We start from the raw sequence: 64,668 nt of genomic DNA, 5'->3' as shown, positions 1-64,668 counted from the left end.
GCTTCTCCGGTGTGGGTTCCTGGAGGTGATATTGTGGGTGGCTAGGCCTTTTCCCTTTTGCTAGGTATGGCCCCCCTTCTAGTGAGGCAGCCAGTTACATCTCAGCCAGCAGGACCTGCTGACCCACTACCCGGGCCCAGGGGAGAGGACTTCATGGCAGGCTTGGGCCTACTATCCTCACTCCTGGCCCCGTCTCACTTTCCTACTCTTATTCTCCGATGGGACTCATTTCCCCACATCTGCTTTAAAATGTTTTATTTAAATGTCTTGTAGATGTGATTTTTTTTTAGTTTAATGACAGTCCTTTTTGGAACAAGGTAGCAAGGAGATCTGTAAATGGAAGTACTTCAGGTCGTGGGGGAGCCCTCCCAGGCCTGATCCGTGGAGCCTCCTCCATCTCCCTGGGGAGAGTTCTCCAGCTCCCAGTCCTTGTAGCCACTGAGCTACCCCAGCCCCAAGCCCAGCCCTGGCTTCTTTCCTCATGCTCCTGGGGCTTGGGCTGTGTCCCACTGAGTGACCGGGACCCTCCTAGGCACTCAGCTCTGAAAGAGCTTCCACTGACTCCGCTGCGACTTACCAGCGGCGGGTGGGGGTGCCTGGAGAGGGACTAGGGCCGCCAAGCTGCGGACATTGCGGACCTCTCTTTAGATGACTGAGAAGGTCTGATTTGTGGCTGCTCAGCCTTCAGGGTTTGAAGCTCCCGGAACATCTGCTCTCAACTGAAACCAGTCATTAGTGGGATTGCGGGATGGAAGTCTGGGAAGAGTTTTCCAGGAGACAGAGTGTTGCAGAAAAAGGAGGACTGGACTGTGGGTCAGGAGACCTGGCAGCTAGTCCTGGTGCTGCTGCTCGCCAGCTTGCAGCCTTGAGCAAATCCTTCTCTTAACCCTGTCCAACGGGGACGATATGACCCAGATGAAAGTTTTTTCAATCATTCCAGTGACTATGACTGGGTGCTTTCAATGTGCTAAGAACTGTTCAAGGGGCTGGAGACAGAGTGATGGACAGGAACAATAAAACCTCTTTTGTGGGGGCTCCCTTTACTCTAGTGAGCAAAGACAGGGAGGAATGTTCAAATTAACCAACCAACAAGGTAACTTTAGCTGCTATTGAGTGCCATCCAGAAAATAAAATTAGGTGACTAAAGGGAGATTCCTGAGGAGGAGGCCATGGTCTGGGTCCATGATGCCTTATAATGGGGTGATAGTACTGGGTGTGGATGCAAATAGGAAGCTTAGTGTCCTCAGCAGGTTGTGAAGGTGCTGGGGACGGACTCTCTGGGTACCTGTCCATTGGACTCAGCATATAGAGAACTTTCCACCCAACAGCAATTGTTGGGGTGGGGCAGAGCAGCTCTGGCCCTGGCCCTGCAGTCGTGGTTCCTTCTCAAGGCAGGGAGCACAGCAGTGGTCCCTCGGGGTGTGGGAGAGGGCAGAGCCGCGGCTTCTCTGGGTGGGGGGCACAGCAGCATGGACTCTGGCAGCTCTGTTAGCGGGGGCAGCGTCTGCAAACGCTGTGGGAGTCATCTGTGGTGAAACCTTTTGGGTGTCTACAGCAGCCGCTGGGGTTCTCCTGGTCTCCTTTCCTCCTGTGGGAAGGTCATGCAGATGGGTCCTTCTTGGCACCTAGCTGTGCCAGGCCGGGGCTCAAGTGATCCAGGTTAGACGCTTCCTCTGCTTGTCAGTGCAGCCTCTCTTGGTTTCCTTTTCTTGTTTGGGGTTTTTTTTTTTCTCCATTGAGTTGCTGCAAATTCTTCAGTGCATTCCAAAGCTCTCCCAGGGCTATTTTCATCTGTTTGTTGTTCTTTATTTGTTACTTTTGTTGTTGTCTTTTTGTGGGTGGGGGAGGAACAAGCGCCAGGACCTCCTAGTGTGCTAACTTGCTGAGATCATTTTCCTCTTTACTTTTGAACTACATCTTCAATCCATCACAATCTACTTTAAATGAATACTGACTTTGGTGAAAGAGGAAACTTTGCTCCATTTCTCATGCTTCTCTGTGTTATGACTGTCAAATGTATTTATGTGTTATAAACTCACAGTGTGATGTTATAATTTCTGCTTTGGGCACTCATATGTGTTTTTAAAAAGTTAAGAGAAGACAAGATAATATATTTATGTTATTATATATAGTTTTATCTATATCCTTGCCATTCCCAGTGCTTTTTGTTACTTTCTGTGGATGGGTTGCCATCTGGCATCATTTTCTTTCAGTCAGACAGACTGCCTTTAGTTTTTCTTGCACTGTAAGTCAGATAGAAACAAATTCTCTCCAGTTTTGTTTAACTGGAAAAGTATTTATATCAACTCCATTTTTGAAGGATAGTTTTATTGGATAGTGAATTCTTAGGTGATAGTTCTTTTGTTTTTTAGCATTTCAAATATATCATTCTACTGCCTTCCATCACTATTGTTTCTGATGAGATGTCAACCATTAAACGTATTTTTGCCATAAATATGTTGCATTATTTTTTTCTTTGCTGCTTGCAAGATTATACCTTTTCTTTGACTTCCAACATTTGGCCCCTGATGTCGAGGTACGGTTCTCTTTGTGCTTATGTTATGTTGGGTCCATGCAGTTTCATGCCTGTCCCAGTTGGTTTGGGCTGTTGTAGCAAAATAGCATAGATGGGTGGCTTATAAACAACAGAAATTTATTGCCCACTGTTCTGGAGACTGGGAAGTCCAAAGTCAAGGTGCCAGCAGACTTGGTGTCTGGTGAGGACCTGCTTGGTCGACGGCTATCTTTTCACTCTTACCTCACATGGTGGAAGGGAGGACGGAACTCGCTCAGGACTGTTTTATAATGGCACTAATTCTAATTCTTTTCCAGATAAATACAACTGAGAGATTATATTTCTTTCCAGTTTACATGAGGCTTCATGCTCATGATCTAACCTTTATCCAAAGGCTCTTCCTTGTAATATCATCACGTTGGGCTTCAGGTTTCAACATATGAGTTTGGGGGAGGACACAGCATTCAGACAACAACACTGACTCTTGAAATCAATGTTATTCACTAATACTGGAGAATTTTCAATTAGTTTTTCCTCAAATAATTTTTCTGTACTTTTTTTGCTTTCCACTCTTTTGGACTCCTATTACATTTATTTTGAACGTTTTACATTGTGTGGCCTTAACGTTTATTGCTGTATCTTCAAATTCACAGCTTCCTCTTCTGCCATCTCAGATCTTCTGTTGAACATATCCATCGAATTTTTAATGTTAGTGTTTGTAGTTTGCAGCTCTAGAAATTCCATTTGATTCTTTTTATAATTTCCATTTCTCTGTTGAGGTTCCATTTCTGTTGATTCACTATTAACATTAATTGTTATAATTCTTTAAGCATATTTTCTTTTTATTCTTTGAACCAAACTATAACAGCTTAGACTCAGAAGCTATTGACTCTTTTTTTCTGGGCACAGTTTTCTGTTTCTTTGCATGTCTAGTAATTTCCAGTTGAAAATTGGACATTGTAGTGCAACCCTGATTTCTGATTTATTTTTCTGAAAGTGTTTGATTGCTTGATTTATGAACTGATCTGCACTTGAGTTGCAGTGTCGGTCCCCTCCATCATGTGTAGCAACACGGAAGTCACTGTGCCATTTTTACTTTTAGTATTTTACGTTATTTTTTAGTCCTGCTCTCTAAAGGTGTCCCCTATTTCTGCATTGTTTAATGGTTGGACAATTCTTTAGACAGAGGCTATGTTCAGACACCTTGAACATATAAACTCCCCACTTTCTGGTACCCAAGCTGTTCGTAGTTGGAGGAACAAATTCAAATCTACAGGAAGTCCTCAGGTCTCCCTTGACGTCCACTTTCTGCTGCACCCCCGGGTCCCCCTGGTTCACGCATAGTTTAGCAGTCAGTCAGGGATGTGTGGGGAGTTTATAATATCTATCATTTCATGGCTGCCTAACTTCCAGGATTTCCCCCTCACATTTCGGGGTGATGATGTACCCACTCTGAACAGAGGTTATTACTGTTAAGAGGCTAAACCCGTAAAGCTGCAGTTCTTCACTTCCTGCCCAGAACTGATTCCTTGACCTCTGACTTATAAAACTGTAGGCTTTCATTTCCCCATCCCCGACCAAATCTGCCACCTCCAGCTGAGAAAGCTGCTGGTTTTCACTAATAGTCCTGAAAACATGCTCGCTGTTTCCACCTGTAAAGCCATGATTCTTGTTACCCAAGGGGTTGAGGGAGGGGTGGGCAGGAGGTGTAGATCCTCTGAGCAAGAAGATCACAGGCTCATGGCCCTTTGGATGCAGTAGCAGTTTCTAAAGATTAAATGTTTTTCAATTGGTTGTGTGCCTTTGGTCATTTTCCAGTGTCCGGAAATGGTAAGTTTTGACGACTTTGTCTAGTTTCATACTTGTTTTCTTCAGAAGGCAATTGCCCACCTTCTCACTCCACCATTCCTGAAGTGAATCTTGCACAGGGTTATTTTAATGTTTCTTCCACTCAAATATTCTACTGCGCACGCCAGAATCAGAAATGTACTGGTGAACAGAGGCCGGTGAAGACACGTGGAAGCAGAGCTGCGAATTTTGCATAAGTCACCTCAAATGTTACAAAAATAAATGAGAAAGCCAGTGAAGCTGAACACGGAACTGGGGGTTTCAGAGCCTGGGTCGAGGCTTGGTGGAGCCCTGTGAGCTCTCTCTGAGGTTCCCCAACACAAGCGTCTAAGAAGGACTCCCCTGGCCTCACCTCACCCATCTCGGCGCTTCGCATCCTCTTCCCCCGCTCCTTCCCCCACCTCCCCTCGGCCGCTCTGGTGGACTCTGTGACTCTGCCAGAGCCCAGACGGCTGAAATTAACTTTCACTTCAACTCACCACCTGAAACGCAAGAGCAAGGTCATTTCCTTGTTCTTTTCTGAGTGACTGCAAGAATCATTTTTAGGTTTTTCTTTTTTCAACCCCTCTCTGGAGATACACAGAAAGATGAAGTTTCTTCTTTCCAGACCACAGCAAGCCAGCTACCGTGGAACCTCCCCTCCCTGCGAACGGAACTCTCACATCCCCTCACACTCTAACCTTAATTAAATAGATGAGCCAGAGTCAGAGGAAAAGGAGATTTTCCCCTTAGGAAGTTGGATTTTCTGCTTCCCACTATATTCTTGGTATCCTCAGGTCCAAGTGTGTAAAAGTTGCCCAAAAGTCACTTATTTTGTCCCCACTGATAAAAACAGCAGACATACTTAGGCAACATCACTGGATCCTTATTCAGGAAAAGGTTCGAGTTAGGCATCTGCCTCTAAGCGTTTGCAGGATTCTTAGTCACAAATCAAGTTCAAAGCCATCTCCTTGGTAACTTCCCCCAATAATCCTGATGGAGTTGCTGCCCCTGCCTCTGGTTAAACACCGCTTTGTGGAGGCTGCCATGGCTGCACTTACCATAACCATCATAACCGTTATTTATATCTCTACCCCTAGCTGGGCGTGTGCTTACCGCAGACAGTCACAGAAGTTTCTTGTGCTAATTGAATCGATGTAGCAGGGCTGAACAATCCTATCTCAATTCAGTAAATTTTAAATTATAAGTTTAAGCAGTTCAAGAGTCTCTCAACTTAAAAGGCAGAAAACTGTACTTGAACAATGATTAAAATAAAATTAAAAAATTTAGAAAAAGAGTCTCTCAACTTGTATTTAGTGCTTAGATCCAACTCTCAGGTGTCAAGAGATGAATACTGTAAAAAATTAATAGCCACAACTCACTGAGCACAGCTGGCTCTGGACACCGCTCTGGGCCCTTTGCTGCCAAGAACAGAAGAGACAAAGCTGTTTTAAAGATCAGGTTTGGGACTTTGATTAGGCACATCACCTTACCTACCAGTCCTTTGGAGCTTACTAAATTCTAAATATTATAACAAATACTTTTCCTGCATTGATCTATTCATTTTCACAAAAATCTTTTGGGGAAATGAAGCAAAATTTTCCAAGGAGCCTTAGAACCCAAGAACTCTATGTTGCTATGAGCATCTGTCAAAGGCCAAAGGCACTTTTTTTTTAACCAGGAACTCACAATGAAATATTGTCTTAGTCCTAAAATCCAAGAAAAGAAATCCCATGGTGAAACTGAGATTGTGGATTGCAGTCAGGCCAGAGGTAGCAACAGGACTATCTGAACTCCATCCGCCCAACGTCCCCAGACATAAAGGCAGGAGAGGATCCCACCCACTGGCTTCCTTTGGTCCATGTATCAGAAAGCAATGATCCCTCAAATTTTTTAATTTAATTTAAAAAAAACAAAGTGGGTAACCAGCAGCTCACCTGTCTGCCTGGGCCAGCAAGTTTCCTGAGGTCATCTGAGCAACATTCCTGGTCCCGTTGGTCACTCGGCTGGTGGAGTCCTGGACAGCTGCTCTCCACTCTAGATGTGCAGGCCCTTCCCCCGTGGCCTCCTTCAGTCTCTGCTCCTCTGAGTTTTCAGAGCCAAGTGAAATAGCTCTTGGAACTGACTCTAAGAGCAGAATCAATGGCTGGCTAAAGTGCTATAAAACAACAACAAAAAACCCCAGATACTAGCCATTGAGAGCCAATTCTGTGCCCTTCTCTCATACCCATGCTCTCACTTGTGCTCACAGCATCTCCCAGGCCAGGCATTATCAATAGCATTTGGAAAGCCAAAGCAACAAGGCTGAGAGACTAGATAGAGGCCCTGGCTCACACAGAAGGCACCAGGCGGTGGGTCCCAAGCTTTGTGCTGTCTTGCAGACAAATGCTGCAAAGCAAAGCAAAATACCTGACAGAGTTAGCTTGAAAGTTTACTACCTCTGCCAGGCTCAGGTAGGAAGAACACCACTCATGCTGGTAAACCCAACCCCCCTGAGAAAACTTTCTGGTGGCACAGGGGTATTCTGACCAATGTGGCCCAATGACAGAGAAAGACCAGGTGCTCATGGGCTGTTCTCGAGCAGCGGTGGCCATTGGACCCAGGGAACCCATGGAAGCTTTCAAAGTGCTTGGGAGGGGCGGGACTCCCCTGGAGGGGCGGGGCTCCTTGGGGGCGGCTGGTGCAGCTCTGACCACAGACTGGAGAGCCTGCCACCTCTGCCCAGTGCTTGCGGTGGGCAGGAAGCCACAAGCTATATGAACTGATTGAGACAGCTGAGATGGGCTTTTCCTTTAGGATTGCATCAGCAGTTGCTGGTTATAATTAGAAGGCCACTATACCACAAGGATGCTGGGATTCGAAGAGCTATGGTGAAAAGCCACTGAGCATTGCCAAGGTAAGACTACATCTTCTGCCTTCTAGGCCATCTCACTTCCTTAAACTGTGCAAACAGTGCTGTAAGGCCCATAGTTGGGAAGGCAGGCAGGAACGTTGCTATGGATGTTATAGACAGAGAGAGAAGACATTAATATGATCTGAGCCACAGCTATGGATAGATTGTTCCATCATTGGTTCATTTCAATTTTAGAGAGGTTGTTTTTTCTTTAATTATATTTAATTGATTATGCTATTAGAGTTGTCCTGATTTATCCCCCTCCACCCAGCACCCCCTACTCCCTCAGGCAATTCCCCCACCATTGTTCATATCCACAGGTCATATGTATAAGTTCTTCGGCTACTCATTTCCTATACTGTACTTTACATCCCCACGGCTATTCTGTGACTACTTATTTGTACTTCTTAATCCCCTTACCTCTTCATCCATTCCCCCAAAATCCCCATAACCATCTGGTAACTAACTTCTTTTTTTCTTGCTGCTTTTAAGATTCTCTCCTTATCTGAAACATTTGGCATTTTAATTATCATGTGTCTTGGAGTGGGCCTCTTTGCATCCATCATGTTTGGGACTTTCTGTGCTTCCTGGGCTTGCATGTCTATTTCCTTCACCAAATTAGGGAAGTTTTTTTCCATTATTTTTTCAGATAGATTTCCAATTTCTTGCTCTGCCTCTTCTCCTTCTGGCATCCCTGTCATGTGACCGTTGGACCTCTGGAAGTTGTTCCAGAGGCTGCTTATACTAGCCTCATTTTTTCGGGTTCTTTTTACTTCTTGCTGTTCTGTATGGTTTGTGGGGGGGGGTTTGTTTGTTTGCTTCCTTATGTCCCAAATCATTGATTTGATTTTCAGCTCCATCTACTCTACTGTTGTTTCCCTGTAAATTGTTCTTTTTTTCAATTAGTGAATCCTTCATTTCTGACTGGACCTTTTTTATACTGCTGAGGTCCTCACTAAGTTCCTTGAGCATCCTTATAACCAGTGTTTTGAACTCTGTATCTGATAGATTGCTTATCTCCATTTCATTTAGCTCTTTTTCTAGAGTTTTGATCCGTTCTTTCATTTAGACCATGTTTCTTTGACTCCTCATTTTGGCAGACTTCCTGTGGTTGTTTCTATGTATTAGGTAGAGCTGCTTTGACTCTGTGTCTTGGTAGTGTGGCCTAATGTAGTAGGTGTCTTGTAGGGTCCAGTGGCATAGCCTCCCCGATTACTCAAGCTAGGTACTCGTGGTGGGCCCTTTGTGTGGGCTCAGTACACCGTCCTTTTGTAGTTGAGCTTTGGTTGTTGTTGGCAGATCAATGGGAGGGATTTGCCCAGGTCAGTCAGTTGCAAGGATTGGCTGTGACCACTTACCACCAACCTCCACCCTCCATGGAGGATCAGCTGTTTAGGGTCAGGGTGGTGGTGCTCCTACATGGTCTGTAGCTGTCCACTGGGTATGCTGGCCCTGGGGATTTCCCGAGTGGTACAGGCCAGGATTAGCCCCAACCTGTGTTTTGCCTGGGGCACCCAGCCTGAGCTGTAAAGCAATCTGAGGTGGCTGCTACTTATGTTGAGCTTAGAGATTCCCAAGCAAAGCCAAGCTATGATTCTAATCTGTCTGCTGTGAGTGCTGGGTCTGGGCTCACTGAAGCCAGCTGTTTCTTACTTGATAAGATTTAAGAAGTTGTGAAGCCTGCATCAAGACCAGCCATTCTAATGAAAAACCAGCTTGGGTGGGCCCATAAGTTGGGTGGGGCAGAGTCTCTGGGGATCTTTACCAGCCTACAGGCTCTGTGGGGTGAGGGCTTATCAAAGGGACAATGGATAGGTGTGCCCCTGATGCCAGACACTTCAGTTTCTCCCTGTATGCCACTGGTGCCTTTCAAGCTGCTACCTTAGTGCTGGGGCTCAGAAGGAGTGAGTCTGTGTGTGGGTTCTTTAAAAGGAACTGCTTAAGACTCCAACAGTTTCTCTCACCAACTCAATCCCCACTGGTTTCTGCAGCCAGAAGTTGTGGGGACTTATCTTCCTGGCACTGGAACTCTGAGCTGGGGGGCCTGGTGTGGGGCTGGGACTCCTTGCTCCTGGGATATCCCTCCCTAATTTTTATCCACCCGGACCAGCTCTTCTATGTCTGTGCCCTTCCTACCAGTCTAGATAGGTGTGGTTTCCTTAATTCTGTAGTTGCCGAACTTCGGTTCCTCTTGATTTTGGGATTGTCAGACTTCCATTCAGCTCAATTTCTGATGTTCCTAAGTGATGGTTGTTTCATATCTTAGCTGTTATTTTGATGAGGTTGTGCAAAGAGGCAAGCCGTGTCTGCCTATGCTGCCATCTTGCAGTGAATGCTCTCTCTCTCTCTTTTGATTTGTGAAAGTTTATCCATTCAAGGTGGATCCTGCTACTGAGGAAAGACAGACAAAGCTGTGGGCTGGGGATATGGCTGGGCACACACATGCCAGCCAGGGGGATCTAAAAGTTACTCAGCCTCTCGAAGACAGAGGGTATTGCTAGCTACAGGGCAGAGCTGACAGAGGCTAGCTGTGATACATGGGAGTGTCTGGCTCAAGGTAAATGATGGGTTGTTGCTTTTGTTTCATTTTGTTTGTTTTTGAAAAGGTTTTCCATTTCTCAAGCATTTAGGGGTAGGGTGATGGAATAGGTTTAATGGTGATCTTTTTGTTTAAGAGATCTATTTGTACATCTGTGGAAAGGAGAGGACAGCTGATAGCATATTTGTATTTTTTTAAATTCTAGGGTTTTGACAGCTTTTCCACTCATTTTCTACCTGGCCACTGCTTTCACCCTCAACTGCCCACATTGCCAAGCAATTAAACAATTACTGTATCACTGTGCTTCCATAGTCATAGGGAAGAATTCTGCATAATATGTATGGAGATGCTCCCCTTTCCCGGATGGGAGCTGCATTCCCCTCTCCTTGAGTGAGGACTGGACATGCAGATGGAAAGGGAAAAACAGAAACTCCATAGTGGAGAATCCTGGCAGACACTACCTCAGGCAGCTGATCAAGGTTACTGTCTCAAGGGATAAGTCATGTATTGTGTAACTCCTGCTATGATACAAGGAAAAATACTTCACATCTGTGCTAGTCTTTCCTCAAATACATTAACCCCAGTCTAGTCATGAAAAACATCGGACAAACCCAAATTGAGGGACAGCCTACAGGCCATTTGACCTTCAAATTTGTCAAGGTCATGAAAAATAAGGAAAGCTGGGGAAATGGTCACACGTCAGCGACAAGACAACTAAATCCAGAATTTACACCCTGGACTGGACTGAATCCTGGAACAACAGCAGCAACAAAGAGTCATTAGTGACAAATAGGTGAAACTTAAAGAAAGCCTAGTATTTCCATCCATAGCATTGTACCAGTGTGAATTTCTTAGTTCCGGCAACTGCAGCATGGTGAGGTGAGATGTTCACCCTGGGGGAAGCTGAGTGAAGGGTATACGCGAAGTCTCTACACTATCTTTGTAATTTTTCCATAAACCTAAAATTACTGTAAACTAAAGCGTGAAAAAAAGTTTTACGTATCTAACCTTAGAGCAGAAGCGATCAAAATCTGAGCGTGCTTGGGGAAACTGGCATCCGCGGCCCGGGGGTCCCCGCTGAGTCTATGAGTGCTCCAGAACCTGGCCGACCTTCTGCATGTTTTACCATTCTCTCTCCCGACCCCCATCTCACTCCAGGAAAGCTCTGACTTTCCTTCCCTTTATGGTGTTTCTCATCAGACATTCATTTTCTCATTCACTGCACATTTTTTGCGGCCTCCCTCTGTATCAGAGGTTTTAGAGCCAAGCACCCCACCCTTTATTGGCCCAGCCGAGCTCACTAGGCTGGGTCACACCCCTCAGGCCTCCAAGTGCATGCGCAGTACCCAACCCTGACACCTCCCCGGCTAGGAAGCAGGAGGCCAATAAGAGAGACAAGTGGGGAGTCCAACCCTGCATAGACTGCCTGGTGGAATCTGCTGTCCTCTGGACTCAGTCACCCCCGTGGGATCTGTGGCTAGCCAAGCACTGTGAGCTGTCCTGGAAAACAATCCCCTCTGAGTGAAGCTGTGGCCTTAAGGAACTGCAGTGGGACCCAAGGGCCAGTTCCTGCTTGAGTGGCCACTGGACCCTGGGAGCCCACTCTGCTGCCCTAGAATCTGCAGCAGCCTGATGAGGCCAGCATCTTTGCTTGTGAGGTTCAGGTGTGTGGGGAGATGAGGAGGAAACAGAGGAGCTTGACACCCTACCCCCACGCCCCTCCACCCCCAGCCCCAGACACAGCAGAGCAGGTGTGCCCTTGTTCAAAGGTGAGGTCTCAACCAGACTACGAAAATGTTTCGGAAGCAGGAGAGAAAGAAGAAAGAACTATGAAGCTACAGGAAGACAGCACTTAGATGAAAATCACAACCCTTAGATGAAGATCAAAACTAAAGAGTAGTGATTACCACTGGGCCTAAACTGCCTTTCCTATCGCATCTCCTGCTCCCCACGCTGCCCACCCATAAGCTTGGACAGCACCAGCCATGCACTGCTTCTGAATGCACCAGCCGGTGCCCTGCCGGCCCCTCCACCTGGGGTCCCCTCCACGTGGGTCCCCTCCCAGAGTTCTCACCCAGGCAAGTCCCACTTGCTCTAGTTCTCAGAATTAGAACCAATGTCTTCCCTTCCATCACCAGTGCCCAAGTCTATCCCTATGTCCCCAAAAACCTCCAGCGCGTGCTCAGGCTCTTTGTTTTCAGACCTGCTGCCCCTCTGGACCTGAGCTGCTCCAGGACGGGGACCAGGTCCTCCCTCCATTCTCCTCTGGGTCCCAGCACCCAGGTGGTGTCTGGCATGGGGGGGGCACCCTACAAAATGGTTCTTGACTAAAAGAAACTAAGACAAGATCTCGAATGCAAGTGAAGATTAAGACATGAGGAAGGAAGCTTGAAGGAGCAAAAGCATGTAAGATTCAGTGATCACCCTTAGCCACAGTGAGCTGCGGGGGCCCTTGCAGAAAGGGAGGGAGTGTCACCAGGCCTCTGGCATGATCTGCTCCCTACAAGGCCATGTGGACCAGGAGAAGGTGCTGGGCCTTGGGGCCAGCCAGTCCCTCACGAGGACCTGGCTCTGCCTGTCGAGAAGTGGGGAAGTGTGAGTAACCTATGAAATGGGCACAGTCGCATCCAGCTCCAAGCTCAGATGTGAGAACTAAATTGGACAAGATGGTCAGAGCATGCAGCCTGAGGCATAGGACAGGCTCGGCCCGGGCACTGAGCCACTGCGTGACCTCTGCTCCCCGTGGGCCACAGTGTGGTTCATGCTTCCTTACAAAGGGCTGACACTTCCAAAGCCATGGGGGTTCTCTCGGCTGTTTTGTCATCTCTGGCTTCAGCACACCTCGGTACCTGGGCTGCCAGGCCAGCCCCAGTTGAGACCAGCAAGGCACCAGAGGCACAAATTGAGAAGGTCCTGACCCTCATTGTCACTCGAGAGCAGGGAATGTTCGTGTATGTGCACATAGTGCCTACAAGGGTGGGAGATGGTCTGTGCTTAATGAATGACATCAGGGGTTCTGACCTCTGGACTGGGGACCCCTGGTGGGTTGTGTGGGCCCTGTAAACCCCCTGAACTTGTAGGCAAGCTTTTGAGGACAGGCACAACTTTGGCAAAGAACGTTTATAGCTTTCATCAGATTCCCAAAAGGACTCACCAACCCCAACGTATTTGGAATCACCAAGTCCAATATTTACCAAGGATGGTTTAATGTTATCTCTCAGTGTGTGTGGATGCAAGAAAGTGTAAAGAACTTGGCCATAGGAGTAAGACAAGGCAGCCATGCCCGAGAAGTCCTATAGCATAGAGGTCAGACACCCAGCCCTGGGACCAGAGGGCCTGAGTTCAAGTCTCAGTCCTGCCACTTCCTGGGTAAATTACCAAATGTCTTCATGAAATACCAATAGTTCAACCTCACTCTATACTGGAAGCCTTCCCTACCTCAGGTGGGTTACTCATACCCTCAGGTTTTGTTTCTTTAGTTGTTGATGACAGCACATTGCAGGGTTATAAGAATTAAAGCCCTGATTCTTAGGTGAGTAGAAACTGAAGAGTCTGCAATATTTCCATTTAGATTCTACTCAGTCCTCCATGTGAGAATCGGCCAGAGGAGTCCTTGTGATTTGAAAAGGCACGGGCCACATTATGACTTCTGTGACATTTTTATGCACAATATTTATTTTGAAATCTCAAACAGGAGAGTGTGATTCTAAGTTTCTCAAAAGCGGGAGTGAGTTTAATAAGTTTGAGAAACCCAACTCAGGCTGTGTTGGGCGTGGCCCATGCATGCAGCTCGTCAGCGTGAGAGACGTGCGTCTGGATCCCGGTGCTTGGGTGTTCAGGGAACCACGTTCCAGACCCGGGCTGCGGCACCCTTTCTTGGCTTTCGGGCCTCAATGCCTGAGAGCAAAACCCAGGGCCCCGGTACCACACAGCCTGGGTCTCCTCTCCCAGCTCCTCTCCTTGTGCCCTTCTCCAGGCAGCTGGGCCCAGCTGTCCAGCCCCTGGGGACCCTGGTGCCCATCGCATCTCAGAGCTTTTGCCAAACCCTCCTCTCTGCCTAAAATGCCCATTTCTGTGAGGAGCGCTCTCGTGTCTGCTCCAAAGTCCAGTGCCAAAGTCTCACCCTGCCAAGTTTTCCTGTAGCTGTTCCTCTTGCTCTGGCCCGGGTACCACTGGGCATGGCGTATGGCTTCTCCTGCTGGGCCCAGGGGGAGCTGGAGTAGAAAGAGGTTTGAACTTTGTGCCATGTGGACACGGCTCTCCACTCCGGCTCTGCATTTACACCCGGTTGCGTCACCAGTTCTCAGTTGCAGAATCAGAGAGTAGAGTGCTTTCCTGAGCCCACACAGATCACTGGAGGCCAACTTGGCCCTCGGGTCAGGCCTACTCGACCCTCACCTCTGCCTGTCCAGCCACACACCAGGGGGTGTGTCTCTTGCATCTGCTCTTAAGTTCTCCCACGTTCACTTGGCAAACCTAAGGGGACAACAACGCAATGCTGGATTTGTCTCCCTGCTTTATTCCTTTTACCTTCTCAAGGTCACACATATTCTCGGGACACTCAGGAGTATGTATCTGGTTCATTCGTCATTTCAAAACTAATGTGCTGTTTTTGAGAACAGTGACGCTAAGGGGCCCTTTGAAATTGTTGACAACGATACCAGCTTCCTGGAAGGGAGGAGAAGGGGTTGAGCGAGTTTAGTGGGAATGTGTCCCCACCTCTGCAAGGCCACCTGGTGGGCTTAGGGAGGTTGTAGCAGAGAGCAGGTCCCTGCAGGGTGGGTAGGGGTATCGGTCCCCAAATAGGACATCTAGTCGGCACATCTCAGTTTGTGCTGCGTAGTGACAGATAACCCCAGTGAGCTGGGAGTGCTCCCCTGTCTCCAGGGCTCGGTCCATGGGGGACCCCGGGGCTCAGAACTTTCGGGGTGACCCACTTGGCCTTCATCATTGATCTGCACTAGCTGTTGCTAGGATGTCTCATTCCAGAGAGACTGGGCCAATCCCCATCTCAGGACTCTCGGGCCACATCACGGGTGCAGGAATCAGCACGCCCTCCTGTGCCAGTCTGGGCCATGGGACTCTCCGTGAGATCCGAGCCCTCGTGTGCCCAGGCTGACTCATGGCACTTCTCTCGGTCGGTCCACGCTTTCTGGTCTAACCCAAGGAAGTTCTCTTGTCTCTGCTTTCTGCCTCCGTGCAGCAATGGCTTGAATGTGACTGAGGAACAAAATAGCAAACTGATAAAAGTAAGAACATCCATTAATATCTCAAAAGACAGGTGTCTGCTCTACCTGCTGACAGAAACAGCGTGTCAGCAACACTGGGTTCATTGCTTTGAGAATTTTTCCAACAGAGAGTACAAACGGGGTCTTTATTTACAAACTGTGTCATCAGAGTGGGGGAGCTGGGTGAGCATTTGGGGAATGGGAGGAGGGAAGGGAAGGGGAATGGAGCAGGAGCAGGATTAGGGAGGAAGGACGGTGCAGTTGGGGGAAGAATAAGAGGATGGTTATGAAAGAAGGAAGTAGAATGTCCTACCTTCCTGCCTGTGGCAGACTCTGCCCCCGGGAACCATCCTAGATCTAGTAGGTCTGGCCTGGACCACCTGGATGATGTCGAGATGCAGGTTGGTGCCCATAGGTCCTGCTGGAGACGGGGGGTCTGTCCCTACCTCAGAGGAGGGCAGGTATGGCTGCCCCTCTTGGAGAAGGGACACCCCCTTATCCTTGCTGCTGAGAGCTGTCAGAGGAAGGACAGCCAGTGCTCTAAAGGAACTTGAAAGGGACAAAAGCCTGGTGACCCAGTACAGTTAACGTGTCCAGTGTAGGAGACTGGCAAGTACTTAGAATTTAGGAGTGGCTCATCAGAAAACTCCAGTGGGTAGACCTCAGGGTTTGGGGGAACACAAGGTCCACGTGGAGATAAAGCTGAGAGGGTGCAGAGATTACCCTGGCCCGGGGGTGCAGGCGGCTTTAGCAAGACAGGACAGGAGCAGGAGCCTGGCACCAAGAGGGAAAGAAACCAGGAGTGCTGGGAAGAGAGTGCCCAGCAGCACTGGGCCCTGCAAGCTGGTTTGTTCCCAAGACTGCATGTCTACAGCTGGGCACTGGCCTTGCCATCTTAGCCAGGCAACTTCCTTTCTCTGGCCTTCGTGTTCCAACCCTGCCAAGCAAGGGAGTAGATTAGATGGCCTCCGAGCATTCCATGCAGTCAGCCCCTCGATGGGTCTACTTGCCACGTGAGGCATATTGTCAAACCTGGAATAGCTGCCAGTACTTGAGTACCGAGAAGTGTGCCAGGTGCTTTGTGCACATGAGTTCACGCGACTTCCCACGACAGCCTTGTGATGTCATTGGGAACCCACACAGGGTTCCAGGCTGGAAGGCCAGCACCCAGATGCAGACTCAGGTCTGTGTGGCTCCAAAACCAGAGCTCTCACCTCTCCATTAGTCGGTCTATTAATTGCTCACTGTGTGCAGAGCACCGATCAGGGCACCACAGGAAGGCAAGGGAAGGCTGTCACCCAGGACATGCTTTGAAATCATCTCCAACTTGCAGGTGTAGCACAGTGACTGGGTGAAAACGGAAAGCCAGGGACAGAGGCACTCAAGATGTGTTTACACAGCATCTGGGAAACCTTTGCCCAGAGAAGCTCCTACTCACACGGGGGTCATTTCTGCAGGCATGTTCTCGCCTGCAGAAATGACCCCCGGAGAAGGCTTGCCTAGTTCTGGGCTGGGTCAGTGCATGCCAACTTCCCTTACTTTTTCGTGGTGGGCATCACCCCTGTGCACCCGCTACCTCAGGCCTCCTTGCTGTCGCCTTTCACTTCCCCATTGCTCCCACGTCTTTGAACCCTTTGGGATCGGTCATCTTCTGAATTCCCCCTGCCTCATGGTCTTCTGGCCCTGGAATTGTCAGTCGTAGGTCATTACTTGTGTCCCATGTGGAAGCCAGACTGCTGCTAGGCCCTGCAGGTACAGAAACGAGAGTTGCTGTGAAGTGAGACATGTACATCCATCCTTCCCGCCCCAATTGGTTTGTGATGGGGCTGTCACCCAGGTCCTGCCACACTCTTTGGTGGGGCCATCAGACAAGGGAGCCAGTCCCTCGAGGCCAGAAGAGCCTCGGTGGAGGAACTGAAGGAAGAGGCGTTCCACAGGAACCAGGGCAGCCTCGCGTCTGCTGAGCGCTTTGGGAAGGAAGTATCATGTGTGCAGGATGCGGCCAACCGCTGCTCTGCCTGTTCACGTCCCCCAGATGCAGGTGCCAGAGCCCACAGCTGAGAGCGAGGGGGTCAGGGGCTTGGCCTGGGGGGAGTGAGCCGGGCTCTGAGGTCAGAGCTGCTGTACCACCTGTGCTGCTTTTACTTAGGGGGCTCTGTGCTAATGACAGGTATGCTGACTATGACCCTAAGAAAGGTCAAGTGGCCTCCTGATGGATGAAGCCACTGCCCCTCCTGTAGGCTACACTGCAGGAAGGTTTTCAGTAATCTTCTCCAGGTGGCTGTGGTGAGCATACCTAACCTCCCAGCACCCATGGGGACCCTGTGAACCTCCTGTGTCTGTTTCCAGCATCAGCGAATGGCAGTTGTCCCACCAGGACTGGGTCTGTAGCCCTGGACAATTCATCTACTTCCGACTCTGTGTGTCAGCCTATTGTGGATGGTGTGAATCTGAAACTCAGAGGCTCACATAGATCTAGACCTGAAATTCCTTGTGCTGTTTGCAAAAGGCAGTCTCCCCATCAGCCCAGACTCGGATGCCGGATGCTGAGGCCCTAAACTGTGCAGGGCCTGCTGGGAACAATGAAGGCACTCTCACTGTGGGTCTGCGGGGCTCCAACCAGGTCCCCGAGGCCCAGGCTGCCTTTTCATGGGCAGAGTGAAGATCCAGGCTGCTGAGAGGCTGGGAATGGTCCACAGCCATTTGGAAGAACAGGCTCATTTTGTACAGATTTATCACTCATCTCCTTACTTTAAAACTGTAGAAATTATATAATACCCAAACAATTTTTTGAAAACAGATACAAGCCATCAATAATCTCACCAAGCTCACATTTTCTACCAAAGAGCTGCTTGTCTTGGTTCACATGATGCACTGTTTCGCCACTGGAATCATGAAAGATTGATGACTTCAGATTCTGCTTTTTTTCTTTGTTTTCTTCAGCACAGCTCGGGCGTCTTTCCCACAGCCACGTGTCTTCACAGTGGCCGTTTTGGAGGCTGCAATAATATTTTACTCTGTTCACTCTATTTCACCATTTCAACTAGACATTCGTTCAGTCACTTCCCTTTTTTAAACACTAGAGAGGCCTATAATTACAAACAAAGGAGCAGGTAGCTTGCAAAGATGTTCTGAACGTCAGGGTGCAGCTGAGGGCTATGCGTTCCTACTCCCTTCACAAAACGACAGCGACAGAGAAGAAATCCTCGTTTTGCGGGTGGAATGGGGTGGACTTGAATTTCCTGGTGATAGTGGCCTGAGTTTTCCATCTTCTCTCATCTAGTTCCCTTGTTGTCGGCAACCCTGTGAGCTGGCCAGGGTGACTGATGTGGTCTTTGGCCAGAGAACAGACTTTCCTCTCCATGAAATGAAATGACTCATAAGGAAACAAAACCCAAGGGTTTGGCCTCATTTGTCCCAAAGTCTAAACCAAGGTTCTTAATCAGAGGTCCATGAATCATTGTGGGTGGGGAGGGGTCCTGAAACTATGCTCAACATTTGACATATATGTGCATGAATGTGTTTACTGGGGATATTGTCTGTAAACTTGCCAGATTCTCAAAGCAGGCTGTGGCCAAAACCATATTTTGGAGGAAAAAAAAAAAGCAATCTCTCTCTCCCTTTCTTTTTCTCTCTCTTTCTCCCTCTCTCTCTCTCAGTCTGTCTTTCTCTCCTCCCCAGCCCTCTTTTGGGAGTCTGGGACTAAAATGAAAGAATCCTAAAGATTTGTGTCTACATACAGAGCTCCACTCCTGACTTGGGGAACATATTATCCCCAGCTTCAAGGTGTGGACACCGAGGCTCAGAAGGGCACACAGCTAGTATGTGGGGAGCCTTGGACTTGAACACAAGTCTGCCTCCCTGCCCAGTCTCTGTGTGCACACCCATCGTGCTACACAGTACCTTTTCGTAAGAGAGTCGTTTTTAGTTTTACTTCCTTAACCGAAGATAATTGCTAATGTGTTAATGAGATTCTGCCACGATTAAGCCCATCCCCGGTCCTTAACTGAAGGAAGTGTTTTGGCATTTTTTAAAGCCTTACATGGCTCTCCAAGGAGCCAGGCTGACACAGAAATATTTGTGGTTGGTTAACTGTTCTTTCCTGCTACAAGCATTAGCCACGGGAGGTAAACCGTGTTTATCAAACTGAAGTGTTATCATTCAGGGCTTAAGGAGACCCAGTGACTTTGAAATTCAAGAGACCAAACCCAACAGTTCCCGGGTGGGAGGCTTCAACCCACAATTCCCTAAGCACTGTTGGGCCTTCTCAAATATATGTTTTTATTAATAACACACTGTTTGGCACCAGTAAGTGACTTTGGCTTCCTAAAAGTGTTTGATTTCCTTCTCTCTTAGTAATCCTTTCCTAAATCTCTTTAAACTCAAGCGCTGCTGCAGACCTGGAAGCCCAGAAGATAAGGAATAATTCAATTTCTTGTCTCCTGGTTTGCTCGGGAACCTCTGCTAAATTAACCACTCATTACTACTAAAAACTGGCGGCCTTTCAAGAGGAAAGACTTTCTGAAATACATGAAATAAATGTGCAATAAGAGAGTAAATTTTAATTTCCTCTTGGGCATCTTAGACATAATACATTAAACATTAGATCAGTGTGCCTTGTTGGCCCCAGAGTTTTGACTGAAGATCAGGAATCCGGGTACAGGTTTGGGGTGGGTACTCAGGGTGCACTGGATTTGGTGTGAATGACATCTTTATACCATTGTCTTAGTAGATTCATCTGTTTACTCCCTATGGCAGTGGGTTATTGAGGGAGTAGATGAGTAGATATTTATGTTTAGGTTTCCCCCAATTGATTGATTAATTGGTCCATTTATTTATTCATTCATTCAAAAGAAGAGAAAGATTTACTGCAAATCAAATGTTTCAAATGCTGAGATGGGTCCTGAAGATACAAAGGTGAAAAATTCAAGTAGCTCCTTCCCTTAAGGCACTCAGGAGGAGCCTAATTCAGAAGGTAGACTTTAAAGGAAGGCCCAAGACACAGTGACTGGTGTTGTAAGACGTGCTGGGGGCCGGAGGAGTGGGGGACTGCATGGGTCCAGGGAGGCAGGAAAGGCCCCCCAGAGCCGATGAGGCCTGACCTACATACATCTCCACGCAGACTGGTTCTTCACTCAGACCTAAGGAACGCCACCCAAGAAAATGATGTTAGGTGTTTCTGTAGCTCTCCTCCAAAATTTATTATCATTCTTAAGGGAGTCTAACCGATATCATCATTAGCCTGTGAACATCCTCAGCCTGAACACTGCACTGCACTCAGCCTGCGGCGGGCAGGCTGGTGGGCCCGCAGGAATGCGCAGACGGTGTGGAAGGTGGGTGGTTCTCCGCTTTTTAGTTTTGTAATTTTGGCCTCATCAGAGATTTTTGTGTGTTACTTCATAAACTATAAATTAGTTAAATGATTTTATTTGATTTTTTCAGGCAAGCAGGAAACATTTCTAGCTCTATTTTACAGATAAAGCAACTGAGGCTCAAAGAGATTGACAAATCTTGCTCCAAATCACACAGGCTCCTAAATAAATAAATATAATTGTTTCCTCATGGTTCAGGGTTACTACTGTGATATAACACTGTGCCGTGCTATGATAATAATAACCGACATTTATTGGGTGCTTACTATGTGGTAAGGTACCATTCTAAGTGTTTCATATGTATCCTCTGATTCAATATAACTTCATTTAGAAACTTCTTTTCATAAAAGATTTTTGACTTTTTTGCCTTTGCCTCATCTAACAGATAAATTCAGATTATCCATTTTCAAGGTTTTCTGGCAACATAACATGATTATCTTTCTAAAAAATTATTCAAAAAGTCTGGAGCAAGTCCCTCTCAACAAATACATTCTTTTTTTTCTCTAGATAGAATATCTACTTTCACGCTTTATCACAATTGACCTAGTCCCCCACCTCCATGCCCATGGCCTGGTTTATCCTGGCTGAGACCACTGATGACCCTGTGTGGTCGGCTCAGGAACCAGGACCCTCAAACCTGAAAGTGCACGCCCTGGGTTGGGAGGTGGGGATGGCAAAGGCCGGCTAATGAGGCTGAGGGTGGCAGAAATGAACTCTGGTGCTAGAGGCCTTGAAAAAGCAGAGAGGAAGTTGAGAGGGGAAGAGAACCGGAGCATCACTCCTAATAGGATCTCCATGTCACTGCCTCAGGCGGGACCGACTGCCTGTCTCATCCCCAGGTCTATCCTCATTTTCTGTAGCTGTGGGCAGAGCCCAAGTTACCACCTACACCCCACTACTCCTGTATGCCCCCATAAATCTATAGTGGCATCATGGGCCCACCAAATGTTAGGTCACACGGAGTTTATCCACCCAAAGTCCACATCTTACATGTGAGGAGACAGAAGCAATGAGATGAAGTGACTCACCCAATCTGCATCGTGAATAATCCAGTGATGCCCTTCAGACATTATGAGATGTTGAAGTGCCTTCTGAACAGCTCAGAGCACGTTGGGAGCATTTATTAAACTCCATGTTATTTAAACCTGGTCAGCTGGCAGACCAGGCATCGCAGATTGTATGTAAAGACCCTGTATGAACGAGACTGTGGTGGGGAACCAGAGCAGCCCACTACCCAGCCCAGCTGGCTTCAGAGTTCCCTGTACCTTGGAGAAGTCTGTGCCTCGGAAAGTGCTTAACTCATGGGCCTGTCTTTTGTGAGAACAATATCTGGGATTTTTAAATAGGTCACAGTGGCTGTGGTGTTTTATTACATGAAGCCAAATAAAATTTGTAATATATACCCATTTTCATAGTGGCTTTTTCATAATAGCCACAGTTGAGTGAATAAATAATAGACCAACAAATCATTGCATACACCTGCAATGGAATATTATTTGGCTTTAAAAGAAGAAGGAAATTTGAACACATGCCACACATAGATGAACCTTGGGGACATTACGCTAAATGACACAAGGCAGTCACAAAATGATAAATTCTGAGTGATTCCACTTGCATGAAGGATCTGCAACAGTCAAATTCATAGAGACAGAAAGTAGAATGGTGGTTGCCAGAGGGTGGCGGGGTGGAAAATGACTTTTTCTTTAATGGGCATGGAGTTTCGATCTTGCAAGCCAAAAATGTTCTAGAGATTGGTTGCACAACAGTGTGAAGATACTTAACATTACTGAATTGTACACTGAAAAAATTAAGATGGTAAATTTTATGTTAAGTGTGTTTTACCACAATGTAAAATTTTTTCTTTATTTTCTTGTTGACATTATTACAGATACCCCCATTTACCACAGTGTAAATTTTTTAAAAAAAGAAATAGAATAGAACAGAAGATATTTAAGTGGGTTGCTTGTGGAAGGGTAAGAAATGCTTTGTGAAACTTTCTTTCGTGGTGTGGGTGTGCCTATGTGCACCCAGGTCTGTTCTATCTTGTGATGCACAGTGTATTTCTTACTGATGATCACAATAAAAAGAAAAAAGAAAATTTTGGCAGACACTGCAGTGGATGGCCTCAGACCACTCAGCACAGTGGGACCTCCCCCGGCGTGTGGTACAGAGAGAGCTGCTCGGAAGAAGGCTGCTGTCACTCTATTGTCACTTCCCCAGGGACCTGCTTCCTGACCTACTCAGGAAGCACTTGTTAATGTCCATTGAGAGAAAGAGAATCTAGGGGTTCTTGTACATTCTCTAGCTTCATCTGCTTTCCCAAGAAAACTCCATGGATGCGGGAGAGAAGGAAATAACAAGTATTTAGCGCACTCCATGGAAGGGAAGGAAGGAGGGACGGAAGGGAGGGAGAGAGCAAGGGAGGGAGGGAGAAGGGAAAGAAAGAAGGACCGAAGCAGGTGGGAATAAAGATGGAGGTGGTCTAGATTTCTCAGACTTGCAGATATTGTATAAATCCCCTGTAATCTCAGGAAGCTAAGAGCCTCCTTGGAAGCCTTCTTAGGGCTTCCACAGGAGTCTGGAAATCTGGAGGCTGTTCTGCAGACACAGCAGGGAAAAGCACCCCCTGCTGCTGGGCCAGCAGGGGGACACACCAGGTGGCATCCTGGGGGACTTGTGGCTGGGAACTGCCCCGGGGCCGTGGGCAGATGCAGACATTCTTTCTGAGACCATCCTAGCTGTGGCAGGAACCTAATAAAAGTGAAAGTGCGGGTGTGTGTTTAATGAAGCAGCTACCATTAACACCTGATTTATCACTTCTATAAAGTGCTGCAAATAAAGTGCCTGAGCTCCTCACAGCAGCTCTCTGATAAGGAGCGTGAGCTCAGTGAAGGACACACAGAGCACTGACTTCAATACACTCGTTGTGCTTTACAATCCCTACTCTTCCTGCAATTCCAGGAAAAGTGGTAACGATAGTTCTGGGCCACGGACACTAAAATGAGGGTGGGTCTTCATCCTGACTCATCATTAATAACCCTGAAGCTTAGTACCCTGCCGAACCTCCCAGGGCTGCTGCAAGGACCAAATTTGATGACACATGCAGTTGCCACTATAGACAGTAATTCAGATGGATGCCATATTAGAAGAGGATCCATCGTCCATTCATTCAAAAGTACCTGAGTACTTCTACTGCAGGCACTGAAGTTACATCCATGGACAAAACAAGGTCTGTCCTTGCCGGGCTCACCTAGCAGTGGGAGAAGACAGGTGCTAAACCAATCAGGAAATCTATAGTGTCAGGTGGGGATCAGGACTATGGAGTAAAAGAAATCAGAGTGAAGAGCATGGGATGGGTGGGTTTGTGTTGTTCTGAAAGGCCAGAAAACGCCCCTCTGCTGATCGGGTGGCATTTGAGCAGAGGCCTGAAGGGGATGAAGGAACCGCAATATCTGAGGAAGAATTTCCGGGCAGAGAAAGAGCCAGTGCAAATGCCCTGAGGTGAGAGTGTGTTTGCTAGTGTGAGGCCCAGTAAGGAAGCGGTGTGCTGGGGGCAGAGTGGCGGGAGGGAGCGTGGTAGGAGACGGGAGAGGAGAGAGGGTATGGGTCAAGTCTAAGGACTTTGGATTTTCTGTGTGTGTCTGTGTGGTAAAATATACATAACATACGATTCACCATTTTAAGTGTACAGTTCAGTGGCATTAAGTGCATTCACATTGTTGTGCAGCCATCACCACCATCTATTTCTGAAACTTTGTCTTTCCCAACTGAAACTCTGTCCCCATTTGTTACGGGCTGAACGGTGCTCCTAACCCCTAATACTTCAGAAGGTGACAGCATTTGGAAATAGTCTTTCAAGAAGCAATTAAGTTAAAATGAGATCATTATTTTATAATTCGGCCTGACTGCACTCTTACAAGAAGAGATCAAGGGGCAGGCAGACACAGAGGGAGACCACATGCAGGTGCTGGAGGAAGACAGCCATCTACAAGCCAAGGAGAATGGCCTCGGAGGAAACCAACCCTTCCAACACCTTAGTCTTAGACTTCTAGTCTCCCAAACTGTGAGAAAAGACATTTTTGTTATTTAAACCACCCAGTCTGCTGTATTTATCATGGCAGCCTGAGCAAGTAAATACACCATTAAATACTAACTCCCCATTCTCCATCCTCCAGCCTCTGGCGGCCTCTATTCTACTGCCCGTTTCTGTGCATCTGACTGTTGTAGATACCTCGAGTGAATGGAATCATACAGTATTTGTCCTTTTGTGCTCAAGACCTTTTACTTAGCATAACGCCTTTTAGGGCACCATGTTGTGGCATGTGACACAATGTCCTTCCTTTGTAAGGATGAATACTGTTGCATTGCATGGATGCACCACAGTTTGTTTATCCATTCATCCATCGACGGACACTTGGGTTGCTCCCACCTTTTGGCAATTGTGAACAGAGCTGCTATGAGCATCGGTGTACAAATATCTGTTGAGATAGAGTTGCTGGATCATATAACTATTCTGTTTAATTTTTGAGGAACTTCCACACAGGCCTCTGGATTTTACATTGAGTGCGGGCTTAGGGCCGTTGGGGGTTCTGGGTGGAGGAGTGTCATGATGTGACCGATATTTCCCAGGATCACAACTGGCTGCCTTGCTGGAAGTGGGCTGGGGGGAGGGCAGATAAAGGAGCAGAAAGAGCCGGGAGGAAGCTGCTACAAGAGTCCCAGCTTTGACTGGGACGGCAGCGGTGGCAGCAGGGGAGGTGGCCCAGTTCTGGATGTATGTTGAAGGCAGAGCTGATGGGTTTAGTGACGGTTTGTAGTGAGAGGTAGGAGGAAGAGTGCAAGGAACTAGAAGATGCAGTTACCGTTTGCACAGATGGGGGAAGCCTTGAGACTGGCAGGTTTGTGAGCAGACTAGAGACTTGTTCTGGCCATTTGAAGTCTGAGCTATTTACTAAGTATCTGAGGGTCGGTATCAATGGTGATGTCAGCCGGTTCTCTGAGTCTACCAGCCCCTTTCTCTGGCTCTTTTCCCATGTGAGTATCATGGAAGTCCCAGCCTCCAAGCACACGAGGCCTTTCAGACGCAGCTGGGCTTCCGAGGGCTTCCCGCTCTTGCAGGTTATGCCTCACCCTCTGTGCCTCAGCTGCTTCCTGCATCCTATTGAGAGAGGGCTTTCCAGGGTGTGTGCAAGTGAGAAAAAGCAGCCACCAATTACCTTAATTCCAATAACATAAACTAGCTCCTAAGTTAAGACTGGACTAATCTATTATTAAATAAAAGTAATACTGTTAACATGAGTAATAACTTCTCCCTGCATGAACTTGTATCAGAATGAATGAATCACTGATAGTTTACAACAAAATAACCTCAATGCAACCATAAAATATTTATCAAACAAGTTGATAACCCAACACAGGCATGCATGCGAGGAAAGGTTAAATGATGTCAAAGGAACTGGTGGGGGCAGGAGACGGTGGTCCAGCTCCTGCAGACCTCACATATCTCCGGCTGAGCACACTGCTGTGAGGCCAGAGCTCACCTGTGCTGCGGTCAGAGCTCTCGGCCCTGTTACACAGTGGGACACTACTCCCCAAGGCCCCAAAACAGGACCCTGAGTCCAGGGCCCCTCTCAGAGCTGAGAGTGACTTCTGGAAAGCCAGGGGAGTACATTTCCCAGCAACAGCAGCAGCAGCAGCCCGGGCAGCCCAGCCCTGTACTGGGGGACGTGAGGGGGCTCCAGTAGTAGTCAATAAAAAGATGTGAGAGCAGGGCATCCTCGGGTGGCTGGTCATCAGTGAGTGCCATAGATGCCAGCCTTACAGAAAGGGAAACTGGGGCTGGGAGAGGGGGAGTGAATGCACAGGGTCCACAGCCCTGTTGACTCAGGTCTATAGTCCAGTTCTCTTTGTTCTGGGAAGGTGGCAGCCTCCCAACCCTCACCCCGGAGCGGCCCAGGCACTCACACAGGCGTTGGGAGCCCTTTATGCTAAACAAGACGCAGGCTTTCAAACTGAGGCTTCAGCTAAGGCTCTAGATGGTGGCTGCTCCTGGCAGAGCTTGGCTGCCCAGATCAAACCCCACTTTCAGTTTTTAAAACCTGACCTGTCCAAACCCTGCTGGATACTGGGCTCTGATTCCAAACACAGACATCCCACAGCAGAGGGGTGAGGTGCAGCAGAAGACTGTACTTCTTCAGGAGGATTGAGGGGCATTTCTTAGCCTTACTGTAATACAGATAGCCCCCCACCCACATCTGAAGGTCACTGTCACTTTGTCATTGGCAAGTCATCATTTCCGTCCACGTTCCCCATTTCTACTGAAAACACCCTCATCCCGCTACCTCTCACCCCACCTGCTGCATTGCTCTCTCGCCTAGTGACCTGCTTCTGGGCTCACACCCCACAGTCGTCTCCACACAGCAGCCTCAGGGATCTTTTTTAAGAAAGGTAAGTCAGTCCTGCTTAGAACCATCTGATGGTTTAACATGGCATTTTGAAAGAAAGCCTGATTTCTATTTCTGCCTCTATTTGTCCTCACCTCCTCCCCGCTGCCTCCCTGTCCTCTCCACTCTGAGCACACTGACTGACCCTCTGGCTCCTAGAAGGTGCCAAGTGTATGTTCTCCTTAGGGCCCTCCCCCGCTGTTCCCCCTGCCCTTCCAGACCTTCGCCTGCTTGTCATTCCAACCCCAACGTAAAAATCTCACCACCTGGGAGAGGTCTTTCCTCCTCACCTGAATAACCCAGTGCCTCCGTGGTCTTTCTCTCATACCATCCTCTGTTGTCTTCATAGTACTGACCTCTTTTGGAACTCGTTGGACATTTACTTTGTTTATTTGTTCTCTGGCTGCCCCTCCACTCACTGCTGTGTTTGCTAGATTTGGGTTGCAGAACTGGAACCTGGTCTGTCTCCTTCCCCACGTCTGCCCAGCACTCACTCCCCAGCCTGGCCCGGGACTGTCTGTGCTCAAAGCTAGCTGTTGGGGAGAGAAGGAGCCCCTCATAGGAAGGAAGGAGGCTGCACAGGCCTAGCCTGTGCACTCCAGGGCTACGCTGCCATCAGGAGGAGCTCACACACAGCTGCTGGCAGCCCACATTGTCACAGCCTTTTTGGAAAGCAGTTGTCAGTTTGGGTCAGGAATCCTGAAGCAGTTCTGTGGTACTGGTCCAAAGCAGCTTTCCTTCAGAATCTAAACGGTGGGGGGAAACATGAAATGTAGGCAGCAATTTATACAGAAATAACAAAGTTGCATGTGTGGGTATACGCACACATATAGGAGAAACACTTTTAAGTATGTTTATTATAAGTTTTGATGGCATAAAAAAACCCATGATATAGTTTTAAATAAGAGTTTTAAATAGCAGAATAACAGCTAAGAGGCATTTAGAGGCTATTGTGCCAGGCACCAAGTACATGCCACGGACTTGACTTATACTTCCTAATTCTCCCAACAACCCGTGAGGCAGTCATTAGTATTTTTCTGACCGGGAAAATGAGACTTGAAGGGGTCAAAGAAGTTGACAAATGTGACATAGTTTATAAAGTATAAAGCCAGGATTCAAATCCATTTTAAACCATGCTTCATACTGATTTCAGCTCTGTAAAAAAGTTTAAATATTCATATCTTCCCCCACCCCAAAAAAAAGATTAAGAAGAAATATACCAAAATATTAACAGAGGTTGCCTCCAATATTGGGATTATGAAAAGTTTTCTTACAAACTTTCTATATTTAAATTTTTTCTATAGTGAGCACATATTTTCATGCAAAGTTTTGAATTTTATTAAAAAATAAGCTGTTACCCCCAAAACTGCAAATGAATAAATGTAAAAACTAGAAGAACTAGGGTATCTATATAGCAAAGTGAACAATTCTTAAAACACAATTTCAGGGAAAAAAGAAAAGTGAGTTGAGAAAGGGTATATGCATTTGGAAGCCATTTTGCAAAACATACAAAGCTAGACTATATATTGCTTATGGCTTTGTATACATGTCATAAATGCAAAAAATCACACATGGCAATGACACCCAGTAACTTCAAGGTCATGATTCCTTTTGGAGACAAGGAAAGGAGAATATAATGCTCAAGCTTTAGCTGTATCTGTGACATAAAAAAAGAGAGGAAAGAAGAAAAAGAGAACTGAATAAGTGTGACAAAATATTAGTATCTGATATTAGTGCTGTTACATTAGTTTCTGTGCTTTTACAAGTGTAAGATATTCATAATTAACAGTAAAAAAATTTAAACTAGTTTTATATTTCTACAAACTTGGGGTGGGGAAGGAATTTCTAAGTATGAACGTCAAAGACAAAGATTGGTGAGAAAGATTAATAAATTGGCTTGATAATGATGAAAAGTTTTGTGTACAATAAATAGCATAAACAATATTAAAAAGCAAAAGATAAATTGAAAAAATATTTACAATATACACAATAAGTTAGTGTACAAACTAAATACATAACTCATACAAAGAGGTCCCAGATGTCATTAAGATAATGATAAACCCCTCAATGTAAAAACGAGTGGGGGACCTGGGCAACCACTTTGTCACATGAGAAATGCAAGTGGTTGATGAATATATAATAAATATTAATAACAAATGAAATTAAAACTATGTTGTGTATCACCTTTCGTGTAGCAGATTGACGAGATTTCTTTAAAACTTGATAAACTCCCTGGTGAAGAGCCAGGGAGACTGGCTGTCTCGGGCACTGCGAGGGTGCGAGTCGGTGCCCCTGCTGTGGACACCGGGTTAGCGTTGCAGATCCAGATACTTAGAAATGTGCATCTTCTTTGACTTAGTAATTTCACTTATAGGAAAACAGCTTTAAAAATATTGAAACAACTAAATATATATTTTACAAGGATGTTTATTACAGGTTTCTTAAGTCTAGTCAAAGGTTGAAAATAACTTTTTTGACCAATAGTGGTTAAATAAATTAGTATTAAGTCTTTGCAATAGCAATAATAATATTGCTTCTAAAATTGTATTTACTTATATAATTTACACTGTACTGTTGACTGAAATAACTATAGCACAATCTGTGTAAATAGCTTGGCCCCATTTTTTTAAGTGGGTGTGCGTATATTAAAAACTCTGGAAATTCATCGCTGAAGTGTTCATAGTACTTTTCCATTCATGATGAAATTGCAAGTCATTTTTATTTTTTTCTTTGCGTTGGTCTGACTTTCAGCATGCATGTATTATTCACTTAACAAAAGCTAGGTTAAAATGTAAAAAATAGCTTTTTAAATAAATTAATGAGTATAAAAATGATAACTATTATTAGGGAAAGTGCAGGGAGATACGTACTCAGGTACTGCTATGTGAAATTCCTGTGTGAATTCCTGCTGTGTGAATTTGCAAAATCTATCAGCAGACTTAAACACGGTGTGCTCTTGGGCCTAGCAACTGCACTTCTAGGATTTTCAACCTCAGCCAGGATTAACGGGGGACATGAGCAAGGGTAACGTACACAAGCAAAGGACATCTTTGCCACGTTATTTTTTGATACTAAAAAGAAAATGAAACGACTTGGGTGTGTAACAAAGCAATGGGTGAAATAAATTTGGTGCAGCCCTCCGATAATGCGCCCCCGGCCTGACATTCAAGGCTCCAGGCAAAACAGGTGGCAGGCGGAGATGGCCACGGCACACTCCTCTGAGGCAGGTCACAAAACAGGATGCAGACAATGATCCCAGTTTTGCTTTTCTAAAAAATGGCGATGGAAAGTTACACACCAGGTTGTTAACAGGGGTTATCTCTGGATGATGGGGTTGTCAGTAATTTCTATCTTCCTCTCTACTTTCTGAATTTCCTGCAACAAAAGCAGATTACAGGCATGAAGAGGAAAGTATATTTAATGGGATTCCTGAAGGGGGCTGAGTCCTCGGAGGGCAGGGTGGCCTGAACAAGTCAAGGCAAGCGTTCTGTCACTCCGCTCATCCTTCCTAATGCTGCTCCTGGGCACGCAGCCCGTACTTGTGGGGGCAGAGAGGATTGCCTATCTTCTTTTATTTAACTTCACATTTTAAAACGACATTTAAAGGTATTGTGTATTTAGGTGTATTGCTTTGCGTTTAATCCAAACTGCACAGAGGTATTGTGAAGCAAATACAGAAAGTCCTCCACCCCTTTGCTTGTGAATCGCACTCTCCAAAAGCAGCTTTGTTAGTGGTTTCATTTATACCAAGGGCTTCCAGGCATTGCTTTCTATTTGCGAGTATATTTGTACAGTCCTTTTTATTTTTTTTTTACACAACCAGAATCATAGTATTCAAAGCATTCTGCAATTTACTTTCACTTAATGATAATGTATTCTGAACGTTTTTCTTCATTAGTTTTTTTTATTCCTTTACTAATTTACACAGTGGGGCAAAAGTAGGTTTATAGTTGTGAAGATGTGAAACAGAGTTTATTCATGTATTATTATTTATTAATTATTTTCCAAGTGAACAACTATAAACCTGCTTTTGCCCCACCCTGTATTTATCTAACCTTTCATTTACTGACTTAGGGTTTATTATTACATTAGTTGTAGATGAATGTAGTTTCTTCAAATGTGGACAGCCCAAATGCTTCAAACTGAAAAAATAAGTTTGCCTCCCCTGCCAACACCCCAGGAATAAGCAATGATAATAGTTTTTTTCCCCAAAGTTTCTCTTTTGTTACCTTTACAATTTTAAAGAATACTAGCACTTTTATTTTAAATATATTCCTGGGATGATTGTATGGATTTGCTCTCTGAAAAATGCAGAATGCACTTCCGTATTTTTCTTCTACCTTACCCTCTCTCCTCTCTCCCCCAAGTTTTTATCCATTTTTATCCTATTAGTGATTGACTTTATAATATAGAATACTATAGTTAACCCTTTATATCTTAGTTTTTTAACCTTAGACAGTATATTGACTCTCCACACCCACTCCTTTCAACTTCACACATTACTTTTTTGTTCTATTATTATTTCTACATATAATATATTTATTGTATTATATGCTCCTAACATTTATATTCTGTTCTATGCTCATATTAATTTTATGGTATTTCACAGTTGAAATTGCAAAGTCTCAAGTTTTATGCTTAAAGGTGAATTAAGTGATTGGTCAAAAGAGTTGTGTTATTTCATCCTAACTTAAATTCGGGGAATTATGTTCAGTTTCTTACTAAAAAAAACCTCAAAATAGGAAAAGGTTGTATGAAAGAATCCCTTTCCCTTCTTTAGTGTACGTAGTTCAAATCTTTTGTTTTTGTTGTTACATTTTCTACATCCACGTAGATTGGCCTCTTTTGGACTCATCAACTAGCATTACAGAAAGAAAAAAACCATAAATTTTTTTGTATGTGGTTGTCCAGTTGTTCCACCACCATTTGTTGAAGAGACTTTCCTTTCTCCATTGAATTGCCTTTGCTCTTTGTCAAAGATGATTTGACTTTGTGGGTCTGTTTCTGGGCTCTCTATTCTGTTGTATTGATCTATCTGTCTATTGTCTCTTGATTGCTCTAGCTTCATAGGAAGTAAGTCTCAGAGTCAGGTGGTGTCAGTTCTCTGACTTGGCTCTTCTCCTTCAGTTTTGTATGGACTATCCTGGGCCATCTGCCTCTCTAAAACTTTTTCATCAATTTCTCGATAGCCACAAAATAATTTAGTGGATTTCGATTGGGATTACAGCAAATCTGTAGATCAAGTAGGCGAGAACTAACATCTTAGCAATGTTGAGGCTTCCTATCAATTACATAGAATATTCCTCCATTTATTTAGGTCTTCTTTGATTTCCTTCATCAGGGTTTTGTTGTTTTCCTAATATAAATCTTGCACATATTTTGTTAGATTTATGCCTCGGGTTTCATTTGTTTGGTGCTCATATAAATGGTGTTGTATTTTTAATTTCAAATTCTAATTGTTTATTGCTGGCATATAAGGAAGCAACTGACTTTTATATATTTTAACCTGATAACCTACAATCTTTCTATAATCACATATTAGTCACAGGAGGGATTTTTGTTGTTGACGTTGTTGATTCTCTGGTATTTTCCAAATAGACAGTCACGTTATCTGTGAATAAACGTAATTTTATTTCCCCCTTCCCAGTCTGTATATCATTTATTTCCATTTCTTGCCTTATTTCATTAGCGCACACTTCTAGTATGATACTAAGAGTGGTGAGGGTGGACATCGTTGCCTGTTTGATATTTTTAGTCATTCAATGTTCTTTTCTGGGCTATATCTCAACCTCGTATTTCAGATCATTAATGTGAACTTCAGCCATAGCCTACTTACTGTTTTTTAATTATGATTTTAATTTGTACTCCTTTTTTCTAATTATTCTCCTTTCACAGCAACTTATTCCTTTTAAATTTATAAAATCTCTCTGAAGATACTAAATAGAGGTTTTTCTTAAAAGTTATTTTCTATACTCTATCTCTGCTTTCCCTTGAATTATTCTTTGTTTATTTTGAGTCATTTATTTGTTTATTTATTTATTTTCTGTGGATTCTTCTGACATGTAGTTGACTGTTTGTCTTTATGGATAAAGGACTACATTGCTCTGAATTGACAGCTGACACAGGTTTTCTCTGCAGTTGTGTAGAACTATCTCCCCACGGACCCCTTCCTTAGATGGAAGGACAGCCTGTGCATTTTGTGTAAGATGAGTGGGCTCTTCTGGAGGGGTAAGAAAGAGGTAAGAAGGCAACCAGACTGGCTTTCTTAAAAAGCGAGACAAAGTGTAATGCTGATAGTGCTGCCTGGCACCAGTGATCCTGTCAGCTGCTATGGTTTCTGTGGGCATCATGATAGTGGCTATGCCCAGATTTGTGAAGTTGTTACCTGCTGGTATGTCTAAGTCTTTTCTAGCCAAAAAACATGCTACTTTTATGAGGCACTCACTGTATGCCAGACTCTTATATACACTATCTGTATTCCTTAAAATAATTATGCAAGGTAAGCATATTATTTCCATTATGCAGATGAATAAACAGAGGCCTACAGGTGATGCAGACACTGGTCCACAGTGTCTGTGTCATTATGGATGAAATGAGACATTCACATGGACTATCGAGTCCAGTGGAGATAAACAGACAACATGGCTTTTCTCTCAGGGGGAGCAAAAACCTTAGCCTTTGCTCCAATGAGCTTTTATTGTCTTACTGGACACTTTACAAGAAGGTCCTCATTAACTATGCACAGGCTCGCTTTAGGTGGTTACCTTATACAGAAAACAAAGGAGCCAATGCTGCTAATCACATCACAGAAGAGGGATATTTGCAGATGAAAAGGCAAAAGTAGTTGGACCAGTTACACTCATCCTTGGAAGGTTTAGCATGGTTTTTAGGAAGTTGCTTTGCAGTAAATGTCCTCAATTCAGGGTGAGGGAGTTTTAGCAAAAAGCAAGACTCATAGGGGCCTAGGTACATTGCAGGCCTGATTCCCCACAGGAGAACCTATCCGTGGCCATGGGTCCTGTGCATCTCCGAGTGGGAGCTGGGCCCACACCGCGCAGAATGGCCTCCCACATGCAGAGACTAAATCTCACTATCTTTTTCAAACAGCTATCAGGCATCACAGCCAAGATTCAGCACATTTCTTTGAGTTCCCAAAGGCAAGAGGTGCTTCTCTCACCCACTGTGCCACGCCTCACGTTCTACTACAGACTCAGCCTCTCTTCCTAAGGTGCCTCCCTGGGTGATTTCTTAACCCTCGATTGCATTCCTGAGGGGTTTTGTGGTAAACTTCTGGCTCTATTCATTTTTTTTCATTTTTACATCTCCTGAAATTCTAAAGAGCAAGATTTTATGTCTGTGTAAAAATTACTGATAAAGTGTTGACTCAAAGAGGTGAAACTAGAACCCCGCAGCACGCCACCGCAGGCCTCCCTCTATGTGAGATTGAGCTGTTCTGTACTCGGCACGACTCGGTAAGTGGCTCCCTCAGACCGGTCTGCCTGGCTCTGGAACAGCAAGGCCGGTCCAGAATGAGAACCACAACAGTAACTATAAATAAATGAAAAACTTGGAAATGTCCAAGACCCTCATCCTGTCCTAAAATCTCGCTATAAACCACTTTTATTTACTTATCATTTATATATCAGTATCTAACCAGTTTCACATTCCTCACAGATATCATCATCACAAGTGTTTTATTTTTCATTACCTCACTTACTTTGGAACAAAGTAGAATCAGCCAGACTTCGAAGTCAGATAGACCTGATGTTCAAATATGGGTCTGTGACTCACTGTATGGACTTGAGCAAGCCCTTGAACTTCGCTGGGCCTCGATTTCTTCATCTGTAAAGTGGGAAGGAACACGTCTACTGTTGAGTCTAGACGTGCACTATACATAAGGCACGTAAGGCACGTAGCATAGCGTCTAGACTGGAATCAGAAGGAGTGCCAGGCACTGTGCTCGTCATCATCAGCATTCCCGTTCTCATGTGAGGGGCAAATGCTGCAACGACCGTTGTATTGGTCATTTTAAATCTCCGTATCGCTAGCTGGACATCAGTGTCTCTACATCTACTCAATAATCACCATTAACCCCCAAATGTCAGGGCCTGAGACCTTTTTTGTTTCTTGCTTTTTCTGTCTTTAACCTTTTCCAGTTCATGTTTAGAAGCATAAAACAGAGCCAGCTTTTTCAGCCCCAATGTCCCTTCTCCTTCCCCAGACCTGCTTAGAGGGGCTTCCCTTCCTCTGTTCACAAATCCTTTCCCTGGGTTGTGTTTCCTAAACATCAAAGAAGCGGCTCAGAAGGATTGAACAATGGAGACAGAGCCTTTTTAAAGAAACCCAAGTCGTGAAAGGATGTGTGTCTGGGAGGATTGCCTGTGAGCCTCAGCGGGAGAGAGCACGGCTCTGCAGTCACAGAAACGCGACTTAAATCCCTGCTCTACGCCTGCTCTGTCACCTCAGTCTCCAGTCTCCTGTCTGAGGATGAGGACGGGGATGAGGACGGGGATGATGCTTTTATTTAGCTCATAGGGTCATTCTGAGGCCCCTAAGATACCGTAAGTGAAAATACTGTTGTGAACTGGCAGGCATCAGAGAGACATTATCATTGCTATTATAGAAAGAGGTGCTCTCTCCCCCGTATCAAAAAAATTATGCAAAAATACAGGGTACAACACAAATAACACCTCTTTTTATTATATAAAATCTCTTATTGCAAAATCATAAGCATGTAATTCTGTAACATAACAATATCACAGTCAAGCACACCACATGGCATTTTAGGTGAAATGTTCCCATTGCTCTCCATCTCATGCGAGACATTCACGTACCCGACCACCCATACTCAATGGCGTTACTTCTGCTGGATCCTGTATATTAATGTGTAAGGAATGTTTATGTGGAGGACAGAAAACATTCATTTCATTTCAAGACAAGAGGATCACTGGCAGGAAAACCACAAGCATTATTTATGAGGGACTCACATGTAGAAATACCCAAGGTCAGCGGGACTGTCTTTTGATCCTTTTTTACAACTCATACCCCAGAAATGCAGCCAAATAAAAGAAAAGGTCATTGTAAAATGGGGTAGGTGAACTCGTCTGCATCTGTAGCGGGTGCTTGTGAAAAACACAGACCCTAGAGCCCCACCCGGGACCTGCCGGGGGCTGGGCCTCAGGGGTCTGCAAACTCCTGGTTGGCTATAATGCAAACAGAGCTGTAAGAACTTTTGTGCTAAGCAGTCAGAACTGACTCCATTAGGAAGTTGTGCACTGGTGATTTAATGTTTTGTTTAGTTTTTGAAAATGAAAACAATGCAAGAAATTTTCAGAAACTGCAAAGTAGATTGATGTTCATAGTCCCATCAATATGAAATACAACAGTAGCCGTATTTATATTTTTGCATGGCAGCAGCATGTTTTAATCAGCACTATTGTGGGGGGTCTTTGAAATATAAGTTTGCATGATGTCTCCCATTAAAGGAATTTTATTCACAGCTAGTAATTATCACAAGAATTTAAATATCAATACAGTGCCACTTTTCCACACTATAGCCTAACAAATTTCAAGCTTCTCCATGTCAGCAGAAGCAAATGCAGGGGACTCAGTAACGTGCGTCTCTATTTTACTTAACACAGCTTCGCAAGAGTGCTGTCTTCCTTCCTGAAGTGTTGCACTGCACCCTCAAACTTTTTACCACCTAAAAAATCTCTTCATCAACTTTACCACCGTGGGGAGTAACTTTCCACTGCGGAAGTATTTTCACTTGACAAAATTAAAATAGCCACATGTGTGTCTCCTCCTCTCCGTGCCTAAGTTGCACCCATGTTGACCAAGGGCACGCACAAGTCATAAGTCATCACTGCCAGCTAGCCTCTTGCCAGGGCGCCTCACGTACACAGAGGCCTTCCACACCCAGCCAGGAGTTACAGCTCTGCATCAGGTCCTACACTAGTTCTGGGCAGACATACCACCATTGTTTAAAAGTATTGCACAAGGCATTAATTGCAGCTTTTTTGAATAATTCTGTTGTATACTCAACAATCCAGCCAATGGAAAAACTTTTTCTGACCAGGTTTTCTGTTTCGCTGTCTTTGGGAAAGCATTATCTCTCCATATCCAAATATTACCTGACCCTGATGAAATTATGCACAACATTTTTTCTGGTGGTCTCTCTTTCTCATCCTTTATCAACTCCCAACTAGCAAGCGTGGAAGGAATGATGGCATTGGAGCACTAGTGTTTAGTAACCCAAATGGAACCACCAGTGGAAAGGTTGATGAGATGCTTTTCAATGGCAGAATCAGGCTGGCAGCGGCTGAACTCAGGTCTACCTTAGTTAGCATCACTAAAGTGGTATAGCCAGACAGTGTGCCAACTATGTGGCAGCATGTGAAACATCCTGAGAGCATATGACACGGAGCATGTGTCACCCCCATAAGACGTCCCTACAGGAAAAAAGTGAACCTGAATCATGGGACCTATAGAGTGAATGATATGTGCACAGAGTAGGGGAACAGGTTCGAGGAAACAAGGGGAGGGACAAGTGATGTGGTGTCACAGGGGAGCTCGATCCAGAATGCAGAACAGTCTGTAGGACCACCAACCTGGTTTTCACTCACCGACGCCATGAAACAAACCAGGAGACACAAAGACAAAACAATCATATGTCAAGCATGAAGTTTGTTTGAATTTTAACTAGAACAAACCAATAGCAAGAAGCCATTTTTTGAGACAGTTGGGGAAATTTGACTATGGACTGGATTTTAGCTAACCCACAAAGGAAAGGTAGAAAGTCCCCACAAATCCCAGGTCCCCTTGGAGCATCAGGCAGCTCTGGAGAAGGAAAGTGCCCCCCAGGTTCCTGTGGTCCTCCTCTAATTAGTATCCGCTTAGTGCTCTCTGTGCTCCTGTTCTTTCCCGCCCTCCTCTTGCCTGGTTCACACGACAACCACGTGAATTATATATTATAGGCTGTTGGTCCTTGACCTCTGTAAAACCTACATATTTTCTCGTTATGTGTCAATATCCTAAAACATTCATCATGTGTTAAATTTGGGCTTGAGCACATCAGCTGGTGAAGAAACATTTGCAACCAACACAGGGGACTGCCACCACCTGCCAACAGCTCGGTCTTGGCAAGACAACCGTTTCCATCTGGGTACTAGTGTTTGTACAAGTGTTTTAATATTTTGGTGCAGTTTTCCCTAACTTTACACAAATAGTCAGATAGTCATTGGAATTATGCCTATAATCATGGGTAAGTGCACCAGTGAAAGATGCCTGCGAAAGGCTGAAAATAGACTGCGAGGCTTTGCCAGACAAGGAAGGTGTAACTGAGAATTTCACAACATGACTAAATTCTGCAGAAACAGCACGGCCCCTCCCGCCCGAACAGGAAAGTCCATTGTTCGCCTGCGTGCAGCATTCCCCTTTGTGCTGCCTTCAGGCGGGTTTCAGGTGTGAAATGAGCAACGGTTTCGTGCCGCCCCTTCTTACAGGTGAGGAGACTGAGACTCGGAGAGATTCAGTCATTCGCCCAAGGTCACACAGCCAGTACGTAGCCTGCTTGTGAGTCCCGGTTCCTCGGGTCACCTGCTCACCCTCACTGGACCAGGGAGGAGGGGAAAAGCTATCTGCATCTCTGCCCCACATTCCAGGGTGGCACTCACCCTCAGATGGTCTTGCCCCAGCAGCTCCACCAAAGGTTTCTGCCTTGGAGGGGAGGGTTTGGGAGCCAGGTGGCAGCCCCGTCAAAAAGAGAAAAGAGTATCTGAACCTGAACCCCGACTGTGAGCCAAAGGCCACCCATGTACCTGCTGTGGGCAGCGAGCTCAGGCGACCCTGAGGCAGAGAGCACCGCCAGCTCCTGGCTCTGCTACCTTCACTGGGGCCTTCCGTGGCAAGCCACCTTGCCACGCTATCTTCAGCTATAAAATGAGGATAATTAACTTATCAGCGCTATCATGACCACCAAATAAGTCATGTATGTCAAGTGCTTTTCAACCTGTGAAATGCTAGACAACTGTAAATGAAGAGTTTCTAGTTTCTCTATTTTTAGTTGTTGCTTCCACCACATCCCCTGTCTGTTGGGCTGTGTTTTAGGCTTTAAGCCTCTGCCCTGGGGCCAACAGTGACCTCCCCACTGTGGTCAAAGTCTGCACAGGGGGTCTAATCCAAACTGAAGAAACAGACAAAAGTTCCCTCCCCCACCTTCTAGACCTCTTGCTAGCCCCCCTACCATACATGCGTGTGCATAAACACAACACACAAGTACACACATGGGTGTAGGCACATGTTTGTTCTGCCAGGAACACATACACTGGTGCACATGTGTGCACTGACACACACATACAAACTCACACCCTTCTCCCATCCATTCTTCACCTCCAAATTGGAGGCCAGGGTCTTCCATCCAGCAAAGCCACCTGAAGCCACCCAGAGCCTGCATGTGTTGCCCTTGACTTTTGCATGGACTTCTGCCATTTCCTGGCTCCACCCAGCCTGAAACGGCTAAAATATCACAGGGGGGTGGCTCTAGTCATCACCTGGCCTTCTTAGTAACCCCAGCCTCCAGTCGGAACCGTTGGGGTGGAGGAACCCATAGAGAACCTATTTACAAAACCCGTGAAAAAATCATGTGTGTGTACACAGCTAAGGAGTTGGAAGACAAAGAATTGTAACCAGTGGGTGATTTAACTTTAGGCACTTTCTTCTTTGTCAAGTTACTTAAATGTTCAGTTATGTTGTTTAGGTGAACATAAAAGTTTGCACAGGAAGTTTGTAATTGGTGGCAATGTGGCTGGCCGAAGAGGGCTGGTCATTTGGGCAGGTGCGGAAGCCGGAGTCCAAGTTGGGAAAATTCTAGAAGCTGCTGCCAGCTCACCTTTCATTGAGTCAGGAGACTGGGAGAGGTCAGGAAAGGCCTGAGCCTCAGGCTGCCCTCACCAGTTGCTTGGTGGCCATTCTCAAGAGCTGGGGCTGGCCTTGACTCCGGACCTTTTGCCCCTTCTGTTGTTGGGCAAGCCACTCACATTCTATTTTTATGTTTCTGCTTATTATGGCCCTGGCCACGTAGCTCAGTTGGTTAGCGTGTCATCTCATTATGCTGGGGTTCCATCCCCAGTCAGGGCATATACAAGAATCAACCAATGAGTGTGTAAATAAGTGGAACAACAAATTGATGTCTCTCTCTCTCTCCTCTCTCTCTCAAATCAATAAAAGATTAAAAATTACAAAATAAAAATAAATACTTGCTTTTAAAGAATTCCAAGGACTATATAAAATTATTAAAAAGAAGATAAAAGTCACATGAAGTCCTGAGATAAACATCATTCACATCTTTAGAAATATCTTTTTGGAGCACTGCTTTGCATTAATGCCCACCCACTCACCCACACCACAGTTTTTTTTAACTTCCTATTTTTCTGGAAGGGAGACTTAGACCTCTTTTTTTTGTCTCTACCTCCTCCACCGATAACCAGAGTAAACAACCTGGTGTTCGCTCTCCCAAACTGCTCTTCATGTGACAGAGAAGCAAGCACGAGCACATGCCTGTACAGGGCTTTCTTTTCTCATTCCTCACTGTTTCTAAACGTGGAGTGATCGCGTGGTCTTGTCTGCATCCTACTTTTCTCACGTAAAGGCATGTTGTAGAAAACTCGCTTAGCCTCTCTGGTGAAGATCTAGCACCTTGTTTTAAATAGTTGCATTATATTTTATAGACTTTTGGAGTGCAGATTTATTCAACAATTCTCTAATTAGTGAGCGATTACAAAGCTTTTTTTTTTTTTGCTGCTACAACCTTCACTGCAATTAACATTTTGATATCTCATACATGCCTATGTAATGATGCTTTATTACTCTGTGGGACTCCTGGAAAGTGGGATTATAAATCAAAAAGAATGTATAATTCTTCACTTTAATAGAACTTGAAAGATTGTTTTCTAAAAGGTTGGCAATATTTCATATTTTATTTGTTCAGGAAATATTTATTAAGCTCTGACACCATGCCAAGCACTGTTTTAACAATTAGGATTCAACAATGAATGAAACAAAGATCCCAGACCTCACGAGGGTTTCATCCTGGAAATGGAGGGGAGAGGAGCTGACAAAATGACAGTAACTTTAATAACTACTTTGTACCTGAAATATAGGAAAACACATTTTCCTTTTCTTTACTATCAACAACTGACATTACCATTCTTTTCATTTTTCTCCAATTTATTGATGTACTGTGATATTTTATTACCTTAATTTGCATTTTCTAATCTGTAAGTAATTCTAACATTTTTTACGTGTTTATTTAGATATTTGGACTTGTGTTGGACGAACTGCCTATTTATAATCACACATTTTTCTGCTGGGTAGATTGTATGCTAGATCCATACTTCTTGTCAATGTTCATGAGCTCTGTGTATGTTATAAATAGATATTTATCTGCTGTCTGCTTTGCAAATCTTTCCTCAATCTATTGCTTACATACTGATTTCATGATGGTTTCTTTCACCATGTAATATGTTTGACATTTACAAATCTGTCTTTTTGTTGTGATTGTGATTTTTGGTCCTCTCTTACCTTCTGCCTATTCTACGTTCGTCCATTTTTATCTCTAAACTCTGGGTCATGTGAATTGTTTTCTAAATTTTCTTCCAATTACATTTTTTTATTTTTGTAATATATTTTTCAATACACATGGAATTTACCCTTTAACATGGTATACACTAGGGGTCCAATTGAATAACCATTTTCCTAATAGTTGTTTATTAAAATAAACCCTCAATTCTCTGCTGAATGACAGGGCCACCTTTTTAGCTCCCATATGCAGTGGGGTCTGTTTGCCTGCTTATTTATTGTTCCGCCCCACTGGTTGTCTGTCTCCTCATATTCCAATTTCATGCCGCTTTGAGTACAATCTTCTTTTTCATAATTTAAAAGTTATTCAGTCATAAAAATCTTCAGATCATTTTATCCAATTAAAAATTGTAATTTGTATTGAAAGTACATTTAATTTATATTAGGAATGAGAAAGATGTCATAATCAAGAGACAAAAGAGGTTGAAATAACTATAAGACAATACTATGTAGAAGTTTATGGAAACGAACTGGAAATCGTGGAGGAGGCAAAGATCTCTGATAGGTCACATAAGTCATCAAAATGGTGCCAAGAGGGAAAAAGTGGGAATGGACAATACTGGGCTGTATTTGAACAGATGGACTTCTGTAGAAGAAATTAGAAATGGATTTTATGGCCTACTGTTTACAGGCCATTTACAGCGCACAGATGACCTGCCAGCCAAGTTCTATCTGGCCTTTAAAGGACAGAGAGTCCCATGTTGTTAAACTATTCAACACCAACAAAAAAAAGATAGAGGTCTCCCTGTTACATGTTATGAAGCCAGAATCATCAAAACACTAACACGCCTCATAGACAAATCCTACTTGGGAATGTAGAGTCTTAATTGAAACAAAATAGTTGCAAAAAGGGTCCATCCATGAATCAAAAAGACTAATGTACAATAACCAGCTTTCATTCCACAATGCAAGGATGTTTTGATACCAGAAAATTCATCAACATAATTTATTACATCAACAAATTAAGGAAAAACTGCCATATAAATGGATACCAAATAGGCACCTGGTAAAATTTAGTAGTCGTTTCCAATATAAACCCATGATCCCTTATTTAAAGTTCTGACACCCAAGAGAGACAAATATCGTATGATTCACTCATATGTGGAATCTAATGAACAAACTAAACTAACAAGGAAAATGGGGACAGGCTCAAAGATGGAGAGCAGGGTGACAGCTAGTGGTGGTGCTAGGGGTGGAGGGATTGAGTAAGACAGAAAAAGGACTCATGGACATGGACACCAGTGTGGTGATTGTGGGGGGATTGGAGGGTGTAAGGGGAGTAAAAGGTAAGGTGTAAAAAATATACAAAAAAAGATTTTTTAGAAAAATGAAAGAAAAAATCCTGACACCCCAAAATCTCTGAACCCTAAAATGTTTACCTGTAATTTTGGCATTATACTTCATCTGATGTCATAGTTGATCTGAACTAACATAAAGAAACTACCTAAATACAGAAAGTATTATTTTTTTTAAAGATTTTATTTATTTATTTTTAGAGAGGGAAGGGAGGGGGAGAGAGGGAGAGAGAGAAACATCAATGTGCGGTTGCTGGGGGTTCTGGCCTGCAACCCAGGAATGTACCCTGGCTGGGAATCGAACCTGGGACACTTTGGTTCCCAGCCCGCGCTCAATCCACTGAGCTACGCCAGCCAGGGCTAGAAAGTGTTATTTTTTAAATAAATGTACAGTATTACATGTTCTGTACACAAAGCATACTCAAAAAATAATGGGTTATTTGTTACTGTGGCTCTCTGTCCTATATTCAAAAGTATTATAGTCTTTTCTTTTTTCAAGTTGAATTTGAGGAGAAACACTATGAGGCGTGTGCCTTCAATTCTCTTGAAAAAGGAAAGCATTACTGTGTTTCATTGACTCTAAGACACCATTCCTCGGAAGGCGAGAGTTTATTTTATATACCACTAAAAGAGAGAAAAATGCTGCTCATTACAATATGAACCATCATCAATTGTAAAACATATTCCGGTTTCAGAGAGACTGAAATATGAAAAACGTGGGTCTCGGAATCGATGAAACACGGTGCAGACATCCAAAGGCAGTCAGGAGCCCACCACCGCCCACACTGCCCGGCCCGCAGGAGCAGGAACTCAAGGCCCTCTCCTCTGTCAACGTCAGGTCTGGGGGGGGGGGGGGGGGGCTGGTGTGAGGTGGAGTGTGGTGGTCTGGGTCAGCCAGGGCTCCAGAGTGGGCTCTGTATCGGTTAGTTGTTTGATTGTGAGCCAGCTACTTAATGCCTCGAACCACAGTGCTGCAAGAGTAGTAATATCGATTCATGGTTATTTTAGAGAGTTGAAAGGATGATACGAAAGAGGGCTTGTGGCATTCCCGGGGAAGGATGAGCCCCACCTAAATGGCAGCCCCTGGAAGGAGGGTGGTGGGGATCGTGGCCATAAATCTAGGGTCTTCCCACACCTGTCATCCCATGATTTTACCCAAGAAAAATCTTGACCGTGTTTCTCTCACCTCTAAAGAAGATTCCCCGGTATTACTGGAAAAGCTGCAATTGGCCTTGGGTCCCTGGGCTGTCTATGCACCCTGAATTTACAGCATCTGGTCTGAGTCTCCGAGTTGGAGAGACCTCAGACACATCCTAACAGGAGTCAAGAGAGAAAATGTGACTTTCCCTAGTGACGCAGTCAGTGACAAATGACAACTAAAACCTAGACCACTGGACACACTGGTCAGACTCTTTCTAGATGCCAAGGCTCCTGTCCCCAGGGGGCTGGAGTTCACTCCAGCAGTTTCTGGCAGTTTCCTCAGGCCGGCCGATCTCCGTGTCCTAAGCCAGTCATTTCTCCTCTCCAGGCCACTTCTTCCTGCTCTGGGGAAAAAAACGATGGATGCAAACTTAACCCACCCACCCCTTCTGACTTCCTGTCTGACTTTGACCTTCACTGTCCTCCACTTCCACCCCGACATTCTAATTGGCCACTCAGAAGAAGTTTGGGGGAGCTCTTCCGTACAGAGACTCTGAAGACCTACTCACATCGCCAATCTGCTGTGTGCTCTCTGACAGGATGGGAGTGGTGAGCAGCAAAAAGCAGGTCAAGGAGAAGGGTAAGGGCCAGTGGAGCCCTGTGAAGGACAGCACCCAGAGCAGAGAGGCCCCTCCACTGCCGCCCCTGGTGAGTGATCGCTGTTCCCACCCGGAGAGGGAGGAGGGAGAGTATGGAGCACGAGGGGCTCCCTGGGCGATGCTGCCGGTCTCTAGCCAGCCCCAGCACCATTATCTTGATAACTCAGAGCTTCCACAAATAGGTTTCCTCCAGTGTCACCCCAGCTCACATTGGTGTGGCAGTATCATAGACTGTGTAACAGCCCACGAATGCTGAAGTGTGAATCTGTTAGCTGTAGCTTCAAAGCAGGTTTCTTAACTCCCCTTAGTCTCGGTTTTCCCACCTGTAAAATGGGTAGAATGAAAGTGCTTTTTCTGATAGGGAGATAACCATATGCCGTGTAGATACAAGTGTGCAAGACTATAATGTGTTGCCTTTGCACAGGACTGGGCATGATAAGCTCCCAATGAGTCTTAGCCAGTTTTCAGCAGGCAAGGGCAGCTTTGAAGAGAAAGAGAAAACAGCGAGATCGGATGGAGGAAAGGATGTGCTGGAGAAGATTCTAGGGCATTTAGCAACATCTGCAGACCCCAACCCTATCCAGAGGCTCCTGGATCATTGTCCCCTTCCCGGTGCGCCAGCATTCCAGAGAGCTTACTCCCCTCGGGCGAGGCATCCTAGGGCTGGAGGGTGGTTATGCTCACCTCCCCCACCGGCCCTCGTGTGTTCATGGGGCCTATCTCACAGTTCTGGTTTGTTTATAAAGCAGTTAGCACCCTTTGTGATGTTACTGGTTCCTAATGATGCATTTTTGGGTGATTTTTCGTGTGTCCCTTGCCTGGCCACCTACTGCCTTTTGGTTCGGCGCAATCAGAAGCCATGCCTGGACTCCTCTGTCCTGCCCTCTCTTCCCCCACAGCCCACCCAGCTCATCATCACTTCATTCCAAATGTGACTTAAGAGAGTGGTGGTTGCTACTCCCATTTCTTAGATAAACCAGGCATCTTATCTGCGTCCCCACTGAGTGCAGGGTTTGGCACAGAGCAATACAATGTTTGTTGAATAAATGAATCGTCAAAGGACCGTGGGTTCATTATTGAGTCATCCGACTGAGTGGATGGGACTTAGACTGAGTAATTTCTTCAAAGTTATGTGCTAATCAGTAGAGCCTGGAATGTTTTTAACTTTGAGAAATAACGAAATACATATTATTTGTGGAGGAAAAATGGTAAATATTCATTATCCTCCAAGCAAATAATACCGGAGTTAGTGTTGCTAAGCTCCTGCCTGCAGACATTTTTTCTGTGTTGTTTATGTATTTCTGTTTTCAGTGGAACCATACTATACATACCATTTTGTGACATGCTACTCCAAAATTGTTTAATAAATGTGGAATACAAAAAAAGATTTCTTATAACATGTATGTCAGGTTGGAAGGAGGAGAATGAAGTGAACCCTCAGTGCAGCTCCTCCCACCTGCAGCGGTAGAAAGTGACCCGCCCCACTGAAGGCCTCTGCTGTCCCCCGAGTCTGCCCCCTCGGCCGAGGGCCCATTACTCAGAGTATGCTTATCATTCCTTAGCTTTGCTTTTTTTGTACCATCCCCTAGGCGTATATTCCTAAACACTGGGTAGTTTGATTTTGCATATTGTGAACTTGAAATCAAATGAAGCCAAAGGCAGGTATTCTTCTGACCCTTGGGTTTTAGATCCACTTGGGTTTTTCATTGTGAGCTTCATCTGTATGGATGCATGGAACGATAGCTCATTAACTGCCACAGCTGTGTCGGACTTCATTGCCTGGATTTATCTCTTCCTTGGTCATTGGTCATGGGGGTGATTTCTGTGCTTGACTAATTTTTGTGTAATTAGTATGGACTACTTTGTATTTCTGCTGGGAGCGGTCTTGTGCACGTTTCCTGCTACACATCTACAAAAGTTTCCCCACAGGGTACATACCTAGGGGTGTTTTAGGGAAATATGGTGTTTAAATAATTTTCCTTGAGAACAAATACCCTTTTGCAACTTCATCACTTAATGGCAGAGCCAGAATTTTAAGCCAGGTGATCAGGCACTTCCCCCTACCCCCAGGCCCCATTCCACAGCTGCCTCTTGCAGAGTTGGGGCATCCCTACCTACATACCCCTCCTCTACACGTGTATATGGTCTGGGCAGAGATGGCAGGTGTTCCGGGGGCTGTTCGAGACGGCACTGGTACCTGGGGAATGGAAGTGACCTGGGCAAACTCCTGTGCTGACTCACAGCAGACTCGCTCACCACCCAGCAGGCCCTGCCCAGGCTGCAGGGCGCTGAACTGACGCAGAGGCCATGTATTTTTGCTCCAGGTCGTGTTTAACCACCTAGCTCCTGTACCTCCCGACACACACCCGGATCAAGGTAAGAAGGGGCTGCTCTGGAAGCTGAGGCTCCGCAGGCCACCTCTCCAGACCCAGACTTGGAGGGCTGGGGAGGTTGAGGGAGGAGGAGCAGGGTGGCCTGGGGCCAGCGCTGGCCCAGCTTCACCTGCCCTTGGGGGCCTCTCCAGCAGCCGGGCACCAGTTCCTTTACTGTACCTGAGCCTGGGTGGGTATTTCCTCGGAGACTTTACAAACTATAAATGAGCACAAAAAGACAAGAGTTACAGTGAATACAAACAGCATCATTAAGCCCAAGCTTTCAACGATCTAGCTCCCAGCCTCAAAGGGTGAGGACCCATGGTTCTGCGTCCTCCCTCCCAGTCCTCGGTCTTGTTCCTCATGGCCCTTGCCCTCTGCTGGCCTTCTTACCACCCATGCCACCTTCCCTCACCCCCAGGCTCCACGTGCACTTTGGTGGGCAAGAGGTGTGCAGGAGAGAACACCCCGCATCCTCACAGCTCCCTTCCACACGCCACCGGGAAGGCCGGCCTCCGTGAGCCTGGGCCTCCGTCACTCATTCGCCCACACGGGAGGCACTGACACCTCACCTGGTGTCACTTATCCTGTTGGGGATTCCAGTGAATTAGCACAGGGGCCATTCTTCACTCCCTGACAGGGGGTCATATCTCCAGGAAGGAAGCCCAGGGGAAGGAAATAAACGAACTACTTTTGGCACAAGAATTTGAATCTCGACACCAGAGTGGCCTCTATCATCTGTTCCAACCCCCTCTTCCCACTGAGGGAAGGTGACTAGCCCAAGGTCACACCAAGCATTTGTGACAAAGCTGACTCATCCACTCCCAGAGAGCTAGGTGGTCTCTGGGTGACCTCCCCCAGGCGGGTCTCGGCTCCCCAGAGCACCGCAGAAAGCCCTTATTGCCGGCAGTGGTCACTTGAGTGGTGCCATGCCAAGCTCTAGAGCCCTCTCTCCACCTCCATTCTAGGGACCACTAGCAAGCAGGGGCACTGCCAGCCAGAAGCACCATGACGGGGCCCTGGACATGGCCGCAGGTCTAAGTTACACTTGCCATGTTCCAAGACCACCACTCCCTTTGAGATAGAGCCTGGAAGGGACAGGGGAGGAAGGGGGAGAGAGAAGCTCATATGCCTCCAGGAGGTAAGGAATCAGCCAACTCCGGTTTCCAAACTGGGGTCTGCTGATCTCCTAGACCTCTGGCTATCGACTCCCTCACACAGTAGCCCCATCTAGGCCTTCGGGTTTCTATGTGGGCTCTAGAAGGGAAGATTCGATGGGTTCAGAGAGGCAGTATGTCCTCGTTCCCAGGGTCAAGGTCAGTCCACCAGATAGAAATTTCTTCTTCTGCATCAGCGAGTGAGAAGGCTCACTCTGGCTTCCTCTCTGTCCTTGCCTTTCCCTGACCCTCTTAGCAGCCAGAAGACAGCTTATAGCACAGGCTTAGCTCGGCCCCTACCATCATCTCAGTGGGCCTGAGTGGTGGCCATCTCTTCCTTGTTCCCTCTAGAAGAGCATTTTGTGGTGGCGCTGTATGACTACATGGCAGTGAATGACCGTGACCTGCAGATGCTGAAAGGGGAGAAGCTGCAGATCCTCAAAGAGTAAGTTCCAGAATGCCACCTCATGGTCAGGGTCTCTGCGGCTCCATGTCACAGCGGGCAGGACACCCACCCATCCGTGCAGCTACCTCCCTCCACCCCACTGTGCTCTCTCTGACCGCCTCTACAATATTTGCTCCATTGCCCAGCCCCAAGATGGGTTTCCCAGCATCTTCTGTATTGACCCAACCATCTTCCTTCCACCTGCCTTTCCAAAGCCTTCCCCACCCAAAGTGGCGAGGTGGTTTCTTACGCTGCTGTCAAAATCCTGCTCTTCCGGTTTGACTTTGGGTGGTGGGCACACAGTGCAACATCCAGATCTTGTGTCACGGGAATGTGTAATTGAAACCTGTGTGATCTTATGAACCAATGTCTCCCCAATAAATTTAATTTTAAAAACCCTACTCTTCCTTCAAAGCTTGCCGATAATGTCACCTCCTCCATGCAGCCCTCCTGACACCCATGCCACTTGCCTAGCCGCTCCATCACAGCTTTGTGCTGGAGTCAGTTGTGTCCATATTTGCTCCCTTGCCAGATGAGATCTTGATGGGATTCAACTTATAAAATGCACTGTATTTATTTCCACTGTTCCTTCTCAGAAACTCCTCCAGAATCTGCTCTCAAACACCTGGATTGTCCTGTAGAGTCCTGAGGGCCTGCTTTGTTCTTGAAATTCTACAACGACCTTGAACTAAAAGCATGAAAATCCTGACCTTTTGACTATCCATGGGCTTCCCCATTCCTCCTTTCGTTAGTAGCTCTTCTGTTTTGGCTTTCCTGTCCAGTCCCGATTTGCTCACTACATTCTAAAGGTGTCCATTATTCAAGAGGAAGGCCACTCACTATTGGCCAGGGTCCCCAGTGGGTTGGTCAGTCTGTCTGGACAAAGCATTCCCTGGGGGCTATGCCATCCCTTTCTCCCCTGGATCGGCTATTTCTAACCGGTGTGTTAGAAATAGCCCTGATAGCCCTCGAGTCACCGAGCGACTTGCTTTAGCTCTCATCTGCCGCACGGTCTGCCTCTGCGAACCCTCTGCCTGGCAAGGGTGAGACCGCGGCATGGAGGGCTGTGAGCTGCCCCAGAGGGAGGCCCGTCTGAGCCAGCACCTCATTTTTGTTTTTCCCTTCTGCCCTTAGATCTGGAGACTGGTGGTTGGCCAAGTCTCTCATCACGGGAAGAGAAGGCTACGTGCCCAGCAACTTTGTGGCCCGAGTAGAGACCCTGGAAATAGAAAAGTAGGTGGACAGAGGGAAGGGCTGTCAAAGCAGAGGCATGCTTGCTGCTTCTGCTCCGTGGGCTGCCATGCAGGGCGGCCAGACAGTGGCCAAAGATGTGAACCCAGCATGGAGGGGGCAGGAAAGGGGCAGGGAGCTGGGGCTCCTGGGGAAGGCTTGTCTGCTGTCCTGGACAACATTTCAATCACTGTGTGATACGAGGGAGTCGCTCCTCTGTGAGCACCCCGCTCTTCCCATCTGTCAAATGGGAGCCATCTCTTGCCTGGACAGAAACGTCCCCGATGTCCCATGGCCATATAAGCTAACAAAGAGGCACTGTGATCAGCTCTGACTCCTCTAGTGCCCTCAGTGGGCAGGACTCAGGGGCTTGGACATGGCAGGTGGGGCTCCCAGGATGGTGGCCTCATTCAGAACTGGCTTATAGAGGAGCAGCCTTGTCATAACCCACTTCCAAACCGCACCAGGAAGGTCTGCTACCAGCCTCAGCTACCAATTCACTCACATACAAGGCACTGAACAGACAGACTCTAGAGCCCAGCTCTGCCTGAGCCCTGGAGAAGCTGCAAAAGGAGTGAGATGTGGCTCCTCCCTGAAGGAACTCAGAGTCTGTCAAACTCAGGAGCAAAGTACAGGAACCGGGTTTGTGGCCTCAGCCAGTGTCCCTCATGTCGTGATGGTAGTAGCCCTTGGGAGGGGTCCTTGTCCAGTACTCTGGCACTGTGTCCTTCCCTGGAACAGCAAGCAGGACCAAGGGACACTTCCACACTGACCAGTCCAGGCTCAGGGGCACATGGTGGGAATGGAGCTCTGAGAATCTCCTTCAGAATCCTGACCCCAAGGAGGGTGTGCTCTGAGAGTAGGTGGTTGGGTGCCTTTTCCCACAGTGAAATTAACAAAGGCACCCAAATAATGTTTCTGTTTCATTTCAAGAAAACAGTAAGTCCAGAAGTGGGGAGAAAAGGGAGCACAGGCACTGAGAGGCATTTCATGGATCAAAGGTTAACTCGGTTCAAAGTTAACTTGCGGCAGGAACACGTATTATATTTCTTGGGGGCAGAGGGACAGCTTAGGAGGGAGGTTTGGATGAGAATATTCTGATGAGCATGGCCACTCTCTGAGGCTTGCCTGCCTTTGTGCTTCTCCAGGTGGTTCTTTAGATCAATTAGCCGGAAAGACGCTGAGAGGAAGCTTCTGGCTCCAATCAATAATGTGGGCTCCTTTCTTATTAGAGAGAGTGAGACCAGCAAAGGTGAGTGTGGGCGGCTGCCAGTGCACTGGGAGGGGAATGTTGTAGAATATTTTTTTAATTTTTATTTTAAAGATTTTATTTATTTATTTTTTGAGAGAGGGGAAGGGAGGGAGAAAGACAGGGAGAGAAACATCGATGTGTGGTTGCCTCTCATGCCCCCCGCACTGGGACCTGGCCCACAACCCGGGCATGTGCCCCAACTGGGAATAGAACCAGCAACCCTTTGGTTTGCAGACCAGCACTCAATCCACTGAGCCACACCAGCTGGGGCTGTAGAATATTTTAAATAAACACATACAGAAACAGAGAGAGTCGTATAATGGAACCCCTTGTACCCAAGACCCAGCTTCAACAATGTTTGACTCATCCCATCTCGTTTCATGTATATCCCCACCTACACTTATTATTTTGAAGCAAATCCCAAATATCATGTCATTTCACCCTGGAAATGATGTTTTTATCATTGCCTATGGCTAAGGTGTCCTCTGGAGGGAAAGGAACTCCCAACCTCAACGTGGAGGAGGAAGGGGTTCTCTAAGGGTGGGGTCCCTCCTCCTGTCCTTGCCCACCATGGGAAGAGAGGCCAAGATGGGCCCTGGCCAGAGGGAGCTGGGGCTGCGGGGCGGCCAGGCACCATCACCCCTGACACCTACCCCCCGACACACGTCTACACACATTCTCCTCAGAACTCCAAAGCAAGACCCTCTGTCTGCATCTGGAGGTCACATCTGGTGACTGCAACACGGGGGAGGAACCCAGAAGCAGGGGGAGTGCATTCCAGCCCCTGTGGCCTCCAGGCTGTCTCTCAGATTCTCAAGCCTCACTGTGTTGACACCCATGTGAGGGGCCCCCAGTCTCCCAGTCCAAAAGCAGGTGGTCTTTCTCATGCTAAGAAATCTTAGTCCCTGGGCCCCCAGAGACTGTGCGTGCCCAGCACATTCAGGAGGCAGGGCAGGGGATCCAGATTTTGTGAACCTGAAGCTGATAGGACTTGGAGGTCCCCTTTGAGAAAAATACCAAATTGTAAAGAAAGATATAGAGACAGCCCTTGGATGAGCCTGGGCAAGTGAGGGGCTCTAGATTATGAGCTCGGGCAGAGGCTCTGCTGGAAGGGAGCGGGCCCCCTTGGCTGACCGCTGAGGAAATGGGGAGAAAAACCCTTTTCCTCACTCCAGTGGTGTGAGGACGAATGAACTCACCAGAGCCACTCTTCAGGTCCCTAAATACTGGGGCAAAGTTGCACCGACCCGGTGCAAGGTAGGGGAGACCGTTTGCAGCATGCGGCTGGGGCTGGGGTGGCAGGCGTGGTGTGGGCTGTGGCCCTGGCATGGTGCCCCGATGGGGTGCATGGAATCTCAGCATCCTTTTTTAAGTAGGTGATGAGAAAGGACGTTAAGGGAGATGGGAGGGGAGAAGGGGTTTGAGAAAGAGTGGTGGTCTGAGCAGAAAGGACAGATGTCTATATAGACGAACAGCACATCTGAAGATCAAGTGTCCGCACCCAGAAAACAAAGTGTCCGAGCCTGACACCTGGTGGGGAAGGGTGGTACTGCTCTCCATAGAAGAGCCCTCTGGCAGGACGCTGGGGTCCCCAAGCCTGCCAATTAACAAGCAGAGGGGTGACCTGGAGCAAATGACATCTGCTTTTTGGGCCTCAGCTATCTGGTCTCCCAAGTAAGAGTGGGGGCGTGGAACCCAGAGAGCTGGACAGAGGCGTTTTATGAAAACATCGAGTTTATGGGCAGACATTTCTCCACTGGGAACTCACGCCTCCTTCAATTGCGCTTAAGTCCTAGAGTCTGCTAGCCCTTGTCTTCCAGGAAACACCAGCAGAGATGGCAAAGCACACAGACGTGCGAATGAACGGGAACAGAGCCCCCGGGAAATAGCTAGCTCCCTCTCCTCCCTGGACAGCGGTGCTTGCGGTTGGGCTTTGGTGTTGCGTGTGGTAGTAGACAGCGTTTTTAAGCCAGAATGAGTGAATGAATCAATCACTCAATCTTTTAGTCCCTCCAACAGCTCTACATTTCTCAATATCCCATGGCAAAAGGTCGCTGGTGACCAGGTGCCCAGGGGAGGGACATCATGATTCCTAAGACTGTCCTGCCTGTTCCAGAGGCCCGAGGTTCCCTGGCGGAGCTTTGGGAGACTCTGGGAGGAACATCAAGAACAGGGTCAGATGGAGCAGACAGGGAAGCTTCCAGGGGGCTTGGGGTCGAGATGAAGGAAAAGGCAGCTCATGGCTATGGTCAAAATGGGGAGCAGCATCCAGGGAGCTTTTCCCACGGCATTGGAATGAAGCCCCATCCCCAGCCTGCTTTTCCCTCTGTGTGCCTTACCTCTCATGCAGGCATCTTTATTAACCCTCCAGGTGCCTTCTCCCTGTCTGTGAAAGACTCGACCACCCAGGGGGAGGTGATCAAACACTATAAGATCCGCTCCCTGGATGAAGGAGGCTATTACATCTCCCCCCGAATCACCTTCCCCACGCTCCAGGCTCTGGTGCAGCACTACTCCAGTAAGAGGGGCCGCTGATGGGGTGGGGCTTGTGCCAGAGCAGCCCTTGTATCTCTCTATCGCTAAGATCTCAAGATTGAGAATCATGGGTGCTACCTTGGAGTTGACAACTGTCACCATAGTGATTCAGTCTGTGTACCTAATCTCTTCTACTGGATCAGCATTCAAGCACCTGGAGAGTAACAAGTACTTTCAGGCATAGAGAGAGCAGGTTAATGCTTTATGCTATGCTTTATGCGAAGTGAAAAGAGCTGAGTGTGTGTGTGCGCGCATGTACATACACGCACTTGGGGGTGGGGGGGCTAGCAAGAAGGCGGGGGTACAGCTGGGACAGGGGCCAGCCTGGCTGCTCTGGTAACCTCCAGCCCCATTTCTTCTTCCCTAATGCAGAGAAAGGGGATGGTTTATGCCAAAAGCTAACCCAACCCTGTGTGAGCCTGGCTCCTCAGAACCCCTGGGCCCAGGATGAATGGGAAATCCCCCGCCAGTCTCTCAAGCTGGTCAGGAGACTTGGTTCTGGGCAGTTTGGTGAAGTCTGGATGGGTGAGTATGGGCTGTGCCGAGAGCCTCTCTCTCCCCTCCCTGCACCCTGAAGCACAGGAGGCTCAGGATTTGCACAAAGCATCCTGCTTCCCCTAGAAAGGCTTGTGAGGGGGAAGGGAGAGGCTATGATACCCATTTCACAGAGGAGGGGATGGAGGCATAGAACACTGTTTCTCAACTTCCTGAGGGAGGCTGAGACAGGCTGGCAACCGGCAAGATAAGCTGGCACATGCATCACCAGCGGGAGCTGTACATTCCAGGCCTGGGCCTCTTACTGGGCAGGTAGCTCCCCCACCCCCAGCATAGGGATGGCTCCTGGAAGCTTATGTAGATAATGGTTAAGGGATCTGCTCCTGCAGCCTCTGCTGAATGGCTTCTTTGTTCTCTCCCCCACTCCATCCCCTGTCCTGCCTCAGGTTATTACAAAAACAACATGAAGGTAGCCATCAAGACCTTGAAGGAGGGGACCATGTCTCCGGAGGCCTTCCTGGGCGAGGCCAACCTGATGAAAACTCTCCAGCATGAGAGGCTGGTTCGTCTCTATGCCGTAGTCACCAAGGAGCCCATCTACATCGTGACCGAGTACATGGCCAGAGGTGGTGCCCCGTGGGGGCTTGTGTCCCTCAGACAGAGGCGGGGAGGGGCAGGGGGAAAGGGACAGGCTTAGGGGCCGAGAAGGCAGAGGCCCATCTGCTGCCATGGGTTTGCCTGGCCAGGGGACCTGTGCAGGGATCGCTGGGCCATGGGCTGGATGGAGTAGCCAACGTCCTGTGTGTCTAGGGTGTCCCACACGCATGGGGTAGGAGGGGAGGGAGGTGAAAAGCAAGACAGGTCAGTGGTTCTGTAGAGCCGTGTCCTCCGTTCGGGAGCAGTTGGAGTGTGTCGTCTATGCCCGGCACTGTTTGATGCCTGCTGGGGAGGACAGAGCATGACAAGTTGAAGGGGAGTAGCCCATCTCTGGGCTTCCAGAGATGGTTCAAGTCCCAGCTCTACCGCTTACCAGCCACGGGACCTTTTACAACCATATGAACATTTTAGCACACCGTGAAAAGAGAGGTTAGGTGAGCTGGCCTCTGAGGTCCACAGTGTGGCCAAGCCCTTGTGGGACAGTGGACCTGGGGTCCAGCCTTGGCCTTTGACCTCCTTCTCCCTGCTCCCGTGATGCTGACCACACGCTACTTCCTGCAGGACTCTAAGGTTCCCTTAGAAGCTGTGCTATAAGCCGTGCTAATACAGTTCCTTAAATGTCACCATGAAGGGGGCCCCACACTGGGCCTGGGGACCCAATGGCTTCCCTGCTCAGCTCTTAGCCACACCTCAAGTGTGTGTCCCTCCCGGCTTTTAGATGCCACCGAGGACCCCCATTTGTCCCCTGCACCAAATCCAGGGGATGGGTCTCTCCATTCTGGTGCTCAGAGGCATAGTCTCTCCAACAACGGGTGAAGAAGGCAAGAATGCTATGCCAGGAATGAGCACTAAACTTAGAGTCAGAGAGCAGGTTCTGCTCCGGGCACCCTGGCTTGTGACCCTGAACCTGGCTGAAACCTAACTTCTCGTGAGGGGCTGGGAGCATATCAGCTGCCTCCTGGGGTGCTGTGGAGATCAAGGTGGGAATTCTGTAAAGCAGAAGGCACCCTGCCTCTGTGGGTGGACTTCTTCTCTGTGGACAAGGGATGGAGCAGAGCACCACCTACTTCTGGCCCCAGGCGGGGAGCAGCCCACACCTGGAGGAGGCTGGCATCGCCAGGGAGGGGGCGAGCCTAGGGTGGGGGCATTTGAAGGAGTGCAGCTGCAACATTTCCTTCCTTAGGATGCTTGCTGGATTTCTTGAAGACGGATGAAGGTAGCCGATTGTCCCTTTCAAGACTGATCGACATGTCGGCCCAGGTTTGTGAGCTACCAAGCACAGTGGGGCCTGAGTACCAATGGCCAAGGCCCCTAGGTCTCTATTCCCGGCCCTGTGGCTTAACAGAATCAACTATCCAGAGGTTGTATCTATCTGATTTAGGCTGTGCTGTGAAAGACAGGACACCCAAGGGAATAACGGCTTAATGTGTAAACATTCAAAAGTGGAGAGTCTGGATTGGTAGATAGGTCTGCTCCTCAAAGTCACAGGGCCCCAGGTTTTTTTCACCTGTTGGGTGTCTTAGCACATCATGTGAGTGTCCAGGGGGCTGTTCACACTACACCATCTCGTCCTCTTCTCGGTCAGCAGGAAGAAGTAAAAAGGGTTGAAAGCCTACCCTCCTCCCTAGAGACATGTCCCTGAGGCCACCCACTGAACTTGCTCTTACATCTTCCTGACCACAGAGTCACCAGGCCAACACCTAGCTGCAAGGGAGCTTGGGAAATGTAGTCCTTATTTAGGCAGCCACGATGAGATGAGGTGGGTTCTATCATAAGGAAGAGAGGGGGGACGGATGGTGGGGTGGAAAACCCAGAGAGTTTGCATGAATTCCATTTAACGTGGTCGGCAAGGGTTTTGTGGTGACCTCATTTCTTCCTCAGATGGTGCTCACAAATGCCTTCTGTAAGAGGTGGGAAAATGGAGAGGGGGGTCTGTCCTCCCCAGAGATTTTAGCTGAGGGCTCTAGCTGTCAGGAAACCCAGCTGGTGGCCTCGAGTGTGTGTCTGTTAAAACTGGAACTCTCAGCAGAAAATTTGTGGTCAACCTGTGAGACGTAAACCCACACACTCATCCGGCTTCGGAAAGGAAACCTCCCCTCACCCCACAGCACCCCTCCCCACCTCTCTGGCCTTATCTGCTATTAGCATCAGTGCAGGAACTGAGGTCACCACACCCCTTTTCCAGGGACAGCTTTGAGGAGGCTGGTGGGGTGGTCTCGGAAAATTAGCGCTGGTAACCGGTTTCAAACCACGTAAGAGTGATAAACCTGTGAACTCTGTTCTTTCTTTTCCTCCTTTCACTCTCCCTGTCTTGCATGCAGTCCGAGGGTAAATCTTGGGTCACCCAGGGGTAAAGGATGTGGAAACCACCTCAATTTATACGTAGGTCTGGTCAAGATGCTGAGAGTTAAGAAACCAAAAATCAGAACCTCCTAGGGGGTCAGTTTCTAAACCATGTTCTGGCCATGTTAGCACCTCACCACATGTGCACATATGCACTCACTCACTCACACACACACACGCACTCACACTAAACGTCCTTCTGGGTGCTCTTTTTCCTGCTCAACAGGATAAAATGCAAAGCTCCCCTCCAACCACAACCTGGGGTGCCCTACTTTGCAGGCATGCGGCAGCTTCCTAGTGTCCTGTGAGCCGTTGCCTCTCTTCCCAGGATGCCGTTGACTCTCTTCCACCTGGAAGAATCCTAATCGATGTCCATGGCCCAAGTCAAGTTCTCCTGGACAGAAGAGTGCTAGAGAGCACTTGGCTCGCGTGTTCTCGTTAGCATCACTCAAGGCAGATTTTTCTCCTTGAAAGTAGATCTGGGTTCTACTCAACCTTTTTTTTTTATTTCTAGTAGTGCTCAATGTATATTTTTAAATGGCATTAGTACTGCTAAATGCTGTCCAGAATAAAATATTTGGTACTTAGCTTTGTAGTCCCCACAGTACCATACCAGTAAATGTGTGTTGATGGAATGATTTAGCAAAAGAATGAATGAATGAATGAAGAATCCATGAATAAGTCAATACAAATGGAAACAGACGAGAGGTAGGATCAATCCCAGTGCCAGCTTCTTGCCACCACAGGTCTGAGTCGACAAACTGGCTTTCTAGTCTCTGCCTCAGGTTCTTGTCTGTCATTGGGAGCGCAGAGAACAGAGCCTGAGTGAGCTTCCTTGGCGAAAGGGCACACGAGCAGGACAAACGCTGTTCCGGGCCCAGTGCTGGTGACAAGAAACAGACACAGAGTCTCCTCCACTTTTCCTGCCTCCGTTTCATCGGGATCTGCCCCTGCCCCCTGAGGGCCCACCACGGAGCAGTGCAGGGTTATGTCTGTCCGCCACCATGTGCCTCATTTAACACTCCCCTCAACTCCATGCCCTGGAGACCCCTTTCCTTGTGCTCCAGCCAGTCCAGTGACATTCCAGGGAGCTTAAACAACGTGCCAGGGGCCAATGATTCCAAACCGGCACCCCGCTCCAAAACAGTGCTTCCAGCTGGCCAAGGAGGTGAAACCTTTTCCTTCCCCTCACTTTCTTCTCTGTCTCCTGCCCCCTCCTTTTCTTCTCCTCCCCTGTCAAGAGATCTCCTCTTTCTCTTGCCTTCCATCTGCTGTCATTCTCCTCTGCAGACACTTGGGAGGAGAAGAGAGATGGGTGAGGGGTACAGGTAGCCCCTAGTTCTGATGTCTCTGCCTCTCCGGGCTTTGAGGGGACAGGGGTGTACAGCTTATTCAGCTGGGGAGTAGTGGAAGCTATCTGTCTGCTCCATTCAAGAATAATGCTCCTTCTGTAGTAGCAAACCTTCCCCCCCATGTACCTACCAAACACACACACACACACACACACACACGCACACACAAGCATTCCTTCCCCTCCCAGACTGTGGGGGGATGAAGGCTGTAGCCAGGGTAGTGGTGAGGGTGGGCTGGGTCCTTCCTCGCCCCCATAGGGCTATGTAGGGAGATGCTGGATGGGCTTGGTCCTTGCACGGAGGTCCCCACACTGCCCTTCCCTGTGTGACGTGTTCCCGCAGATTGCTGAAGGCATGGCGTATATCGAGAAAATGAATTCAATCCACCGAGACCTCAGGGCGGCCAACATCCTGGTATCTGAGACCTTGGGCTGCAAAATCGGTGACTTTGGTTTGGCCCGGATCATCGACAACGAATACACTGCCCAAGAGGGTGAGCAGACTCCCAACCCAGGGAGACCTTGTGCCCTACCTTCCCCAACCTCCAAACCCCTTGCCCTTGTCCTTGTGACCACACGGCGGAGCCCTGTGCAAAGAGGTCAGAGAGCTGCGGTGTTTCCACAATTCCGGCCTTCCCCTGGGCAGATCGGCATTTCCCTACAGTGCTCCGCAGGGCGCTAGTGCCCCTGAGGGATGCTGGTGAGGAGGTGGGTGTGGAGGTACTGCAGACTCCACCACGCCCCCTGCGTGATTTCCCACGCACTCCAGTGTGTCGAAGGGCCTGAGAAGTCCTGCAGCACAGAAACTGTGCATCTGCTTCACCTGGGGTCCCCCACACTGATTCGAGCCCCACATACTTTTCCGGTGGCCTATGAACTTCCCAGGAACTAGGGTTTCAAAGGACACACTTTAGGAAACACGGCTCTGAAGCGTGAGCAGCAGAACCTTGGACCCTAATTAGGTTTCCACAGAGCCCTCAGGCTTACTCTGTCGATGTAACTGAAGTAAAGATCCTCTTTGAGAGAGGAGTTGAGGCAGTCACATACATTTATCAAGCAAGCTAGCAAGCCATGTCAGCTGAGCATATTAATCAGTGGACGCAGAGAGGGATCGACATGGTGGTTCCCTGGGGGAATGGCAGGACGGTTGTGAGGCTGGACGGCCGGGACAGCCGGGCCGAGGAGGGAGCGAATCAGGTGTGAGCGGTGCCGTGGGCTCTGAGTGCTGACTGGACCGCAGCCACCTGCAGGGCCTCCTGGGGCAGCAGGATTTGAATCCCCTCCTCGCTGTGACCCTCAGAAGCACCCAAGCCGTGTGTCATCATTTCCGTTTGGCAGGAAAGGATTAACTGAGGCAGGCACACGTTCAAGTGACTTGCCCACACCATGAGTTCCTGTTCTGAATGAGGCCAGGTCCCGTGCAAAGGGCCGTCTCTGTCCAGATGGAAGCCCGTGGTGGTTTCCCAGTGAAGCCCACACACAGGCTGACGGGGGTGACACTTTGTCCATGTCGCTCTCTCATGATGTGGCCCCCGGTGTCTGCACACGCCAGGTCACGTGTCCTAGTGGCTGTCAGTGACTTCCTGGACAAGTCTGTCACGCAGGGCAGGCCAAGCCCTGAAAAGGGCGTGGGGTGAGGGGAGCAGGAAGGGGGGTGGGGTGGGCACGGGGGAAAGTCAGTCATGGCCTCATGAAGCTGACCATGGCTTTCCCTGCAGGGGCTAAGTTCCCCATCAAGTGGACTGCCCCAGAGGCCATCCATTTTGGGGTGTTCACCATCAAAGCGGACGTGTGGTCCTTTGGCATCCTCCTGATGGAAATCGTCACTTACGGGCGGGTGCCCTACCCAGGTAGGCAGTTTCGGCAGCAGCAACTCTTGGGTTCCCTGCTGTCTTGGGATGGCCGTGATGGCCGACATCCCACCCTGGTGCCCGGGGCTGCCCGGATGTGTGTCCCAGTGCAGTCTCCATGGTGGGGACGGAAACCCAGGCACACCAGCCTGAGGGCAGGGCTCTGCCCCTTCCTCCACATGGCTCTCATCAACAGGTCAGCCAGCCCCCAGACCTGGAATGAAGTGAAGAGTCTGAATTCGTTTACTCCCCATTGGTTCAGACCAGGTTGTCCCTCCCTTCGCCTTACACCTTGGGTGTACTCCCCAAAGCGCCCCTTCCCACTGTAAACCCCCAGCCCCCGGCCCCACTCAGAAGGTCAGCCGGTGGTGCGTTTTCCTGGAGCACCCGCCCAGTGAGGGATGGGCTCCGGCTGTGTGCCGGGCGCTCCCAGGTAAGACAGGTGGGGTCTCACCCGTGAGGGAGTTGCTGGCACCAGGGAGGAAATCTACAGCCTCGAGTCCAGAGGTTCTCCAGGCAGGGAAAAGTAATTCAAGGGATGTAAAAGGTGGCACCAGGCAGGCAGCCAGGCCGCCTGTGAGGAAGGAGATGGTGGTCTGTGCCTCGCCAGCCCCCTGCAGCCCTTCAGCGGAGCTCTGCGTTCCCTCTGCCTTCAGGAATGAGCAACCCCGAGGTCATCCGCAACCTGGAGCGGGGCTACCGCATGCCGCGCCCGGACTCCTGCCCCCCGGAGCTGTACCACGGCGTCATCGCCGAGTGCTGGCGGAGCCGGCCCGAAGAGCGGCCCACCTTCGAGTTCCTGCAGTCGGTGCTCGAGGACTTCAACACGGCCACCGAGCAGCAGTACGAGCTGCAGCCCTAGCCGGGCTCTCCGGGACGCTCAGCGCCGCGGGGCTCCGGGGCCCAGCATCGCAGCTCCGGGATGGGTGCGCCTGGGGCCCGACCCGCAGAACTGATGAGGCCTGTTCACCTCGCGGCTCTAACTAACTCCAGCCCCGCACAGGCTGGAGAGGCTAGGAGGGACTGGTACGCCCTTTAGTTAGATGAGGAAACTGGAGGCAGCCTGGAGGGTGGTCGAGAGCGCGGGCTCCGGGCGGGATCCAATCGCAGCCCCACCCTTCTCTGGCTGTGTGTCCTTGGGCAAGTTACTTGGCCTCTCGGGCCCTCCGCTCCCTCCTTTGTACAATGGGAAGAAGAGTGATAGTACCTACCTCGTATTTTCCTCGTGAGGATTACATTAGGTAACCCAGGTAAGGCGTTCAGAGCCGTGTCTGGCACACGCCTGGCACACAAGCTCTTAAGTGTTTGTCATATAAAGCTCCCCTGTGCTGGTACAGGTGACCGGGAGTGACCTGCTCCCACCTGCACGCACCACCTCCCACCTGAGGCTCCCTTTCGCCCTCCCCAGAAGCGGAACTGGGTCCTCCCAGGAGTCGGCTCCGAAAACTGCCACCCACTTCGGCTCTGGGAGGGGATCCCTGACATAGACTGAGCTCCAGGACCTTGGGACTTTTCTGTAATAAAGTCACGAGCTCTGACCTTTTCCGTGTCGTTACTGGTGACAAGCCTGATCACTGTACCCATGACGTGCATGGACGCGTGAGTGGTCCCACTAGGGACTCGAGAATGACTGGGTTTCCGGTGGAGACCAAGTCCCCAGACCCAGAACAGCTGCGACCGACTGTCCCTGCCTTTGAGCAGGACCGGCAGGTGGCGCTCTCACCTCAGAAATCCTTGGCCTCCGCGTCTGAGTCCCGGGGTCCTCCCTTCAGGACAGAGCCAGGACCTACGATGGGAGCCACGCTTGCTGGAGACGCCGCCACACGTGCAACGAACAAGCGCCAGGGGCTCCGGAGTCCCGGACACACCAGGTGCATGAACAGGGAGCAGATGACGATGGGGTACTAACACCAAGGAACATTCGAGGCTCCACACTGCTCACGGAGGCTCCCCATTTGTCGTGGGTTTTTTTGTTTGTTTGTTTTGCTATACGAATGGATTTTTTTTTGAGCAGTTACAGAAGAATAAGCAGAAAATACAGAGAAACCCGTTTACCCCTTGCCCCTGCCTCCCCATTACTAACATCTTGCAAAAGTATGGTACATTCGTTACAGATGATTATCCAGATCATTGTTCACTAAATTCACAGCTTCCATGAGGACTCGCTCTGGGTGTTGTGTGTACTCTCCCGTGGGTTTGAACAAGGTGTAATGACATGTTGTCACCATCACGCCATCACACAGAATAGTCTCAGTGCCCTCCGGGTCCCTTGGGCTCAACCTACTCACCCCACCCCCACCACCCCCTCTGAACCTCTGGCCACCAACTTGCCATGTAGTGACTGATCCTGTGACAACCCAAGGAGGTGTGTCTATTGCCATCCCACGAACAGAGGAAGAAACTGAGGCACAAAGAGCTTACATGGTGTTCCCAAGGTCACGCCACTCATTAGTAGCAAGGCGGGGATGTGGGACCATGGCAGCCGAGTAGGTGGGGGTGCTGGGCTGGGAGGACCTCACTAGAGAGGTCACCTCTGCGTGTGAACAGGGGTGACTGAGCAAAGAACAACATGTGCCTGTAGGGTGCTTGCTAATTTTAGACTACTTTCCCCTAGTCACAGCCTCCCTGAGAAAGAGGGAGGCAGGGAGGGAGGCATCACTGTTATTATGATGCCTCTACTCTTTTCCTTAAATGAAGAAACTGGCAGAGACTCCGCACCCCCAGTGTTGCCCAGAGACTGTTGACTGGCCAGTGTTGGACCATGGATTTGAACCTGTTCTTTGCACACCCCCACCCCCTGCCACCCCGGCCACTGTCGTAAGTGCTGTGTAGAGAGCACAGCGTTCTCACAGTCGGGAGGTCTGCAAAGGTGGGTGGGGAAGGCTCCCTGAGCAGTTCCCAAGTGGATCCTGGGGGTGGGCTGGGGGTGTGATCCCACGGGGCCTTGGGCAAATCTCCCCCAGGATGTCCAGGATGCTGGAGGTGGAGGGCCCTGGAGGGCTCTGGCGAACTCCCTTGGACCTCCCCCTCGAAGCGAGGGCTTTTGGGAGAGGTGGCTGTTAAGTCTCTCAGAAGAAATAACTTCACTCAGCCCCACCTCTCTGGACCCCACCACCTTCCTGTGAAGGTACAGGGAGTCGCCCAGTGCTTGACCACCCTCACTAGTCATGAAACTCACATCAGCTGTTTTAAAACACGGGTGACTAGACCTCTCAGTCTGGGATGCTGATCCGCAGGTCTAAGGCAGGATCTGGAAGCTTCATCATTGCTAAGCACCCTACGTGATTCCAGGTGAAGCACCCTTGGTTCTCAATCCCAGATGCACACATGAATCACTGTGGAATGGAAGTAGAGGGGGATGGGGGGAGGATAGTGTGTTGGGGGGGGCACATTAAAAACACCAGAGCCAGGATTCCATCCAGGTGGGGTCTGGCCATCAGCACATTGTAAATGTCCTCAGCTGGCTCTTGTTCATTCAGGACCGGGGACCACTGGGCCAGTCGTGTGGGGTTTGGGAGTGCCCTTCCCAGTGGGGCTGGCCTCGAGCAACCAGGAGCCAGTCTGACTCCTGGGGCTGCAAGACCAGCTCATGCCTGTGGCTCTTTCCACTTCTGGTGTACAAGTGACAACCTGCAGAAACTGGAAAGGGAATCTGGCATGTTCCTGATGACACGTTGTTGGACAAGGTGGGCACACCTCCTCCACCTCCAGCTCCCCCAGGTGGTTTCCCAGGGAAGGTGAAGCTGGAGCTGGGAGAGCCAGTGAGACTTTCTCCCACTAGGAGGCGCCCTTGCCTTAGCAGTGGTCAGAACCGAGACAACGCCCTGGTGGTTTTTGTTAGGTGTGTCAGTGTCTTTATAAAGGACAAGAAGCCTTCTAATTCCCAGCCAGAGGATAACGTGTGAGAGGGTGTGGAGAGTTAGAGAGAGACAGCAAGACAAAGAGAGACAGGGACAGAAAGACAGAGACAAAGAGATAAAGACAGAAAGAGGCAGAGAAAGAAAAAACAAAACAAAACAGAAAGAGACAGAACATGAATGGGGAGGAAAAGCAGCAACATTTCCTGTTCTGACAACATGTCTGAGGAGAGGGAGGGGAGGCTAGTCTCGGCTGTGGAGGCCGTGTTCTCCCCACCGTACTCTGCCCGTGTGAGGACATCGGAAAGGGGCCCAGGCCTGCGACGTCTGGAGCGTGTGATTGCTGCCCACTCACCCAGACCTCCTCTCAGGCGTAGGCCCCAACCCTGGACTCCAGACACCTTCTTGCCTGCGATGGAGATTGTGCTTTCTCCCCAAGCCAGCACACACACCCTTGCACTTATGGAAAAACGATTAACAGCAAGATCTTTGGAATAAGAGAGACCCTGAAACACTTTCCCAGGATCTATGACTGTGGGCACTTTGCTTGACTTCTCTGGGGCTCAGTTTCTTCAT

At 47.9% G+C, this 64,668-nt stretch overlaps 1 protein-coding gene across 3 annotated transcripts; it reads left to right on the top strand.

Annotated features, from left to right (window-relative positions):
• Positions 1-7,048: 7,048 nt before the first annotated feature.
• BLK (BLK proto-oncogene, Src family tyrosine kinase) lies at positions 7,049-61,773 on the top strand. 3 transcript variants are annotated; one of them, XM_036032016.1, is made up of 13 exons: positions 7,049-7,238; positions 44,489-44,597; positions 46,873-46,924; positions 48,429-48,522; positions 49,657-49,755; positions 50,901-51,004; positions 53,376-53,522; positions 53,912-54,064; positions 54,481-54,660; positions 55,875-55,951; positions 58,729-58,879; positions 60,104-60,235; positions 60,892-61,773. In XM_036032016.1, the coding sequence occupies exons 2-13, from the start codon at positions 44,490-44,492 to the stop codon at positions 61,095-61,097; spliced, it is 1,503 nt and encodes a 500-aa protein (XP_035887909.1). In that variant the 5' UTR covers positions 7,049-7,238; position 44,489; the 3' UTR covers positions 61,098-61,773. The 3 variants fall into 3 exon arrangements, with proteins under 3 accessions (XP_035887909.1, XP_035887910.1, XP_028375977.1); XM_028520176.2 differs by lacking the exon at positions 7,049-7,238 and adding an exon at positions 37,435-38,321; XM_036032017.1 differs by lacking the exon at positions 53,912-54,064.
• Positions 61,774-64,668: the final 2,895 nt, after the last annotated feature.

The sequence above is a fragment of the Phyllostomus discolor genome, chromosome 8, assembly GCF_004126475.2.
Source record: "Phyllostomus discolor isolate MPI-MPIP mPhyDis1 chromosome 8, mPhyDis1.pri.v3, whole genome shotgun sequence".
NCBI classification, from domain to species: domain Eukaryota; kingdom Metazoa; phylum Chordata; class Mammalia; order Chiroptera; family Phyllostomidae; genus Phyllostomus; species Phyllostomus discolor.
The sequence above is the reverse complement of the archived record's forward strand: the minus strand, read 5'-3'. Positions and strand labels throughout refer to the sequence as shown.

Coding starts and splice junctions, on each gene's coding strand:
- BLK (XM_036032016.1), top strand. CDS start 44,490: ATGGGAGTGGTGAGCAGCAAAAAGCAGGTCAAGGAGAAGGGTAAGGGC. Junction 46,925..48,428: donor CGACACACACCCGGATCAAG/GTAAGAAGGGGC, acceptor TGTTCCCTCTAG/AAGAGCATTTTGTGGTGGCG. Junction 60,236..60,891: donor CGGGCGGGTGCCCTACCCAG/GTAGGCAGTTTC, acceptor CTCTGCCTTCAG/GAATGAGCAACCCCGAGGTC.